Here is a 70787-nt window from a genome sequence, read left to right as displayed (position 1 = left end):
AGCTCGTTGTTTAGTCTCGACATCTTTCACATCAGTACCTGTTTCCACGTAGACAATAATTTTTCTTCTGACTCTCAGTGTCTCCATGTGACGAATGTGCATCGCCCACGCCGTGTTGCTGTCGTCCATAGCAACCACTTTGTTTCCATCGGTGCTGACAGCGCGCACTGCAATACCTGCCTCTCTCAGACCTTTCAAAAAGCTGTGATCATCTTCGACATCTGGCTTTTTAAAAGGACTACTATCACTAAATTCAAATAAAACTAGAATATCGTCCAACTGCAGAGGGGATCCTCCTGTCCAGGATGGTGTTGCTTTTTGAAATGTTTCCATCATGACTTCCTTACTTCTTAATTCATTTCTGCTTGTTGCCATGTTGCAATCATCTAAACAGAATGCAAAACCTTCATGTTGACTGAACAGAAATTAGTAGCAATAACATGAAAATGAATTAATGAGATTTACAGCACAATGTCACTATAGGTAAGCTCAGCATGTTGTAGAAATCTTACAAACGTATCGTTACACGGAGCAACATTTTGCACCTCTCACAGTCAAGAGAAAAAAGAAACAGTTGTCTGGATACCTAGTTTGAAGTTTGCAGAAAAAACAGCTTAGATCACAGCTCTATCGAGGCACTTAAGTAGCAGGACAACACAAAACACACCTATAATGGGCGACATATTTAAAGTGAAATGAGCTAAAATCTTATCTTCAGATTAATTTGCAGCATAAAGGAATCGGTTCTTTAATACGAAAATACAAAAGTGCATGGTCCGAAGTCCGTCCCAAGAAAGTCAAAAGGTTTGAGTGAAGTAGGCACAAGGGATCCCACAAACTCTAAATCTTTTAAAGCATGATGACAAAACAGGAGAGAGGCTATTAGTGGATTATATCTTTAAGGAGATACGACATGGTGCAGGTACTGAAGAACAATCAAGAACAGAGGAAAACAGCTCAGCAAACATCACAGATCATCAGGAGGCACCAAGGACAAAACAAAACGACAATCCATTGAGGCAAAGGGGTGTTAGTCTCTTATCATTATCATTTCTTGAAATTCTCTGGTGCTAATACAACTATTTTTAACTATAAGTAAAATAGCAAAAGAAATACCTTTTACAGTGATTTAACTTTCTCACATGACAATAAACGCCCATAATTTTTTTTTCAAAACAGGGATAAAATAATAATCACATCAAAGTAAAATCTTACAAAAACAAAATCCATTAAAAATCTGAACTCGTAGTCTTATGTGTTGGTTGGTATCAAGTTGTGACATCGACAGTTGCTCTTTCGAATGGTCGAAGACAGGAGCGGCTGAGTGGGTCGCTTATCACTGGCTCTGATATGAAGCTCTCTGTTTGCCTATCTATATTTTTTCCTTTCCTTTTTTTTTCTCTTCTGTTATTCAAGTATTTCCACAACACTCTGTACCAGTCAAGGGACTAATGAATGATTGACTCCGATCGCTTCTCACTTTTCCTGTTTCACGTGTATTAGACATTGCAAAACAAACATTGGAGAAGGTAGAAACAACGATTTTCACTAGCAGTTCACATATACACATTAAGTAAATAATTCACACTCGAATATTCATTTAGTAAAGACTTTTTAGTGCCAGTTTTTATTCTCGCCTTATTGCTTGAATGCATTCGATATATGGAAGTATTGTAAAGTCAAATTTTTGCATAGTATGAAAAATTTTAAAGGATATTCGCATATATATATATATTGATGCAATCACCCTCCAAACATCCAACACTCGCGCGTACACATACACACATACCTAATTCTGTCGCTCACTTTTTCTTCCCCCCTTATCACATCAAATACCAATAACTGGATATGTATTACAGTAATTCAAACCATATACACAGATATTGTCAGGATCAAGTACAGGATAACGCTCTGGTCGACATTTATGGAGCTCCTCCTCCACTCCTAATTCATAAGAGCAGACACACATGCACATATATTTCGGATTATATATAATATTAAGTTCGATTTTCTAGGTCATAATTCGAATTAATGTCGGAAGAAATTATTCTTTAGAAAAAATCTTGTTATTTGTTGAATAATGGAATAATAAAACAAAAATTAAAATGGTGAGCATACAAAGATTTTTATTACTTTTGTCAGCAAATTATTTATCATCGAATTGATAATGATATTCGCTTTAGTCTTTCACAGAGTCAGTGATTTACTTTTTATCTTTATACAGATCACATTTTATTTCGATTTGCTTACAAGACGGAAATGTTTGACTGTAAATGATTTTATGAAAGGGTGATAATTATAAGAAAGAAATATTTTTAAGTAGAGCTATGGCTTAACATTTTAGCACAATATTATGAGTTTACATGTTACTTTGAAACAATTCTGGCTTATCCACATTCCATAGGCCAGGATCTTGCAGGGAGAAAAGTCAAACAATGAAGGGTTGTAGACAACGGTAAAAATATTTAAGGAACAGCTGCTTGAACCACACAAAAAAAACTGTGGTAAGCAATTGATTTCGAAAAAAACAAAATGTACACAAAGGTATGTAAGAAACAGTTGGCTTCAAAAATATAAACATTTGCTATGCATAAAAGCTGGCGTGAGCAGAATAAAGTTTACATTACCGTTAAAACATGAACTGAATATTGCAAGTAAAACAAATAATTACTATAGTTGCGTGCATATGTAAGATAAGTGTACGTTAAAGAATATTTATTTGTTATGCAACAGGCCAACGTTTTATTCACGTCTGCTTTTATTGTTTTATCCATCAAACATCCATCAAGGAATCTATCAAGTCTTCACGTTGTGCACCAGGATCAGCTGTGAAGTGCAGCAAGTCCAGCATCGCAATCTGTTCCATCTCACAGTGATGTCGTTACTGTTTGTATCATCCTCAACAAACACCACCACCTTTCTTCTATATCCCAGATACAGGCTGGATTTTGCCACCAAAACGGAATTTTTTTCTTCCATGACTACGGTAGACTGATTCGGGTGGCTAATAACTTGAACCGGTATACCGAAATCCACGAAAGACTTTACCATTGGTGTGTTTTCGCTCACATCACTTTCGAAGAAAATTAAGATGTCTTTGTATTGAATAGGAGCACGATACATTGAACGAAAGGCGTCTAATTCTTGTGGGGTGGCATCTATATTGATGTTTTCAACTGTGGGGAAAAAAAGAACAAGTGACTATCATCTCACACACACACACAGAAGAGCGAAAAATCTTTTATTTTTCAGAGGCATCAGGTCTCATACGCAGACTTAGCATCAGTTAACGTAAACAAAAGTAGCTTCATGTAAATATCTGAGAATAATAACTATCTTAATTGAAAGTAAAATTGCAAGAAACGTCTACTAACCTTTGTTGCGGAGATCGGTAGTTAAAAAGGTGATTATGTTTACCGAGCAAAAAGTACACCTTCTTGGGGGACGTTTTAAAAAATGCCCTTCACCTTGGTGATACAAGTGCTTGACTCGTGGACCACTGGTTGGTACAGAACACTGATTTTCAGTGTGTTTTCCAACCCCGAATATACATGTCCTCTCACACGCCTCTCTTAGAACTGAAGGAGGACAAGTTAAGCATTCTGTGAGGAACTCCACCCGCAGGTCTGGCACTTTGGGTTGGAGGTCCAGGTCTGTGCAGCCAGCGCCCCACATGTGAAGCTTGGGGAAACGACGATGAAGCTCCGTTAAGAGGAGCACGACATTTTCCCTCCTTTTCCTGTATTTTTGCATTTGAAAGTTGAGCTCGTCCGCAATGATGTAGGCTTCCTTTGAATTTTGTTGAATAATATCAAGTCCTCTTCTGACATCAGTAGTGTCTTCTAAGTCGAGATTTAGATGAAACACTTCTTCAAGTACTGAAGATACTTTATTGGAGATTAGCTGCTGTAGATGTTTTGCAACTTGTTCACCCCCCGGCGATGTGCTAATTATGTGCACTGGATGACCCTCAAGAACCCATTTTCTTCCCACCAGTGCCAGCATTCTCGTTTTTCCTGTTCCAGGTGGTCCAGCAAGGAACAAAAAACGCTCATTTAGTAACTTTGTCATGTTTGGATATAAAAAAGATCGCTCAAACATATCTCCTGTTAATGACACGGCGTCACCCAGGGTCTTGGGCAACTGATATGATTTCGTTTCCATTGAAAGAACAGTCGTAGTTGCTGGTCCACAAAATCTAGAAAACACAACAAAAAGATACCGTAAATTTTTACTAAACGTTTTACAATGTTGTATAAACTGACACAAACATACAAATTAGTAAAGAAAATTACTAGTTATCTGCAATGTTACTATCATCAGCAGATGAAATCGCTACAGAAAGCACCAATGAAAAGTGTGTAAAGTAACTCTGTCAGAGAGAAGATAGTCATGACTCCGGGGAAAAAAATTATAACCATCACGTTCATAACAACTCGTAGTGATAATAAAATGAAATAAATACACAAGGACTTTACACAACTGTGTGTTAGGCGTGTGAACACCTCTCAGTATCTAAGATGCCAACGATGACAACGAATCAAATGTAGAGGACAGAAAGGCGATGAGAATGTAGACGCATAGTTATCTAAAGCAATGAATTGTACACAGATAAAGAGCGATAAGCAGGCAGATGTAGTTGGTAGTAACTGAGAATTACACATCCACAATCAAAGTAGTGTGGAGACCCACATAGAAAGCCGAAGACGAACATACGTTGCTATGAAGTCGACCGCCATATAATAACTATCGACTCTTTGGAAAAATTCAAGTTGATTAAAGAATTTAAGAAAAAAAACAGAATAAATTAATTTCTAGGTTATTCCTTTTTGCTCCTCGGGGATCATAGAGCCACAAATAAATGGTAATCTATAAAAACCCTAAATGACTGCATGACTTAGTAAAGACAGTAACGTACAGCATATTATAGGATATATTATGGGATATACATATATACATTACCTTCCTATTATCGATAAGTACAGATTATCGTTAAGTGCAAAGATGTCTTGACTTTCCGTTGCCAGTTTATCCCACTCTTCTTTAAACTTCTTGACAAGGCAGGAATTAGGTTGCAGACATTCAGGAATATTTTCGAGATATAGCATCCGAAGATCATTTGTGCTCTAAAAATTATATCATTATCATCAATCATCAATCCATCAATTATCAACCTACCATCCACTCATCCATTATCATAATCAGAATCATTATTATTATTGATACCACTGATCTTTACTACATTAGAACTAATACTACGCCTACTTTAAAGTCGTTTAATTAAACATGGAAATACAAGCCGTTTGTGATAAAAGCTCTTCAGCTAAACCTCTTAAGTCGTCAGTGCCTAAAGTGTTAGCTGCTTGTTTACTACTCAGATACTCTAACTCCACTAGAGAATGCAAAATACTCTGAAGCTGGAAAAAGAAGGACAAACGTGTTTAACCGTGAACTGAAGTAAATTTATTACCTGATTAATGTCAGGAAGACTTTCGACTGTTGGCTGTGCAATGCCGAAAAATACCAAGACCTTGCGAACTTTGGGAATATTTTCTTTGTCTGACATAACTTCAGAGAGAAATCTATCAGCAATATTTAATTGTTCGGTGGCCTCTGATACTTGGCTTAGCCTAATTGTATCATTGTCAGGCTGACCTTCGTCATCATTACTGCTACAATCTCTTACAACTCCAACCATCACACCATATCGTCGATGAATGATAAGGAAGTCAAAACTCCGGTTTTGCTGGTGTTCGTGTACAAGAGAAGACACAGGCAGCAGGTGACCTTTGAACTGCTCGGGAATACTATTCAGGTAGTCAGTGTACTTAAACTGGGTGAGCACAAACATTTGTTCTTCTCCTGAGATCGCCACGTCATGTAAACAGTTGAGGACGTGCTGCATGGCTCGGTCGTGTCTGACGTCACATGGGTCAGGAGGTTCGAGCACGGTGACGGTTTGATCGGCCACATCCAGTTGTTTCTCTCGAGTTTTGTTTAAGTAGACTGGCGGTACAAAATATGCCGACTCAAGTATGTTGTAAAACATATTTATTACTCCTTTCCCCAAATATTCTTCAAACATTCTCTTGTTTATTTCCTCCTGGTTCGGTCTCTGTCTTTCGTTTTCGATCTTGAATGAAATAGTAAATACAACACTCTTAAATCTTGATTTATGCCATGATGAAAAATATAATAATATAATAAATAACTATTTTTTAATTCAAAAATATTACATGACATACCTCTAGTAGCCTATATAACAAATTAATAAGCAATACAATGTAGATTAACAGATTTAACTTGTCTTTCCATCCAAAAGATACATTTTTATTGAGTAGCCTTACCTGAGTGCTCTTTGGTATATGAAGTAAAGTAGAACTGTACATTGTCGGACATTAGAACTGATAGAGCATTCAGTGTTTTAACAAGGCCGTGTAGGTCCTTTCACTTTGCTTTGCATTTTAGAAAGTTTCTATTTCAGAAATTCACTAACAGATGGACTTTAAGAGGTGGACCATTTTTTTTTGGGCTTCTACGTCAGCCAGATTTGATTCCATTAGACTTTTTAAAGGTTACATGTGAAAATTAATGTGTATTTGACCAAAGGTTGATCTTTAGAAGATTTGGAAGCTATAATAACTGATGCTAATTCTGGTATTAGTGAAAATCAGCTGAAAAATGTCTTTCTGAGAACTTCAGAATCATTTTATCTTTCGTATTAGCCACCTTGAAAATTACCAAGAATAATAAAACGTTTGAGCATTTAATCTCCTAGTTATTTTTACATCTTATTTCTGTCTAAGATACACAGCTGAAACTATTTTAAGCTGCACACAGGCTTTAGGGACACACTGCCTATATACATATAAACACAGGAACACTAAAACACGGATTCTTCACAGACCCGCGGTTACAATGTGCACAGTTTTTGACACTTTTATTTCCAAAAATGGGACTAACCATGGTTCTTACTTGCAGTGTCGGATGATCTTCTGGGGGCGACTGTGAAGCATGAGGTTCATCAACCGCAGACGCAGTGTTAGTCTCACTACTTATACAGACACCGATATGAAGTTCAAATATTTTGAAATGTGTTCTTAATATCTTTTAGAGTAACACATATCAGTTGAAAATGTATTAAAGCACTAGAAACTAAAATTGATTATTTAAGGTTGAGTACAAATTTTAGTAACTGATGTATTAATTTTATTTTTCTCTTTTAATTGAGTTTCTAAAAATCCGAACCGTATAAAAGTCGCTTTGAATAACAAGAAGTGCTTTAACAGTCTTGGCAGGTAAGAATAAGCTTAACCAAAAAAGTAACTTCTAACTCTTAACTCACCTTGTATACAATAGTTTAAAGACCCCAAGTACTATCGCCAACAGTAGACCTACCACGGTCGCCACAATTTCCCAAGCAGAAAGTCTCTTATAAGCTGCTTCTGTGGTTTCTATATTTACTAACAAAGTTAAAAACACGCGCATGTAAATTGAAGCAAAATTTTTTGTTGTTGATAAAGTTAAAAAACGCACAAAGAATAACTAGTTTATAGGATGATAGCCAAGTAATCCACGTACATCAAAGTGCGCATGCTGGGATATATATATATAAGTAGACTTATCAATGGCATGCATGGACATTTCTTTCTGTCACTCGACAAATGATATCTTTAGAAAGGATGGATTTGGCAGACGATCAGACGATCTTCTCGCGGTCTGTGTTTTGATGCCAGATTTGAGTTTTTGTAGGAGGTACAGCTGCTGTTGGCTCTTACGGAGAATTCCTTTGTAACTATTGGTAGCGTCTGACCTTTCTTTTCTTTCAACAACGACTCTATACACTCAGAGCAATCATTTTCATGAACTTAAAAATCCCGAAGCATTAACAACATACAGGCATGGGTCTTATGAATCGTTGTCGATATTTCCACCTGACCAAAAAAAAAAAAAAAAAAAAAAAAAAAAAAAAAAAAAAAAGAAAAAAAAACAAAACAAAAACACTTTTTTCCAATTTGCCCTGCTGCTAAACGAAATTTTAAAGTTAATTTCGTAAGTAACATTCAAATTTACACACTTAAAAAAAAGGGAACTTACCAGTCTTAACTTCTAAGTCGCAGGTTTTAAAATACCTCGGGTCGTAGCCAACCACCTGACAAGCGTATTTGCCTGTATTGTTTGTAGTCACCCGTCGTATTGTTAAACTGAGTGTTGTATTGACGATCTGATTATACTGGACATTCGGGCTTTGAAAGCACTTCATAGTACCACCATGCCACCAACAGTCGAGGACAGCATCTGATAAAACCAACAGCAAATATTTCGTTATTTCCATTCCGTGCTATTGTTACAAATCGTCAGGTCTCGTGTGATTTTTTTAAGACTATAAACTTTTGCTGACATTTATTGCGTATCCATTTGTTTATTTTTTTCAATAGACAATATGATATTTTATTGATGACATAACGTATAAATTCGAGGTTTGAGACAATTAAATTAAAGACAGGACACTATCGCATGCATGCCCATACAGACATGAGTCAATGAACTAGCAAACCATCACAACCACTTGTGAAGCTATAGACACATTTACGAATAGTATTGTACTAATATCAGTCACCATACAACGAATATTAAGAAATTTCATAAATGAATGACGAATATCGTGCAACAACGAAATGAAATTTGTACAGGGCCTGTACTTGAAGGTCTTGTTAACCTTTCGCACACTTCATTACATTTGTTCCCTTTTAAGTTTCCTATAAAACTGTGTCTCTGAAGGATGTCTTATTCTCCATTTAATTTTATTCCAATGATGATTTTTAACCCTGGTCGAAATGGTTTGGTAGCAAAGTTAGTGCGAAAGAGGATGAAGGACACAGCGAAAATGACAAAGCTTACCTGAATTTACTCCTTTATTGTAATGGTAGACTGTAAAGTCTTTTTTGGTAACATTGAGGTCCTCTGGGAAATTGCAGGTTAGAACGGCATCCTGTAGTGGCTCCACGATTGGTACAGAGCAAGTGATATTTTCACCTAAAACATAAATAAAATCTGATTCAGGAGCAAGATTTCACAGAACTCAATCATCCCAATGTAATTTTTACGCGACAAGCAGCTTTTACCAATATATATATTCAGTTAAATTACTACTAAGCCCACCTATACGAAGACTGCCTTTACTGATACTACTCCAGATAATAACAGTGATGATTAATAAAGACAAATACATGTGTAGTTAAAGCAAAGAGGAATCAGGTCACAAAAACTGAAGCTATAGTGATTCTGCAGAGGAAGAGGAGGAGATTTACATGCATTGTGTGGACTGTTGGGACTAATACTCAGGGAAGAGGTGTATCTGATGTTTTATCATGATAGACAGCCTGATAGAAACTGTCAACTGTTTATCATAAGAGGCAGAGTAAGAGACAGCTTTAACCTGTTTGTCAGAATAGACAGACTGGCAGACAGCTGTAACATTTATCAAGAGCAATGTCTGCAGTGACAATGAATCTCACATTCCAGTGAGAGAAATAGAGTATAATTAATTCCTTTATTATGTATCTTAATTGTGACATCATCTTTTTGAATTTAGTAGTACAGCTTGTTGGCTTTTAAAAAGAGAAAAGTTAATTTATTATAAATCGTATATTTTATTAAATATATTGTCACCCAGAAAAGTAATACATTTCGCGAAAAATTCCAAAGCACGACCTTTGAGGCTAACAGCAAATTTAGTTAACATCTTTTTTTGGTATACATTTCTAGCCTACTGGGCAAGTAATGTATATTTGTTAACTTTATTAAATTCGTTTTCATTACCTTGTGATAGTACGAGAGCGATGTGTAGACACAAAAGCAAGATGACAAACTTCATGATGGAAAAATACTTGCTTTTGTCCTTCAAATACACTAGATTCAGGACGCTCTTACACCGGGTAATCAGGCTGTCAACAACAAAAAAAAAAAAAAAAAAAAAAGAGTGAAAATTACTTTGTAATCAAAAACAAATCAACAAAAAGTAGAATAGAAACTTCTAATTTCTGAACGAAATCTTTTGTGCACATCATTTTTCTCTTTTGTGCAACAAGCTACACATACCTATTTTTTTAAACCACATAACCGGTATTTTATTAAAGGAAAGCTATTGACCTTGTTGTACAAAGCCTGAAATAAATATCGTTTCTTTGATTTACAGCCAAATTTACTTAAATTTTTAGAAAACATGGGAAAATGGCTTCATTTAGGCATTCCCTTCCAAAGTGTCTGAATATCTCTGTAAGGTAAGGCCTTTTTGTCCCCTTCATCTTAACGTTTGAAATCGTCATTGAATACCCACTGATAAAGTTAGCAATTAATGGATTCTTTGGTTTGTCCGAATCGGCTCACTTTAGAAAGAAATTAAAAAAGCCTCATATTTAGAAAAGGAATTGATAAAACTATACGAAGCGCAGATACACGAATCTACTTGAGAATAAAGAGGAGTTGTCCCTTAAAAAGTAGCTGAATGGACTTCTATGTAAAAGGAAAAATCCGATCCCGCGTCTCTGCTCCTGTCACTAGTCTACTCATGTACTAACCTGTCTGAATTTCAAGATTAGTCTAAAATTGGTCAACTGGTTTCCTCACTACTGAAGATCGGTGTAGTGTAAATATTAATTTAAGCAACGATCCTGGATTTTTTCTCTTTCATGTATTAGTCTGCGTTCACACTCGTCTATACATGCGTCAGTCAAAGCTGAATGTTTCGTACTCTCATCCCCTCTCTTTTTCAAATTTTGTGTCATTAAGCCTGTACGCTAGTAGGCAACATGATTTCTCATACATACAGGTACAAACGTTCAAACACGCATGCAATCACTTGTACCTAGGATTTGCATTTGTAACTCAGAAACAAATATAGTATCGCTTGACTTAATATTGTTGATAAACCTATATTTTATAGTACGTTAGAATTTTTTGTCCGTTTGTTCAAAGCCAGTTAAAGCACATTAAAAATATCAATGATGTCCTTCTCTATTTGTGAACATTGCATAAACGAACATTGAATACAATGGTCGCAGTCGGGAGACAGTAACTGTACCCTGCCGACCAGGAAGGAGAATGTCAATGCATCGCTGGATATCCACCTTGTCTGACCCTAAGCAAACAAACTAAACCTGATAAGCCTGTTCTTCTCAAGTTGAATTAAAAAGTATAAATATAAATGACAACTACTCACTCACACATTACTCTGCGCACTGATATAAAAACAAATGAGAGGAAGCCTCGTCTTACCTGCAGATTCTGTCGTGTCCTCTATAGCAGTTACTGAGGGGGGAATGTGGGGCATGTTAGAGTAGGATTACTGGTTTTCAGTTAAATGTCGGTCGCTGTAATTTGAGCTATGGAATGTCTACCTGCTGAACTATTTAGGTAGCAGGTGTAGGTGTTGGTGGGCTACTGTTGAAAATTCTTTTTATATTCTGTAGCTTCTAGCAATGGTATTTCCCCACCTTTAGAAATCTGTTAAGGAGTTACTACACCTGTCTCCAGGCCTGACGAAGGGAGGGAGAAGAGGATGGGGGGGGGGTCTTAAGTACCCGGGTCAGTGGATGTGAAGGTGACCTAGGCTTGGTCAGTATATTAATTTTCTTTGTCCTTTAAGTAAATTAAAAAAAAATCATAGAATAACAAGTGGAAAAGTTGAGTTTCGAATCTCCAATATTTTATACGCAAAATTGTTGTGAGCGCCCGGTGGCGCAACGGTTAGAGCCTATCACTTCATCAGTGAAGGTTGGCTGTCCTGGGTTCAGTTCTCGTCTCGGGTGCGCTTTTCTTCCTCTGCATGTGGCATCTGTTTACAGGGCTGGCTGCCTTGCTGTGATATAGCCTTAGTTGCTGCTTGGTCATATCATCAAAATTGTCCCGTTCTCATCACTAGTGTAGAAAGCCGCTACACGCCTATTATTTTTAACTATAACGCAAGGAGAGTCTAGAACAGGAATGGGTAACTTTTCTTCCGGCAAGTGTCATTCAAATATATGTAACATTTGCGGCACAAGCAAAATTACCAAGTGTACAAGTGTCAAACTTACAGTAGATATGCCCTTTCTTTCCAAATAAAACTCAAGATTCCTTCAGCTTGGGGCATTCCGGCAAAGAGTAACAAATAATTATTTAGAAACAGAAATGGATAAAGTATAATATCACAGCATTGCACACAAAATGCTTGCTACAAAAATATTTAAAATGAATCAGTTCAATCAAGAACGTGATGCAATAACAGTCATACACAGCATTTAAATGAGCAAACGTACTTGAAACGGTGTCCAGTCACTTAATCCCCAGACACTTCATCCCCGACACTTCATCCCCAGACACTTAATCCCCGACACTTCATCCCCAGACACTTCATCCCCAACACTCAAGAACAATTTTCATATCATATTGTTGAAGAACATTAAATTTACTAGCTTATATGAACTTTAACTAATGTTGTTGATGTTCAAATGACGTTGAAGTTAATAGCATGATTTGAATTTGAATTTCAAATAAATTTTTCGCTGACTTCATAATTTTTATAGTTAAGGATTTAGTTTAGGGATTAAGTGTCTGGGGATGAAGTGTCTGGGGATTAAAAGTCTAGGGGATGAAGTGTCGGGGATGAAGTGTCGGGGATGAAGTGTCTGGGAATTAAGTGACTGGGAACCACTTGAAACGGCTTTGTTAAAAATGAAATAAATAAACCACAGTCTGTTACAAATATACCGTAGGCCTGCGCTAGTTAATAGAAAAGGTTAATGAAAGGTATGAGCAGTTGTCATACATACAGTCCGAAAGGCGATATCCTCAACAGTTCACCTAGCTCCCTTTCATCCTCAATCTAAATAGGCGGATAAAATATTGCGAGAAAAATAGACTGTATAGCAAACAAAACTGAACTGAAGGTAGTAAATTTGTACCACTCTAGTTGTGTACCATGTTAGTTTATTGTTTGTTAATCCTGCAAATGAAGTTAAGATGTCACTGATACGGCGTTTGAGACTGTTAAACGATAATGCCGACAAAAACGGGTTACAGACTCAGGATAACAGTTCAGAAAGGTGTCAGGAGAATACAACTAAAAGCACAGATCAGCAATATTCAGCAGAAATCAAAACACGGCCAAAATCTAGGGACATTGCATGAAAAAATGAAAAAGAACAGGAAAGTACTCCCACAATCCAGGCAGGGGAAGGACATCACTCTTTAGTCTGTTCACTTGCCTTTACTAATCTTCAAGTAAAATACCATTATCAAGTTGAGAGTAATTAATATTTATAGTAGCAAATCCACAAATTGCTGTGTATGCTCTCTTCTTTGTTGACCGACAGACAGGTTCTAGACATCAGGCTCTATAAGCAAAACGTCTCCAGCTCTGTTTAATTCAACCTTACAAAATAAATGCAGAGTTTTTCATCTATAAGTGAATCTGAAAACTAGTAAAACAAAGTTTTAACTCTTTAAACATTAACGCAACATTATAGTGGCCTTCATTATACCTAACTAATAAATTCAAAACAAACGAGAAAACAAAAATCTTCGCGCTATACTTGTTTGGAATGAACCAAGACCAACTGAGATGTGCAGCTTTTAAGAGCTCGTTGCTTAGTCTCGACATCTTTTACATCAGTACCTGTTTCCAGGTACACAATAATTTTTCTTCTGACTCTCAGTGTCTCCATGTGACGAATGTGCATCGCCCACGCCGTGTTGCTGTCGTCCATAGCAACGACTTTGTTTCCATCGGTGCTGACAACGCGCACTGCAACACCTGCCTCTCTCAGACCTTTCAAAAAGCTGTGATCATCTTCGACATCTGGCTTTTTGAAAGGCATACTATCACTAAATTCAAATAAAATCAGAATATCGTCCAGCTGCAGAGGGGATCCTCCTGTCCAGGATGGTGTTGCTTTTTGAAATGTTTCCATCGTGACTTCTTCACTTGTTAATTCATTCCTGATTGTTGTCATGTTGCAATCATCTGAACAGAATGCAAAACCTTCATGTTGACTGAACACAAATTAGTAGCAATAACAGGAAAATGAATTAATGAGATTTACAGCACAATGTCACTATAGGTAAGCTCAGCATGTTGTACAAATCTTAGAAACGTCTCTTTACACGGAGCAACATTTTGCACCTCACAGTCAAGAGAAAAAAAGAAACAGTTGTCTGGATACCTAGTTTGAAGTTTGAAGAAAACAAAGCTTAGATCAGAGTTCTCTCTCGGGGGACTTAAGTAGCAGGACAACACAAAACACACCTATCATCGGCGGCATATTTAAAGCGCAATGAGCTAAAATCTTATATGCAAACTTATTTGCAGCATAACGGAATCGGTTCTTTAATCCGAAACTAGAAAAGTGCATGGTCCGATGTCCGTCTTGAAATATTTAAAAGATTTTAGTGAAGTAGGCACAAGGGATCCCACAAAGTCAAAAGTCTTTAAAAGCAGGATGACAAAATAGGAAAGCGGCTGTTAGTAGCTTTTATCTGTAAGGAGAAACGACATGGAGCAGGTATTGAAGAACAATCAAGAACAGAGGCAAACGGCGCAGAAAACATCCCAGATCATCAGGAGGCACCACGGAGGAGACAAAACGACAGAGAGCTGTCTACTCAATCCATTGGAGCAAAGGGGTACTATTCTCTAATCATTAACATTACTTCAAATTTTCTGCTGACAATACGACTACTTCAAAAGTAAAATAGCAAGGGGATAATCTTTACAGCGCTTAATAGCTCTCTCACATAACAAAAGACGGGCATCTTTTTTTTTAAAAACAGGAATAAAATAGAAATCACATCTTAGTAAAACTTACTCCCCAGAAATAAATAAATAAAAAAATAGACATGGCACCCTAATGTGTTGGTTAGTATCAAATTGTTTAAATTAAACCTGGTTTTATACTTTTAAAGTGGTCTATCAAATCAGTAACGGGCATGGCGTTCTAGCACGCTGACATGCTTACCGGTTCCGGTGATAAGTAGTTTGGTTAGAAACTGTCCAACCTCTTTCCCACATTCTATACAATCATTTGATAAAACTTGTCCAGATTTCATGTCCCGTTTCAAAGAAAAGTGCTTGACTGTTGGACCATCGGTAGGGTATTGATGAAGATTTTCATACATGTCTAAGAGTATCTCCGCTTCTTTTACTTCTCTAAGCACAGCGGGAGGACAAGAACGAACTGTTGTCAAAATCAATGTGTAACCTGCACTCAGGTTTTCTTTACTAGTCCATGTGACCCACAAATAAAGGTCTGAAACTTGTTCATTCAGAGCTTCGCAGAATTTTTGGACACGTTTACTGCAAAATAAAGAAAACGGTAACAGTGTGGGTGTATAAACTTTGCTGTCACCTAGTGCTCAAAGTTTCACACTGTTAGATGGGTACTTAAGTTTTATACATGGTTTTGGCTTTCTTTTGGCAAATAAGTACTGCTTAAAAAGCATACTGCCACTGAAAGTAGCTGTTCTTAATAGAAAGGGCGTACATCGTGTTGTTTTATTAGAAATCCGTTTCTTAAGCAATTTAGCAGAAATCTAAGGTATGTCTAATCTAATATAATAAGTATATATAAAACAAACAAAACTATTACCTATCCAGATGCACGCCATCAAGTAAAACGCATAGACGTTTTCCCTTTGTTTCACTAACTATGGTCTGGATGCTTTGATTCACAGACTTGTCAGACGAAAAATCACATTGAAAGTCACGAGTGCAGCCAAATGTTGATTCAATGGTTTCTTTCTCTTTTTCTTGCGATTCTTTAAATGATTTTATCTGATTTGCAAGAACGGGGTGACATTTCGATGAGATATCGCTAACAATGTAAACATCATGACCCTGTGACAGCCACTGGCATCCAGCAAGAGTCAACATAGCAGTTTTTCCGCTGTTTGGTGGTCCAGCAAAAAATAACTTTTGTTGCTGCAAAAGCTCAGTTGTGTCTGCGGGCAACACCAGGTGGCCGTACAAATCTCCAGTCAATGAGATAGCTTGAGACAGAGTCTTGGGTAAGACGAAATGTTCATATTCCCCTGGAACCTGCAAAGTTGACTGAGTCGCTGGTCCAAAAAACCTAGAAAAGACATTTTCAAGTTGACTACATTACACTACAAACATATACATTATAAAGTGTTTAGTGATATGTTATATGACTTTGCAAAGCGTCAATCCTTGGAAAACCGAAAAGATTAGACATTAAGTGTACAAATGTTTTACCTGGATATTACTTTGAGGTACAGAGCATCATTCATTCTGTCATTGTCTTGAGTACGATGAAGTGTCCACTTCCAGCTATCAAAAATATTGCTGCTTACATCATTGTTGACTTCCCAAGGCTTTCTGGGGTCTGACAGGTCGTCGGAACACAAAGAAAGTTTAATGGGATCTTCTCCTAGACATCCGCGTAGGCTCTGTTTTTCACATAAACATCTGCAGATTATATATATACATAGCGAAGAAGAGGGAAGCTTTGAATAGGAAGTTTTTAATCATAAAACATTCTTACTTGATTAATTTATGTATTTACATTGTTTTGTTTTTTTTCTACAGTTCTTGTGGCTACATTTTTCTCTTCTAGCAATCTACTAGCTACTGAATTATAAACTTTAAATTATTTAGTCATAATTAACTTCAGTAAATTTCCCTGTGTAATGTTTAAAAGAATAAATAGTCATCACAGACACCTCCTCTAGGTCCTTATGCCCTTCTATGAAATGTTGAAGTGACGAGCGGGTCAGATTGGGTAGTATCAAGGTCAGGCCAACTTTGGTCAACGAGCAGACATCTTGCATGAGATGTTTTAACATTTTTTCTGCCTTTCTGAGTTGTTTTACAGCTTCAGTCACTTGTGAAGCAATTCGTTCATCAGTTGTTTCTTCATCCTCTTGATTTTCCATGTTTCCAACACTTTTCACTACTCCAGCTAGTACCCCGTGTACTCGATGCACGATGAGCAGGTCAAAGCACCCGACTTGTTTTTCCACATTTTTAAGACCAGAGGGCACAGGCAGACTATGTTGTTCATATTTATTTCCTGGGTTGTTAAGGTAGTTGTCGTACTGGAACTGTGTCAAGACAAACATTCTTTCATTTTCTTTCTCTGCCATGTAATGCAAGCAGTGCAGGACGTGCTGCATGGCTCGGTCATGCTGGACATCACTCGGGTCACAAGGGTGAGGGACGTAAGCGACTTCACCGGCCACTGACTGTGGTTTGTAGCGAATCTTGTTGAAGTAGACTGAAGGCACGAAATGGTGAGACTCAAGCATATCCGGATACATTCTTTTGACCTGTTCCTCCAGATACTCTTGAAATATCCTTGTGGTTTCTTTGCGCTGTTGCCAAACAAATAAATTTTAGATATTGATTTCACGGTAGCCTACTGAGCCTTTATATATATATACATACATTATCCGTTTGATTGTTAGCATAAAATAGTATACTATAATTTAAAACTAACCAAATGTAAATTAAGTATGAAACATCTTTAAGAGCTAGATTTGATTTGAAACTTGTCTTCCGAAAATAACAAAATCTCAGTATGTACATCTTTTAAAAAACTTGCATTTTCTCTGGGAGAAGAATTATCTGTCTTTTTAAAAAATGGACATTTCTTTAACTTTTTGTTTGCATATGAATGTTATTGAACAGCTTATTGATTTACTTTCAATGTTATAACAAATTTGAAAACGTTGAAAGAGTGTGAAACATCTCCAATTTTAGAATACATGTTTTGTTCAGAATATAAATAACTTGAACTGCGTGTGCGGACGTTTTGCCGACGGACGTTTCGCCGCCGGACGTTTCAGAGCCGGACGTTTTGTCGACTGGACGTTTCGGAGTCGGACGTTTTGCCGACCGGCGTTTCGCCGCCGGACGTTTCGCCGCATTATGTCAGAGAGAGAGAGAGAGCTTACTTACTTCTCAAAGAATGAAAGTAACTACTAGATTACACAATAATTCTTTATTTCAAACAAATTTTACACACAGACTTCACAGACAGTTCACTTTGATTGTCACAGATTATGCGCAACAGCTTTGAGAAAAAACATTGATACAATGGCGAGAGAAATGTGTGAGCTAACGGTTCACATGAGGAGGGATAGTGAGAGAGAGTTCACTGATACATTGATACAATGGCGAGAGAAATGTGTGAGCTAAGGGGCGTCCCACACTTGACTTCGGCTAAAGGTCCCGCTTGAAATGCCGAAATGAAGTGCCCCGCGCCGAAACGTCCGGCGCCGAAACGCCGGTCGGCAAAAGGTCCGACTCCGAAACGTCCGGTGGCGAAACGTCCAGTCGACAAAACGTCCGGCTCCGAAACGTCCGGCGGCGAAACGTCCGTAGCGAAAAGTCCGTGTACCCTTGAACTGCATCATTATTTCATCAAGATCCATGTTTTTATTTATGGCACATACACACACACACACACACAATATTTATTGCATTACCTTGCTATTTTGTGTGTTTTAGTTTTGCGAAGTAGAAAATAGAGCATCTGTTGTCAGGTTAGTTAATGTAACAAATCAGTTTACGGAAATAAGCATATTTTTCAGAGAACTCTGATTATTTATGAAGACCACAGTTCTTAAAAAGAGTAGAGGAACATTTAATTTTATTTTAATGCACAATTATATCGTTGCTCGTGATCGTTGTGATGTGGTGTTCTGCTATAAAAAAAAGTTTTCTTACATCAAGTATCCGTGTGCCTTCTTCCTCGTGTCCTCGTGGAAGACTTGATTTTCGCCTAAAAATCATTCTTTGAATCCTTCTGAAAGTAAACATTTCGTATATGATTTAAAACAATTGCTCTCTCCTTCCTGGAAGCTCTTGTTTGGTTTGAGCCTTAAACAATTCACCGCCTTTTTTATCTATAAAATGAAAAGTAAGATTTTTTAGCTTACCTTTTATTTCTCAGTATTATCCAACAAGCTACAAGGATAACAGACATCAGCAATCCCAGGGACAAGCCAATTGCTAAAGTATTGATGGTAGGTTCGACCCGTTCTAAATCAACAAAAAATAGAAAAAATAGCATAATGCAAAGCACTGCAATCAGAATTTATTTATTGATAAGAACACACAGTAAATCTGTCTATTCGTAAATGGCTGGATAGATTAATCATTAATTCAACTCATGTACTACGTAGATAGAAGTGCGTGTTGCTACCAGCTAGCGAAGCGCTGAATACCAGCGAGTAAAATTTCGACCGGTATTTAAAAACATTATATCTATTAACCTACAACGTTGACAATTATTGGTGATACTCCATTAAAAAAAACGTTTTTAAAACATTAACGTGGTGTAAATTTTAAGGAACATAGGTTATTTTTCACTGGTAGTAAAATTAAATAAAATAGTGTAACTGTATGCGACAGAGAAATCACTAATTGGGAAAGAGGTCAACCATTATAAATTAATAAAAAGAATATTTACACGCTATAAACAAACAGAAAGTACAAAAAAGCACATATTTTATACAGTTGAAATTAAATATTACTTACTGTTGTCTTCTTATTTTCAGTTGTTTGAGTACAAATCCATGTTGAATTGAGTAACCGGTAACCGGCGCTTGAACACAGAATCTTTGTTTATTTTCAAACATAACGAAATACCTGACTGGTAGACTTTTTCAGCTTTTAAAGGGAAGTAATCTTTATTGGAATAACTCCTTAAGGTTCCAGCACTTGCCTCCCTTATATATTCGTTCATTTGCGCAAAAAGAGATGTGTTTTAAGAAAGTGTCCAGGTATTGAGATAGACTAGTGGACTGTCAAATAATAAACATATACTACCTTTATCTGTGGAGTATAATGAGCACGTTTTCTGTTGCAGAGATTCAGAGTTTGAATGCCAACAGGAGTAGTTTTCTTCTTTCAATTTCGTCAACTCTGTTATCTCCAGAAAAAGATAAGAGGATACCTGGTTGTTGTACTGGTAGCCATTTTGAACTCTACATTTTGTTTGTCCGTCCATCCATGAGCACTCAACCACAACTGTGTTAAGCAGACACATAGTTTACATAACAAAACTGTTTACAAAATATTTTACTAATACGTATCGTTGCCGTTAACGTATTCTATGTATTTTAAGAACTTATGCTGTAATCCTTTTACCTCTTTCCTTTTTTTCTCTTCTTTTTTTTCTCCGTTTCTTTTTTTGAGTGGTAAGACAAATATATACTTAAGCCTACATGTGGGTAAACACTTATTAGTAAACACACATTTTAGAAAAATTGTCATAATTTTGTTAAAAACTACAAAACAATGTCGTACTTTCCTTATCTTGCCCGTTGTGTTTGTAAACTGTGAAGTTTCTTCTTGTATTGGCGAGGTCTTCGTTAAACAAACAAGTCAACACGGCTTTTGATTCGGAATTCTTGTAGTCAACTTTGCACAGATTCTCCTTCTCTTTAACAGAATCCATATCGATATCAGCGTTAATTAGTGACAACAAATGCTGCTTACCTTCTAATAATACTTCTTCTGAAGAACTAGGAATTAATAAATATAACATAATGATTGATGTGCACAGTTTTATAATGCATTAGTTTCGTTACATTTTTATAGACTGAAAAGTCAGAACAAACCGTTCTCAACATTCAAATTATCTTTTGTAATTAGTACCGGTTACTTATGAAAACCAAATAAATCATAAGTATGCCTTTTTAATCTGATTTATTAAAATATCTTTAGACAAAGAACTGTTTTCTAAGAAGCAACTACATTTAAAAGATAAATTTGTGAAGGAGATGGAGGAGTTGAAGCCTAGGAAAAGAAAGTACACTGGTTAGAAATCAAAGAATTCACTTGTTGATTGGCATACGGCAGATCAAGTTAATTAAATATGTAAAACATACCCTAATTCAAAATAAATAAAAAACACAATTTTGAAAACAATGTTGTAGGAAAAACAGTATCCATATGAGTTGTACTGAGGAAGTTTAGAGTTACCAAACTGGAATTGAATCTCGCAGGGTTCCATAGCATCTGATCGGTAGCCAGCGACTTGACAGGTGTACCTGCCGGTCAGCGCTGTGGTCAGGTGTTTGAATACTAGAGTCAGGTCAGTCCCCACTGTCTTGTTGTACTCGATAGAAGAGGGGGCATAGCAGTCCAGTTTGCCCTTTAGCCACCAGCAGTCAATAACAGCTTCTGGTCACAAAGTTACATGCTTGTTATCATTGAGTAGCATAGGATTAAGATATTTTCGGAAGGAGCCATTTTTGCATGAAACATGCATTAATAAATTCCAAGTATGGGCTTATAAAGATATATTTAACGCATTGTTCCTGGTGTCATACTTCAACCATAATGTTGCTGATTTCAATGTGTATAGTACTCCTGCTGCTTTTCATGAAGCACTGTGATGACAAATGTTCCACATTTGTATAAAGATATATATATGGGTACAAATGCAGGTATGGACATTAAATAAAAACCAGCACACATTTTCATCAATTTTATAAGTGTGATTTAGTCTTCATTCGTCACCTGGACTTTCACTTTTGTCGTAATGGTAGACCGTAAAGTCTTTCTTGGAGACAGAAAGGTCTTCTGGGAAGTGACAGGTCATCACAGCATCCTCAAGAGGCTTCACTGAAGTTGCATTGCAAGTAATCTTGCTATCTACAAGACAAGTGTCGTATTCGGATTTAAATCAGAAAAAAATTTACTATGTTAAAAATAAAGGATATAAAGAATGTTACACTAACTACATTGCTTCAGACAACTTTTACTAAAGATGCTGGAGTGGGGGGAAAATCTAACAGTAAACAGAGTAGTTCAATTTATAAGGATTACACAATTTTTGCTATAGTTTAAAAAGAAAGTTATAGTAATTTTCTGATATTATTATATCTTAAGCACCAACAATACCATAATGAAAAATTAAACAATTTGATATGTAACAGTGTTTTATGTTTTCACCAACCTTGAGTTAAAACACCAGCAGTGGAAAGACAGGACACCAGTATGGCTAGTTGTGTAAGAGACAAGTGCAGAGAGGGACACTGACCACGATGCAGGGGAATCATCAGAATGCCAAACATTTTCATTCACTAATTGCTGGAAAAAGAGCGAAGACGAAGAAGATAGACATACTCAGGTGTGTGAGCCCGCACCTGAAAGGTGAGAAACATATCAGTGGCATCATTGTCAGCACTAAAGTGAATGTCACGACTTCACAGGGTACAGAAACTTACCTGTACGTAAGTAACGAATAGTTTTACTAACAAACAAATCAGGTCTAACGGTAACTTCTGCGTTTAGTTTTGTCTCTCGTAAATACGGACTTAATTGGAGCGTTGGCCTATATCTTGTCTATTATCTATTTCTGATCCCTGGTGTGTCCTTAGGAAAGCTAGTAACATTATGATCACGGCAGACACACAGGTATGTTCCTTGTTGTTGCAGTTAAAGCTGAGATGAACTTTACACTGTTTTTTTTTAGTTCTTGATTTCTGCTACCTCAGTCCACACAGAGAGAGAGCAAGAAGAGAAACAGAGACGAGCTTTCTGAAATAATTCCCTGTCAGCATCTGATGCCAACTAATTTATTATCAATTATTTATTATAATTTATTTTAATATTATAATAGTTTCTCGAAAGTAGGAGGGAACGGTTCGGAAACGACGCATTTGGAAAGAAAACAACTTGTCCTACTTGGCAGCATGAGACCTGACAGCCGGCAATTGTTAAGAAGCTCGGGAAGCTTTCAAAGTGAGCTGTCAGATGTTTGCTGTACAGATGTCAACAGACTTTTCATAGCAGCGTGCTTTCTTTAGAAACCTTGGTGTGAGCGATAGATAAGTTCCATACGTCCTGTTACCTGCTAAAAAACTTATACTAATGTAGCTTTATAACATTTTTCTTATTTTCACACAACTTCTTTTACAGCAGTTATCATCTTTAGACAAGCAGCTGCCATATTGAAACTCTTTGTTACTGTTTAAAAAATTATCTACGCTTTAAAAATTTACCTCTTGGCCACGAAAACCAAGGTTGTCAGAGTTTCCAGCCTCTAGTTTGGAACCAGTTGATGAGTGGACACGTCTTGGCTGTTCAGGCACTCTCCTTTACAGGATTTATCTTACCATGAGTTCATACATGCTTCTTTTGGTATACTGACTAAAAATAGAATCTACTTACATGCTGTCGGCTGTGTATGAATACATGCAGTTGGGAACCACGTCAACCAGTGAGTACATGTATTAGCTGTATAACTTTTGTAAGCATTCCACAAGTGTTATCAATATAGGTCAAGTATATAAGATAGAATCTCATTGCTCAGCAAAGTGTATCGTACTTGAAAACGAGAATTAGTGAATGCGTGAGCGAATGGACAGTTTTAGAAGGTCGAATAGGAGAATAGGAACTATTTATTTTGTAAAGCGTGGCAGGTTGTTTACTTTACATCTTGTACCCGATGTATGCAGAAGCACGCAGCGCATGGGAGGTGGAGACTGCGCGTAGAGTTCGGTATGAACAGTTTTTTTTTTCTGTCTGTAAAAAAAAGTATTCAATTGATTTTTGTTCTTTTTCGCAGTCCTGATGTTATCCGAATATACATCAGTTGTAATATCAATTAATAAATTTAGGAACATTGTTTGGAGGTGAAGCGTTCAATATGAGAAGGAAGTGTTTTTCCCAAGACCAACCCCTTTTAACAGACTTGGGTAGATGTTTCCTTTCGACGAAATTGTCCACAAAACACTATTTTGTGTGTTCGGTTCATGCAATAAGTTTCTCCTGTACGTCGTAATTCGGGACTCCCCGTTTGAGTCGAATGGGACTTCGGAACTCAGAGTGCTCACAGAAGGACCTTTCTGGAACATCAGGGAAGCGAAAACAAGACGAAATTGTTTATCGTGATGTAGAAAGGAAGCGTGTGTATGGTGATCTTAATAATAGTGCGTTTAGGAAGATTTATAGTACATGCTGTAGCACATGTTGACAGGGTCCATAAAGGCAGAACTATCTTTTATTTTTTATTTTCACTGAGTATTGAACGCCCATGTCATAGCATGCGTTAGAAGGAGGGGAAGTGAAAGCGGACTGCTCTAAATTACATTCTTTAGCTTTACTCTAGCGACAAAAAAGGTCAACCACACTCATATTTTTATTGTTTTCAAAAATGTTTTACATAGAGAAAGATTACACACAATTCTACACATAGTCTGAAGGGAAAAACACACTTGCTTAAGAGTGTGGAAGTGAGTATTGCTAACGTGCTCGCCAAAAAGGCGTGTTCAAACAGATCGCGATATCTTTGCCCTTCAAATGCATTTCGCCTTTTGAGTTTGCTCACAAGGTTCTTTTTTTTCTCTCTGTCTTATACTCTTTCGAATAGGCGAAGAGCAGGCTGGCTTCAGACAAAGCTATTCAACAACATACAACATAAGAGGTTGACAAAAAAGGAAAAGAAAGAGTAGCTCAGTTGTTGAAAACGATGTGGAGACTAGGTAACCTGAATCCTAGAATATTTTTTAAATTGTTTAATACCCATATCTTATCTGTTCTGCTATACTCCTCTGAAATCTGGGGTATGACACCTTTCAATGACATGGAAAAAAGGTTTATTCATTCTCTATTAAAAGGTTTATGTGCGTAGACATTAAAACTCCGAACCATATGGTATACAGCGAGAGCGGGAGATACCCTCTGTATATCAATAGTACAATACGATCTGTAAAATACTGGTTAAAACTAACTACCATGGACAGGTCAAGATTCCTAAAAATACCTAAAAAATAACTGGAAATGTTCTCTTGATAGCATAATACCTGTTATATCTATTTAAACGTATTATTGTTGCCATAATCCCTGATAATAATTATTTTTAGTATTTGACCTCAGAACATAGGAGAATTAGAGATAGACTGGTTGAAGTATACCCCCAAAAAAGTCTGTCATAAAAGTGTAATTTTATTACATCTTAAACAGTGGATTCACAGCAAGTTTAACATAGAACCCTTAGCAATAGATATGTTTTGCTGATACAATGATGTGTGTATAACATCTATCTGAGCTGATAATTGAGCAGTTTCCATAAAGTTAATATGAACGTAGTTTTTCACTAAAAGTCTTGAAAACACTTTATCTAAATAGATTTAAAAACACAACTTTATACAATTACACATTCTGTTTCATAATTTCAGGCAGTCTAAAGAACTTTGAGTTTTGCATTAGGGCATCTACAATGCTAAGCACATACAACATGACTGTTTACATAAAGGTGTGTTACAAACCAGGCAGTAAGAGTTATCAGGGATTCCTTTGAAGGATGATCAACTGTGAAGTGCAGATATCCTGCGCCAACCGTTTCTTGGAAACATATCCTGGACTTTTCAAGTGCTTTTCCACATACAGAACGACTTTCTTTCTCGGCTTGTACAGGTCGAGTTGACTGATGTCCATGGCGCATACAGAATTATTGTTTCCTGGAAACCCATACTTGCCATTCACACCTTGAAAAATGCTCACTGTAATGCCACACTCATTCAATCCTATCAAAAACTGCTTCATTTTCTCGATGTCATTCTCAAATAAAATTAAAATGTCTTTGTTATGAAGGGTGGATGCTCTCTTCACTGCCGTGGAGATGAGTTGACCATGTGATGTACCTGTGCTTGTTGTGGCGCTGATGTCATTGGTAGGCACACCTTAAATCCAAAAATTTGTTGTTATTGTAGTCTTTAATTCTGCAATTTCTGATTTGTTTGATAATTGTTGTAACTTTCTAAGTTTAAATTAGTATGTCTTATATTCTTTGCAAGTGTAACTGGTTAAACATTACGATATTTCTTACCCCGACTTGTAATAAGATGTTTGATAAGAAAGTCAGCCACCTCCTTTGAACATTCATCACATACAAAACCATTCCATTTCTTCTTATGGTAAAAATATTTAACTGGTGGTCCATCTGTTGGAGGTAGAAGGGTAGACTCGCATTCACCACCAGGTATGACTGGGCTGGCTTCTACATTTAAAACTTCTCTGACCACTGCAGGTGGACAGGTGAGGATCTGAGTGAAAGTCTTTACTGTCCATCCGTCCGGTACATTGTTATCAGTGCTGCTTGTTGCCCAGAAATAAAGATCAGGACATCGAATTATCAGGGTCTCACAGAACGATCTGAAGTCGATTCTGTAGTTATAAAAACAAAGCAAAAAACTATTAAAAAAATACAATTTAGACAAGCATTTGTCCCCTGCTTGATAAAGTATATGGGTTCTATAAGTAACTGAAAAACATGACATATTATTTTATAAACTTTTTTGTTTTATATCTTTATTCAATTTATAAAATAAGAAAGTGTTATGAAGTATTTATAAATTGGAATTTAATAATTCCTTCAGTGAAACCTAAATGGACGACCTTCTTTTTAAGAAAGAAGAGGTAATACATCGCGTGTTTAGTAAATATTATATTCGGTGGTAGCAAAGACTTTTTAACTCATTTGCGACGAGAAGATCGAATTGGAACTACCCCGTGAATATCCTCCTGGCCGGAGCTGGACAGATTGTTATCACCTTTGAAGACATCTCTCTGTGAGTAAAATGAATGAAAACATTTGGGAGAAAAAGTAATTTTACCTTTAAGAGTTGTTCCACTATAGATTACTTTCCTTTAAAGGCTGACAAAGTCAACCAATCAGGTATTTCGTTATATTTGACAATAGGCAAAGATTCTGTGTGCAAGTGCCATGTTAAAGTCGGTTACCATTTACTCAATTGAACATGAATTTGTAATCAAACAACTCATATAATAAAAATAAAAAGAAGACAGTAAGTAATACTTACATTATAATGTATATTCTAATAAAATATTTGTTTCTTTGGTATTTAATGTTTGTATATTTCGTGTAAATATTTTTTTGTTTATTCTAACAGACGACCTACTTTTAATTAGTGAATTCTCTGCCGCATACAGTTACAATATTTTATTTGATTTTACTACCAATAAACAAAACCTATCTTTGTTTTATTAAATCATTAGTACTATTGCTAGTTCTGTATATGCTGTTTGCTTTCCTGTTCCTAATATTGTGCCCATGTCTCGTTCTTGTTCTTTAGCGCTAAAAGTATACTCCTTACACATTTTAGCATTTATTATTACTAAAACGATCAATTTAGTTTTTATCTTTACAAAGTCTTGCAATTTTTACTTTGGATTTTGTTCAAACCTATAACTAATATGTTTTATTTTTTTTTTCCGTTTGCTATCGCTAGTATCTTACATTTTATTGTTTTCCAAATTCACTTTTAAATAATTGAATTTAGGGTTAGAGACTTTGCCTATGAAATATTCTAGGTGGACTATGTTTAGGTTTTCTGTAAATGTTAGTTTATGAAATATTAGTATACATCTTTCACAGCTTTTTGCTTACCCGCTGACAACGTCGTCTTCGGCAATTACATAAAGACTGCCTCCCTTCCTTATGTTTAACTTGGTCAGTATTTTCTCAACTTCATTCTTGTCCTTTAGATCGCACTGCAGCACCATAAGGCGGCCACGGGAGGATACACTCGCCTCCTCTGTGTCATCACCTGCTTGCAACATGTTGTAGAGCGTGGACATTACATTGTCACGTGCTTCTGAAGAGCTGCAGAGAATATACACTTGGTGACCTTGTGACAGCCACAGTTTCCCAGCCAGGGCCAACATCCGCATTTTATCGTCGCTAGGTGGACCGACCAGAAACAGTCGTTGTTCGTTGAGCATGTCTACCATGTCTGGAGGTAGTGTACATCGCTCGTACAGGTCTCCTGTCAGTGAAACACCTTCTGCCAGAGTCTTGGGCTGCAGTTAAGGTTGGTCTTGTATGTCTAGAGTAGACTGTGTCGCCGGGCCACAGAACCTACATCAAGACTAGTTTGTTGCAGCAAAGCATGGTATATAAATGTTATTAATAAACTATAATTTAAAAAAAAATATCGTTACTACGAAGCTTTGAAAAAATATATAAAATGCACAAATATTGTTTGTATGAGACAGTGCAGTGTTCACTGTTTAAAGTATCCCACAAATTCGTGTCTTCTTTTTGCCCACTCACTCTCAATAAATAAAACCAAGTGTAGTGTCATCAACACAAGCTTGTTGATAATGACAACAATAGCTACGCTTAATCCAGCACATTTAAGGTACAAATCATTAAGTGCAGGGTCCTTCATATTGCTTCTAATTATGTGCATACAAATATTGGAAAAGTAATATTGGTTAACAAGACATCAACGTTTGTGTCAGTTAATCCTAGTTCTATAATTATTTCTGGTATTCACTTAAAACAGAAAACAATGGCAACAATACCTGGCTATCACAGTGAGATACAGGTCATCGGTCATGACGACATCATGAACCCTGGCCCACGTCCACATCCAACGGTTACGTAACGTGTTGACGACATGAGGACCAACAACCCAAGGTGAAGACGGGTCTGACAAGTCCTCAACACATAGACACTGGTTAGTAGGGTCTTCTATGGCTGTCACATCTAAACACTTGCGAAGTCTCTAATGCAAAAGAACGGTTTATTACTGATATAACATGACACATTTTAAAACTTGATTGAAATATTCTGATGACATTTCACTTGTTTAATGCTTTCTAATAAAATCCAGGACCAGACAATAAATCAAAAGATCATAATTTTTATTATATATTCAATTAATGTGTATGGATTTTGCAATAAGGCAATCAGAAACTTTTTATGTTTCTCTGTGTATAATATGTTCATTTTATAAAGTATGGAGAGTTAGAAACGTCTAACAACTCACCTCAACCAGTGCATTCTGCCTGGCCACAGCACGGCGCAGTGAGGCGTGGGTAAGGTTGGGTAGTATCAGTGTCTGACGAACTGTGGGAAATTCTATCTGGTCTGACATGACATGTTGTATCACACGCTTTGCCTTCTGTAGCTGCTGTACAGCCTCAGTCACTGCTGTGACAATACATCCTCCCTCGTCTTGCTGACCATCGTCACTGTCCTCCACCTTGTCACTGACCGCCTTCACCACCCCCACCAACACCCCGTGTTCTCTGTGCACGATGACAAAGTCCACACAGGCCACGTCGTCATCGTCGTCTATCACACCTGACGGCACAGGTAGACCATGGTGTTGATAGTCAATGCCAGTGTTGTTCAGGTAGTCATCGTAGTTGAACTGTGTCAGGACAAACATCTTATCTTTTTCTTGATCGGCCATGTGATGTAGACAGTGCAGGACATGTTGCATGGCCTTGTCATGTCTTACAACGCTCATTTCCTGTGCATTTTTAATATCAGGAATGACAGGGCTGTAAACAAGTCCCCCCGACATAACATGAGTTTTGTATCGAGTTTTGTTGAAGTAGACAGGTGGTACGAAATGGCAAGAATCCAGTATTTCCGGATACATTCCTTTTACATCGTCAACTAGACACTGAAGTAGCTTTTACGTCTTCTCATCAACAGCAACGTAATCTTGAAGAGTCTAAAAAATAATTGGAGTTGTCAAGAAAACTGGTTTGCATTGTATATATTCTTAAATTTGATGCAGAATGTTATCTATGCTAAATTACAAAAATAATTCTTCAGAGGTTTATTAAGAATGGAAAGTGTGTATTATCGAAAATATCATTCATTGTACATTGCTTTGGCTAGTAATATTTTACCCCTACTAAACGATGAAATTATCTAAAAGTTATACTAAAAGATATTTTTTTCTTTTCCCTGGAGCCAAAAATATACTCATAAAAGTTTAACAATAAATTAACTCAAATACAAATTATGAACTAGATAAACACACACACACACACACATACACACTGTTACTTCTGTGAGTTATTTATTTACATCATTAGTTTGTGAAGATATTACCATAGTCTCACATATCTTACAGGCATTGGACAACTTTTTTCACCAACTGGATTTTTATTAGACTGTCTGAAGAGAAGACGAGAGACTTGAATCTTTCTGAAAATTAGAGACTTGTCTTTACTCGAAATTAATTTAGCAATTTTGATCATTAATATATTCTTTTAATTGATACTACGATCAACTTACACATATGAGTAGCTCCTTTAAAGCAAAAAAAAAAAAATACAACATTAAAAACCCTAAGAAACCTTGACAAGAGATGTGTGCATAAGTATGAAAATGAATAAAGCACTAAAATCATATCTTCTGTTTCTTGTACCCTGTTGTTCTTATTGCTCATATTTCTACGAATATAAATGTTTATTTATAAAGAAAAAATACAAACTATTTAATATCATGTTTAATAAAATGTAAGAGTATTTTAATCTTCGAATCTAAGCATCAGTTTTTATTACACGTATGCAATTTAATATACACGTGTTAACAACTATTTTTACTTTTTAACAATAATAATATTTTACTTCTTACCCTCGTAGTGAGACGATCCCTACTACTAGTAAGAAATTCGAAGCCAGCAACCCCAGTACAATCGCCAGAGTGTTGTTAGTTTGATCAACCTTCTCAACGAGTGTCACTGCCACAAAAACAAATCACATGAGTATAAAAATTGTGTCACTGCTGTCACCCACGTGCTAGTCCCTGGGACCAATATTTGCCTTTTCTCGTAAAAAACGGAAACACTGAAACTTCACAACAGATCAGTTCACACCTGATTAAATACTCACATTTTTTAAAATTTTGCGGACCGTTAATAGATCATCGCGTTCTTTGTGAATGAAAACGCATGCACTGTAAGTGAATCCCGTAGCAAGTTTTTAGAAGGATAACCAAGAGAATGATGTCAAAGACATTGTGTAAATGTGTCACTGAAATTTATTTAAAATTATAAACATGACATGTTCACGTGTTGTTTCTGTATTTATATGTGCATGTGTCTTTAGCCCGAAAGCATACTATGAAATGCGGACGACAACTAGATAATCTAGTGTTAGTGAAGTCAGTCAGCTGAAATAACTGTTTACCATCTTGAATCTGGAAGTCACAGGTTTCAATGTGGGTTGAGCCGTAGCCATCCAAATGACAAGAATATGTACCATTGTGGTTTAAAGTCACATGTCGGAAAGTTAATTTAAGGTCGCTGTTGACCACCTCATACTCGATGCCCGGGCTCCTGACACACTTTAGTCTGTTACTGGCCCAACCAACAGTCCAATACAGCATCTGTTGAGTGAACAACAATGAATACTGAATACATGATTCTATATTATTCTTGACATTTGGATCAGTTGGATTATTGTAGTCAGTATGAACGAGTAAAACTGTGACATTTAAAGACTTTAAACACAAAGTAAATTTCGTAAGTCAACCAACAAAAATTGTTAAAATAAGGGGAAAAGCTTATCCTAATTACTTGTAATTTTTAACTGAGTTCTTACTATCCATGAAGACTTCCTTAAGTGATTAGCTTCCGCAGACAGTTCAAAATCGTAGACCATGTTAATTCGATGTGTACAATTGCCCCCAATGAGCTCCGATTGGTCTGCTACCTTCGGTATCTTAAGCATTTGATTGTTTATCATTTTATAGCGCATTTTCACTGTGTTTCTACATTTCAAATTTTTATTATCTCCGTAGGTACTATTTGGAAATGTTTGCTTCTTACCTGGACTACCATCTTTGACATAGTGGAATACGGCGAAATTCTTCTTGCTTACACTGATGTCTTTTGGAAAGTGACAGGTCAGAACTGTGTCCTCGAGTAGCATCACAGAGGGTACAGTACACGTGATCTTGGTATCTAGAAACGTATTAGAATATCGTACTACACAGGAGTATACATGGTAGTGACCCTTTATAGCATTTATAAATTATAAATTGGGAAAACAATGTATGCCAAAAAAAAAACTATGTGGAATTGGATAGATAATTTAAATAAGCTCATGTCCAGATCCAGAGCAGCAAACTCGTCCTCATGTCTTACTGACATAGTAAACGAAGCCCGCCATGCTACAGTCAGAGGTCAGACAGGATCTAGGAAATGAAATATATTTCATCGCCTGGTATTATTGTCATATACGCTTTAAACTACCCATCAAACCTGAAAGATGATGTAGAGTGGGTGTACAGGCAGATGACAGAGAAAGGGACTACTTTCTAGGCTGCCACAAGGTAAATTTGTGATCTGACATGACATGGCATGACATATAACAACAATAGATTGTAACAGTTTTGTTGTTATTTTAAATAGAATCGAAAAATCAAAATGCAAACTGGCTGGTTAGAGTAACAGAAAACTGTGGGGAAAATAATTCAAAAGTAAGAAAGAGAAAACCAACTGTGGTGTCACATGTGAATTACCTTGTGCTGAAGCAAAAGCCAAATATGCCAGAACAATGATGAGCTGATGGCTGAACGTATTTAATGGAGTATGTAAGAATGTTTCCATTCCTTGTAAGAGCATATCCTCGAAATCACACAGCAATAATTAAAGAAGTAGGAACTCTGTCAAACTAAACGAAGGATTTTTTCATTAAAAACACATTCTGAAAGGAAGGACGCCAGGACTACAAACACATTAATGTTAGGAAGGCATGGTGAAATCTGTGTAGTTGAAGTTTTATAGTACAAGTTTTTATCATCTTTTGTTTCGTTTGTGAAAGCCATACGGCTCCAGCCCACCCCACACGGTGCTGAATCTTCTACAAATGCCACTTGTAGATAGGAGGTCATAATACAGGAAGTTATTGAAGATTGTAGCCACTTGTGAACTGACATTATCAACTTTCAAAATATTCCAAAGCCGTGTGGGTGCTCAGTACGAGTGTGTTAACTGTCAACACTTGGCCACATCATCAGGTTTCTTTGCTCTCAGTGTTGTAGGCCATTCGTATTCAACAACATACCTGTCCTGTGGTATGTCCTCCTATTTTAAGATACTATTAACATAAGATTAAATAACAATGATTTAATCAGTTATAGTATTACACACAGTCTGTGATTACATGTCTGCGTTCGAGTATTAGATAAGTACTCTAATTTTAAAGGATGACAATAAATTATTCTGTCAAGAAACAGTAAGGCAGAAAGAAGATGACTGTCTTTAGTAAAAGAAACAAGGTGTGGGAAGACAACGGGAATGCCATAACAGAGCATACGATCTGAAGGTTGAAGTATCCCAGCGCGAGCAACGGGCAACAGGGGTGTGGGTACACAGGAACCAAAAGTACCTTGCTCTCATATAGTGAAGCAGGAAGGACAAAACACGTCTCGCAGATAATTTGTTGTAAAAGACTGTACGGGGAAGAGTGTCCCCGGGGTTTCGTAGTCCTCTACCCTCGAGAGAGTCTTATCGTAAATTACAGTCAAGCATGGGGGAGATGAGAGCAGACGAATTGATGACAACCTTCGAGAAGACAGAAAAATATGTTTTTAATTTCTGCTAATGTGTCCAGTATGTATAAGTGTGTCGATTGATGTAATTTGTAACGTTTAAATTTGTGAAATAGTTAAGGATGAGTAATTGTGTGCACCGGCATGTCACAAATTGAGTGGAATCAAGAATTTCCTTTTTAGCGTTGAGAGGCCATGCGTTACTTTAATTAAAAGGGAAGTAACAGTCTCCCACGTGAGGCTCTAGGGTGACGTGTTGATAAGCTAGAGGCCACTTATGCAGGAAATGGGTGGGGGTGCTATGTGCCAGCGTGGAGGTATTGTAAGGGATAGAAGCAGAAAATCGTAGATAATCTTAAGTGATTACAGCTCACTAAGTCCTGGTCTAGGAGATAGTGACACCTCAGGGGTCTTCCACACTTGTGTGCAACTATCTAGTAGTTAGGCACTTGTCCATTACGCCACTTGTAGGCGGGGAATATCGTCAGTATGGCTGTCTGGTCTATTGTTTTGTCGATGTTGGCTACTAGATGATTGGATGATGAGTGATTCATCAATGACATTCCTCGTTGCATGTGTCTGTGTGAATGTGCTATGCAAAACAGGGAAATGAGAACCTTGCAAGACACTTCTTGGAACGACATCAGAGTGAACGGAGCATATAGAACATTCAACATATTAATGTTATACCTTCATTACACATGAGTTCAGACTTTCCAATTCTACAGCGTCTTTTTTTCGGACAACTTGTTTGTGTAATCATAAAACTGATTTTTAACAACTACAGGGTTTTAAGGGAATATTTTGTTGTGTCGTACGCTCTTCCATAAGTCGTGCTAATTACCATGCATTCTTTATCATACACACAAGGGTGACAACCCATGCTTCTTGAAAGAGATTTTAGATATTATAATGATTCACTGATGCAGGTTTACTTGGAAATTATTTTTAAGATTAACTGTGTATTTTAATAAGTTGAAATCATTTAATGTATACAGGCCAACAAAAGAGGCAGAGTTGTTTTTTTAACAAAAAGAACGCATAGATGTCCAGGTGTCTAGGTGGACGTGGGTGTATGTGATATATATCTGTAACTTGTTACGGTTGGCATAACACTCAGAATACTTTTCATCATTTAGAGAAGAGAGAGAGTGGACTGTACTAAAAATGTTTGTAATAAATTTCGATGGTAAAATTTCATTACATCTCGAACTAACAATAATTTTTATTAAGGAAAAATAAAAATAAATAACATACTATTATACGCACTGTAAATCGTGTGCTTTAACCATTATATGTGTGCTTACCTATGTCTCAACTTCTTATTTTGCAATCGCTCTTCGGAGTGAATTCAAAGAAACTAACATTGACACAAATTATGTTAAAATATTTTATTTTAACCATTACGAAAGGTCTAATGAAATGTATATTTTTATCGTAGCATCTAGCCTGCTAAGCAAGACTCGCATCCAATAGACGTGAAATTACTCTTTATGTCACCAAAAGAGAAACATACGATCACAGGTTTTAGTTAGTGTGCAGCAACACAATAGAACATTCTACATCCTTCTTTATCCGACTACTATCCACCGCTGAATCTCGTAAGTGTTCATCGAAAACTGACTTCCTAGTAAAGTATTATTCCTAACAGTCCACACTATAAAATACATTTCTCATGTTTGTTGCTTTTTCTTTACTTGTCTTCCTCATCATCGACACTTAGTTCTTCTTAAATAAACCTTCTTTGCGTTTTCTGAATGGGTCGTTAGTACCTTTCTTCATCCATCCATACCTTCGTAAGGTGACCAAGTCTCATTCTTTCCTCAAGCGCTTAGAGTGTGGATTCTTGTGAGCATTGGTATGCGATATGCACATCACACATTTATTATTATTGTTTTAAGTGCGTAAAACACGATGGTCCTCACTGGTTGACATTAACGGTAAACACACACACATACACACTCAGATAAATTACAAGACAGTCAGGGATTCCCTCGAATGACAATCATCTGAGATGTACAGGTCCTGATTACCAGCCGTTTTTTGTAGACATCTCCAGGACTTCGGTGCTTTTCCACGTACACCACGACTTTCTTTCTTACCGGGCACCATCGTAGTCGGTCCACGTGCATGGCGCGGACAGAATCATGTTGTCCTGTAAATGTATACTTGCCGTTCACATTCTTTAAAGTGCTCACTGCAATACCACACTCTGTCAGTCCTATCAAAAACTGATTCATTCTGTCTCTATCACTTTCAAACAAAACCAAAACATCTTTCTTCTGAAGGATCGACGCTCTGTTCAAGGTGGTTGACGTGTGCCCAGGTGTTGTCTGTGTGTTTGTAGCGCTGACGTCATGTGCAGGTGAGACGGTAACTGAAAAGAAAAAATAAAAACTGTTATCGTGAAGTCCTTGATCTAACCCTGTGTGACTGTCAGTGGTTCATGTAATCTGCTGAATTAATGTTGATACTTTCTGTGTTTATAGACTACTTTGTCTCCTATTCGTGATATGAGTCAGTAAGCGTACTGAGAACACAAAGATATTTCTTACCATTTCCTGTAAAAAGATGTTTGATAAGAAAGTCAGCCACTTCCTTTGAACAATCCTTACAATAATGAACTGCCCATGACCCAACCTTAACGTGATTAAAATATATAACTGGTGGTCCGTCTGTTGGAGGTAGACAGGTAGGTTTGCCATCATCACCAGGTGAGACTTGAGTGACAGCTACATTTGAGACTGCTCTGACCACTGCAGGGGGACAGGTGAGGGCCTTAATGAAGGTCTTCAATGTCCATCCTTCTGGTACATTCTTGTTTGTGCTGCTTGTGGCCCAGAAATAAACATCAGGATATCGGCCTCTCACTGTCTCACAGAACGATCTGAAATGGATTATGTAGCAGGAGAAGAACAACAACATTAATAATAAAACCTCATGCAAATAAAGGTCACACTAAATAATTCAAAGTGGGCATTAATTTTAGTATAATTGATTTATTTCTGTAGTACAATAAGAAAAATTTGTTTTAAACATTTTCTACGACGTAGATATACGTAACATTAATAGATAAATAAAAACATGATAGATAACTGACGGTGTCACTGCTAACTATATTTTATTGAAATAGGTGAGTCAATAGTGTCACACTTCATGTTTATTATATAGTCTGTAAATGTTTATCACTTATTTCGATATGTATTTCTCTTTATAAGCTCTTTTTCTTTAAACTTGTTTGTAACCTAAATCAATGTTTAACTTTTACTGATAAGTTTTAGAGATTGCATTTTACTTGTGTTTCAAAAAGTTGTATCTTGACTCGAAAAGTAACATTTTTCTTCTGTAATTTTTTTTAATGGTTTTTTTTTTCGTATACCATCGTTCCGAAATGAGTAATTTATTTTTAATCAAGTGTTTGCTTACCCGTTGACAACCGTGTCTTGGACTATGACACAAGGACTGCTGCCCTCCTTCAAGTTTAGTTTTTCCAGCTCTTTTTCAACTTCGTTCTTGTTGCTCAGATCGCACTGCACCACACTAAGGTGACCTCGGGGAGGGTCACGAGCCTCATCTGGGTCGCCACTTGTTATTAACGTGTTCCACAACAAAGACATCATAGAGTCACGGGTATCTGTAGAATCGGAGAGAATATACACCTTGCGACCTCGTGACAGCCACCTCTTGGCGGCCAGGGTCAACATTTGCATTTTCTCGTCGCTATGGGGACCGACCAGAAACAGTCGTTTCTCGTTAAGCATCGCTACCATGTCTGGATGTAGTGTACATCGCTCGTACAGGTCTCCTGTCAGTGAAACAGCTTCTGCCAGAGTCTTGGGCAGCAGGTAAGGTTGGTCTTGTATGTCTAGAGTAGACTGTGTCGCCGGGCCACACAACCTACAGCAGTTTGTTGAGTAACAAAAATTACGTTTTGGTATATTTAGGATTTATAAATTATAATTATTTGTGATAAATGATAGCTTAGTTAAAACTTCGTATACTGTGACTACAAGAATGATCATGAATATGTTCAAGTATGGTTTGTATGAGATAGTATAGTATTAACTGGTGTTTTCGCTTGAACTGACGGAATAAATTATCTTGTTTTCAATGCCATACCTTAAACCGCACATTTGTAGTACAGATAATTGAGTAATATGTATCAGACGGTGATCTGAGGGATTATCTTTTTTAATGCCAAATTTTTATTCTGAAGTAGGAAGAAGGACTTATTTAATGAGTTGCAAAATAACATCTGCATTTGCACATCTAATTGTAGTGCTTTACCTGGCTATCACAGTGAAATACAGATCATCCGTCATGACGACATCATCAACTCTTACTCTCGTCCACTTCCAGCGGTCACGTAACGTGTTGACCACATGAGACCTGACGTTCCAAGGTGTAGACGGTGGTGACAAGTCCTCAACACACGGACACTGGTTAGTGGGGTCTTCTGAGGCTGTAGCATCTAAACACCAGCGTAGTTTCTGTTGCATGAGAAACGATATTTTACTGATATAAAATTTTGGTATTATCTGTTTTATAAGTTTTGGACCTAAAAATTAACAGACATTAATTGATTTCTTTTTCTCATTATTAATGCATACTACTAACAAATGTATACATTATCATACTATACCAAAAAAAACATGCTCAGTTTAACCATTATGGTTTTATTAACAAGGTCATCAGACACTTTTTCACCTCTTTTTGTCTGTGTGAAATCAGTTCTTACAGGGAAACATCTACCAACCTACCTCAACCAGGTCAGTATGTTTTGCGACAGCACCGCGCAGTAAGGCTCGGGGCAGGTTGGGTAGTATCAGTGTGTGACGAACTGTAGGACACTGTAGCTGGTCTGACATGACATGTCTTATCACACGATTTACCTTCTGTAGCTGCTGTACAGCCTCAGTCACTGCTGTGACAACACTTCCTCCCTCGTCTTGCTGACCATCGTCACTGTCCTCCACCTTGTCACTGACCGCCTTCACCACCCCCACCAACACCCCGTGTTCTCTGTGCACGATGACAAAGTCCACACAGGACACGTCATCATCTTTGTGTATGACACCTGACGGCACAGGTAGACGATGTTGTTGAAAGTCAGTACCGGGGTTGTTCAGGTAGTCGCTGTAGGTAAACTGTGTCAGGACAAACATTTTTTCTTGTTCTTGATCCGCCATGTGATGTAGACAGTGCAGGACATGTTGCATGGCCATGTCATGTCTTACAATACTTATGTCCTGTTTATTTTTTAGATCAGGAATGACAGGGATGTAAACAACTTTGTCTGCCACAGAATACGTTTTGTATCGAGTTTTGTTAAAGTAGACAGGTGGTACAAAATGGCAAGAATCCAGTATTTCTGGGTACATTTCTTTTACATTGTCAATCAGATGCTGCATAAACTTGTTAGTCATCTCACCTGCTGCATTCTCAGGAGCTGTCTAAAACACAATAGGACACATTTGCAATCATTTGTTGTAGATCATTATTTAGGTAATTAAGAAACTTTGCTGCCGTCTCAGCGTAATTTTGAATTGCATAAAATAGAATAACAGTTCTTACATTAATAAAAGGGTTCAGATTTAGAACTATTATTAAATGATTTTCATGTCATTAACAAAAAATAAACCTTAATTATTTTGTTTCTCTACATTTTTACTTTGTTATGCATGTATATTTGTACTGTTTAGTATGTCTGCTGTGTATTGTTAAAGCTTCTATACAAGATATTAGGCCTCTTTAACGCCAGGAAAACGATATACATAAACCCCTTGACATTTTCTAATAACTATTGTCTATAATATACTTTATCTTTTTTTCAGGTTCCTTTAGATCTTTGTTATGAATTGAAAGTGAGATATCGAAACTAACCATTGTACTGCATTGTTTTGGTTAAACATCTACAGGCCAGCCACACTTTATTTCCCTGTCATCCTGTTACGGAAAACGGGGGCAGTCACTTTCCCTGACCGGTCGGGCTGCAGTCCTCCGAGATGGTGTCAATCGCCGCCACTTCGACGCTCTGCGCCGCCTTCTACCTCGCCTGCTTAAATTCTGGAGCTTCGCGGCGTATTCGTCGACCACCTCATCACGTTGCTGTGGCACTGATGTCGACAGTTCGCCGTACGCCTCCACTAGGACACCCAAGATCTTTCTAGGCGTATCTATTGCGTCATGCGGAAGCATCATAACTCGACGTCTGGCAGGTCCCTCCAGTGAGCTCAAGATGTAACCACGAGCCGCATTCTGACACATGGGGTTTATGGCGAGAGCTAACTCGACCTCTGTTTCAATCTCGTCGACACTCGTTGGTCCACCGGCAAACTACTGAAAGCGGACTAACTAGTATGCTCGTAGAGCCTCTGCCCACCCAACGGATAGCATCATGGTCCTCTCTATGTACTAATCTTCTGTCGTGGGCTTCTGCCCGTGATGAACAAATGTTTCTTTTTGTTCAGCAGTGCTTTTAGGCCCTTGGTCACCCAAGGTTTGTTGTTAGGATAAACATACACTGCTTTGATGGTCTGGTGCAATCAACACTATTTTACTCCTCACTTTTACTCCTAACTGTGTGTTAAATGTCTGTATGGGTATGTGAGCAAAGACAAATTTCTGCCCTGGGCAGACAATAAAGTCTGTTTTGATTTTGATTTGATTTTTGATCTTTTACTTGAATGAAGCTTTTAAAGTATGTAAATTCTGAGAGTTATCTTTTTCTAAAACATCGAAAAATGGAATTGCGTGCAAAACTCACGAGAGGAAGGACCAAATAAAGAAATTGGGGAAAAACTTTACACACACACACACACACGCTCACTATCACGCACGTACTCAAACAGACTGTTACTATTGTTGGCATTTCTACATATTATCATACGCTATCTATACAAACGATTCAGATATCTTACAAACATCGGGTAACTTTCTTCACTATGTGGTTGTTCATTTGGTTGTCCAAACTGCAGACGAAAGACACGGATTTTTCTGAAAATTAAAAACACGTTTTCACAGGGAATTCCTTCAGCCTTTGCTTGTTTGGATAAACATATATTTTAATTGATACTAGAAACGTGATACATATCAGCAGTTATTTCAAAGAAGAAAACACGAAAACATTAAGAGTATTGACAGGAAGTCTGTGCCAAAGTACACAAAAATCTCTGTTTATAGCACTAACATTATATCTTTTGTTCATTTTAGCCTCTTGCTGATATTTCTGACATTTTAACAAGCTTGCTTGCTTTTGAAACAAAATATAAAACATTCATCATCCTATTAATGCAGTTTAAGCCTTTTTTTATTGATTCAATCTGTTATTATTTTTGTTTACATTTTATTTACATTTTAACAAAAGTAATATTTCAGCTGCTCACCCTTTATAAACTAGTAGTAAGACGATTGCTGCAGCCACTAATAACATCGAAACCAACAACCCCAGTACGATCGCTAGAGTGTTGTGAGGTTCATCGACCTTTCCAACAGCTGTTGTTTGAATTAAAAAAACAGTGTAACTGCATATATCATTGTCAAAAAACTGGGGAATAATAACTGGAATCTCTTTCACACTCCATTTTTTAATCATGCACACTACACCACACCTACATTTCAGGTAGAAAAAAGACTTCATTAACATGTTGCAATTGCAATAACAATAACAACAACATAACAACATTAATAATAATATTAGCAACAACACCAATAACAATAACACCAAAAATAATAACAATAACAACAATAACAAGAACTACAACATTAATAACAACAAGGTAGGATAGGGCCTGTGGGGACCACTAATCTTGCTAAGTTGCAAACAGTGGCAGGTCAAAAGAAAGCTGCCTTTCCATTTCTCCGCAGGAAGACACTGGACAAGTAACTTTGTTGTCTTGTCTAGTTTCAAGAGTAATATGTTATTTTAGTGTTGCGATGAGAGGTGCTTTTTAACAGCAAAACATTCTGATAGTATTGCTGGATATATAACCCTAACTCGAATGAGTAGAATGTAAATTTTTGTAGTAAATCATTTTGCGTACATTTGGCAATTGATAAAGAGTTGTTTAGTTCGTTAATTGTTAGTTATCTCAAATGTGTTTTTAATTTTTTGTTTTTTATTTATTAATTTTTTTTGCTTTGTTTTTGTGTTTTTGCTTTTTGATAATTATTGAATTCAGGTGATCCCTGAAAGTTTGTCGTAATCTTTGTGCATAAATACGTATGATAACTTTACATACTGTTGCTGTTCCTGTACTTATATGTACACTACACTTTATCTTGTCCACACGCGTTCTACGGAGTGCACATGTGATAACTAGATAATCTAACGTTAAGCAAGTCAACTTATCTAATATCTAAAGCATTTATTTACCTTTTTCAACTTGAAAGTCACAGGTTTCAATGTGGTAGCCATCCAAATAACAAGAATAGGTTCCTGTATGGTTTGAAGTCACCCGTCGGAAAGTTAATTTAAGATCGCTGTTGACAACCTCATACTCAACACCCGGGCTCTGAACGCACTTGAGTCTATCACTGACCCACAAACAGTCTAATACAGCATCTGTTGAAAGGACAACAATATATACTTACTTCATCTCCTTCTATTTTTCACTGGATGTTTGCATTTCAGATTTCTAATATCTCCTGGCGGATTTGTAGATTGTGACGATGTCTGTTTTTTTCTTTTTTTTAAATCCCAGCCTAGTGTGAAATTCATCAATTTTGAGAGAGAGAAAGAGTGACGGAAAGGAAGAGACTGTGTATACTAATAACGTATTTTTTTCAAAATGGTTGCTTCCTCACCTGGACTGACATCTTTGGCATAGTGATAGACAGTGAAACCCTTCTTGCTGACACTGACGTCTTCTGAGAAGTGACAGGTCAGAACTGTGTCCTCAAGGGGATTTACAGAGGGTACAGTGCACGTGATCTTGTTATCTAGAAAAGTGTCAGAATATCACAATACATCTGTTAGGAATGAATTTTCTTAATTTTTTTTACTACGGGAAAATATGCCATCCGTCGGGTGTTACTTAAGCCATCGAGAATAACTATACTTACTCTTGTGAAATAAAACTGAAGGTAATTGACTTTTAATTCATTACCTGTCCTAGTTTGCAAATCGCAGGTTTTGAAATAGCGTGGTTCGTATCCAGCCACTTGACAAGCATATATTCCTGTACGGTTGGACGTCACTTGTCTGAGTGTTAATTTGAGGCTTCTGTTGACAATCTTGTTAAACTCGGTACTGGGGCTGTTAATGCACTCCAGTGCACCTCTAATCCACCAACAATCCAACAATAAATCTGTAAACAAAATTAAAATAAATACCACACTAGTTTTTCTCTGCTTTAAACTGAGAACCCGATACAACTTTCTTTCACACAGTAAACATTGAATATAACAGAAATGAAATATTCAATAAAGAGGTCATCGAACCAAGTCGACCCCATATGCCATAATCTATTCATGATTTAATTAAATTTTCTTCTCTGTGTTAACACTCGTGGCCGTTGTGTTGGTGTATCCGGATGCAGCAGTCATAAATGACGATATAAACAATTTGTGGAAAGTAGCAAAAAGAGTTTTGAGGTATCAAGAGAATAGTAAGCAGAGAGCGTGATTATTAAACACACCTATTGCTCACTTATTACCTCATGCCGATCTTTGAATTCAATTAATATACAAGGCGACTTTCTTAATCATGTTTTAAGTCTTTTCATTTGTCTTATTTATTCTCTCTCTCTCACACATACAAACACACAAGCTGGGGCTTTTTTTTAGGAAACGAAAATCTTTTGAAAAAATATGTTAGGTAGCAGTTATAATGTTATGGGTAATTTTCATACTCGCACGCTCGTGTGTGTGTGTGTAAGTTAGTGTAGAATGCATCATGTGTGTTTATCCTTTTGGTTTTGGTAGTGTGCTAAATGTATTCACAAGTTTATTCTCTTACCATAAAGTCCATACAAGGGATTAATCAGCATTGTGATTTTCTGTAAAACAAAAAAATCTTATTTACCCGAACTGACGCCCTTAACATAGTGGTAGACAGAGAAGTCCTTCTTGGTGACGTTGAGGTCCTCTGGAAAGTGACAGGTGAGAACAGTGTCTTGAAGTGGTTTTATAGGCGGCACAGAGCATGAGATGATGTTATCTGTACCGCCATCTACAGTTTCGTGAAAGATAAAAGAGAGATCCAAGAATGTTATTATTGCAATCTAATTTTATTCTTTAGAGTTATGAGCTGCATCTTCGTGCTCTCATCCTGATAGGACAAGTTTGCTACACCTCTACATACCTGAATTATGATAAATATAAGCACTATGACAATTGATAATAATAATGGTAATATTATTGCTGTTAAAAATGAAGAAATATAGTAAACGTTAGAAAAAGAAACAGAAACATGCATATACAGCCAAACATAAATTTATGTGGGGTTATAAAATCTTCATAGCATAGAAGGCGTGTACACGTATAAAATGCGATAGGCAGGGTGCTAGAATCTAAACTCTTAGTTAAATTGCAATAGCTACAATAACTACAATGGAAAGCAACTATGGAGCCTTGAATGCAGAGTAGAAGCAAGTTCTGTGAAAAAGAAGAATGGTAGTGGTGAATTAAACTCACTAGCGGATGGCAGATTCGCCATTCTCCGAATTTTTAAAAGAGATATTTATACTAATGAGGCTTGAAATTTAAACAGTTATGACTCCATGGTAATTTAAGTGAGATGGTCTGTAACAGATAGAGAAACTGTTAACTATTTAAAAATCTAGGCTGAGTGAACCTTTTTTTTAAATTAGATGTTACCTAGATGATGATGTCCACCAGAAATAAAAGTAGCATCAGATAAGTCATGGGCTAACTACAGCTATCCAAAAGCAATGTCCAAGGTACCGTAGATAATTTAAAAAATCGTCAAATTGAACATGATTGAATTTTAACAGCAGTTATAGATGGCAAAGCTGGGAAGAGAGAGCATCCAGGCACTTGACATGCAAAAGCAGACATTAGAGAAAGACAGTACTTCCAGGGCTGCCACAAGGTTATTTTGAGACATCACCCCTAAAGAAAATATTAATATCTAGTAACAGTTTCGTGGTCATTATAAATGTTACCAAAATACACAAAATATATACACAAAACGCGATTTGGCGTGTTAAACAGTTATAGAAAACTAGGTGAAACATTTAAACCTAAACACGAACGAACAACCTATGGTCGAGGTCTGAATTACCTTGTGATGAAGCAACACCAACACATAGACACAACATCACAATGGCGAGCTGCTGTTTGAACGAATGAAGTGGAAGATGTATAAATGTTTCCATTCCTTGACAGATCAAATGTGTGAGGTAACACAACGATAATCAAAAAAGTAGAACTTATTCTAAACTAGACGAAATATGAAGCTTCTAACTGGGAAATACGCAAACACTCCCATCACAGTAATACTGCAAAGGCTTTATCTTATCCACCTCATCTTCGTACAAGTTTCATAGTTCATAGTACAGACGTGTACCAGTTTTTTTCTTTGTTGCATCTCTCAAAGCCAAACAGTTCTGTATGATTCAGCATCCTTGTTGAAGCCAATGTTTTAAAGATAACTCAAAAAGTAGAGTAGACAAGATAACGTGCGTTTGAAACATTGTAAAGGACAGCCTGCATTTATGAAAAACTTTGATATTACAAACTCTTAACCTACATGTTCACATCGTCTGTTTGGCGTAAAAAAACTGTACTTGTACTTGTAATTGTACTTGTAAGTGTACTTGTACAATGTTAGCCCCGTGACGTCACAGGGTCTTCATTCTTTGTAAGATTGGACTATGTTGTGATTGACCCACCCGTGCCGGGACATTTGTTGACCCCAACATGACTGCGGGGCTGTCTGCGTTGTGTGAAAAGTTGATATGTGGAAAGTTTTTTTTTGTTTTTGTTTTTTTTGCCGAGACTAGTATTTAATTGTTTACTGGTTTCTCAGTTGATTTTTGTTGATTTTTACGTTTTATACCACTGTCCAGTTTCACGGGTCTACTGGTCTGTAAATTTCTCCCCATATTAAGGACAGAGAACATAGATACACAGAGGCTGCACTCTGGTCGCATCACATTTCGAAGGGAGGCAACTGCGTCACTACTTTTCTTAACAAGTAAGGACAAAGAAGGAGTGCAGACTTTCTATGTCTTTGGTAAGGATTAGATTCTGTCTCTACTGTATTCTTTCATTCCCAGCTACCAACTTTTTACACTTGGGCGTTGTGTTTATTGAAGGAGGGTTGTTAGTGTCTGAGGTGTGATTATCTCACCCTTTTTTAAAGTTCGGGAGGGAGGAAAAAACACTTCATCTTACGGTTAACCTTTTCCCATCTAATGTTCTCATGCAATCTCTTACAATTTTAACATACCCTTGCTGTCCATAAATCGCAAAGTGGTTAAAATAATCTGAAAAACACGGAGGCACGAATTTGTCGCGACATGTTTAGTCACATTCATTGTGTAGGCTCGCCGAGACTAACAGCGGAGAACTTCGCATGAGGCTAAGTGTTGGTCTTGGCAGACAGACAGCAGTCCACCTATACACATCCTTGGTGGACTGTCCTTCCTTTGCTGGAGCTTCACCGCTACCTTCGTCTTTCCATCCTGAACACTTTGCCCAACACTTGGATCTGTCAGGGTTGACCAGCTAAGTAGAGGCTTTAAAATTAGATGAATACAAATTTGCGTCTACTCTAGTTGCTGGGTTTATTTCCTTAAATATAAAAATAAATTTTTCATGCACTAGAACTCTTTCATTGGCAGATAGCAGTAAGGATTAACTAAGTTATGTTTACTAGGTAATTATTTTAAACATTTATTGTGTGTTTTATTAGTTAAAATCATTAAATGTATGCAGATATGCAACAAGGCAGAATTATTATTTTAGAGGAAAAGAACCCACAAATGTCCAAATGTCTACATGGACATGATTGTATGTGACAAATATCTATAACTTTGAAATATTGGCATAACCCCTGATAATATTCCTGAACATTAAAAAAAGAGAGGTGTACTAAGAAAGTCTGTCATAACTTTCAATTGTTAAATTTTATTACATCTTAAGCAAACATTAACCAAAGCATATTGCACAAAAGATATGTTCTGCTCGAACCATCGTGCGGGTGATTACATATTTTTAAAAAATATTTATTGTGCTGTCTCCATTATGCTAACATATAAACGTCGCTCTTCAGAAGTGTATTGAAAACACTAACATTGACACAAATTATAGTAAAACATTTTATTTTGTTCGTTTTGAACAGTCTAATGAAATATATATTTTTATCGAATCATCTCCTTTTATATCCGCCTACTATCCACCACTCAATCTCTTAAATGTGCATCGAAAAGGGATTTCCTACTGGAGTATTGCTACTAACAATAATAAACACCATGGAATCCATTTCTTCTCCCACACTTTCTATTGTTTTCGTTTATTGCTACTTTTTCACTTCTGACGAAATCATTGACACTCTGGGTTCTTGTTACCTGAATCTTCTTTGCGTTTTCTAAATTAGTCTTTTAATAGTCATTAGTACTGTTTTTCATCCTCCGTACTTTTGTATATTGTCCAAGTATTATTCTTGTCTCAATCTCTTAGGGTATGGATCCTTGCAAGCATAAGTATGTGACACACAAACACTCTTACATATATTACACAAAAGTCAGGGATTTCCTCGAATGACAATCAACTGTGATGTACAGGTGCTGATCACCAGCTGTTTTTTGGCTAACATCTCCAGGACTTCGGTGATGTTCCACGTACACCACGACTTTCTTTCTCACCGGGTACCATCGTAGTTGGTCCACGTGCATGGCGCGGACAGAATCAGGTTTTCCTATAAATTCAAACTTGCCTTTCACATACTGTAAAGTGCTCACTGCAATACCACACTCTTTCAGTCCTGTCAAAAACTGATACATTCTGTCTGTATCGTTTTCAAACAAAACCAAAACATCTTTCTTTTGAAGGATCGACGCTGTCTTCAAGGTGGTGGACTTGTGACCAGGTGTTGTTTGTGTTGTTGTAGCGCTGACGTCATGTGCAGGTGAGACGGTAACTGAAAGGAAACAGAAAAAGCTGTTATCGTAAAGTTGTTCACCTTGCACTTTGTTACCGTCAGTGGTACATGTAATCTGCTGAATTAATGTCGATACTTTCTGTGTTTGGACTATTTTGTCTCCTATTTCGTGATATGAGTGAGTAAACTTACTGCGGACACAAAACTATGTCTTACCGTTTCTTCTGAAAAGATGTTTGATGAGAAAGTCAGCAACTTTCTTTGAACAATCTTTACATTTATGAGCTGTGCAAACTCCATACTTAACGTGGTTAACATATCTAACTGGTGGTCCGTCTGTTGGAGGTAGACAGGTAAGTTTGCCTTCACCACCAGGTGGAACTTTAGCGGCTGCTACATTTGAGACTTCTCTGACCACTGCAGGGGGACAGATGAGGGCCTTTCTGAAGGTCTTTACTGTCCATCCTTCTGGTACATTCTTGTATGTGCTGATTGTGGCCCACAAATAAACATCAGGACATCGGCTTCTCAGAGTCTCACAGAACGATCTGAAATGCCTTCTGTATCAGAAGAAAGAAAAAGTAATAAAAGCTAATTCAAATAAAAGTCACCCTGCGTAATTTAAAGTGTTAGTGCCAAGTACGAAGAGAAAGAACGAAATGGGAATTAATAGTATATTTTATGTTTATTTTAATTTAGTTTTGTAAAATAAAAAAAATTGTTTTATTTAAACATTTGCTAAGATGTAGATAAGGGAACCCTTACAAACAAAGGAAAGCATTAAGATAACTGACGGTGTCAATGCTAACTATATTTTAGTGAAATAACCCAGTCGATATTGTCACCCTTTATGTACTTTACATAGCTGAAAATGTTATATCTTGAATTAAAGAGTAAAAAAAAAAATTCGTCTTAATTTTCGTGGTGTCTTTTTTGCTTAAATCATTGTTCAGAAATGATCATTTTCTTTTAAACAAGTGTTTGCTTACCTGTTGACAACAGTGTCTTGGACTATTACACAAGGACTGCTGCCCTCCCTCGCGTTTAGTTTTTCCAGCGTTTTTTCAACTTCGTTTTTGTTGTTCAGATCGCACTGCACCACACTAAGGTGACCTCGGGAAGGGTCAACAGCCTCATCCGTGTCGTCTTTTGTTTTTAACTTTTTCCACAACAACGTCATTCCAGAGTCACGAGGTTCTGTAGAATCGGAGAGAATATACACCTGGTGACCTTGTGACAGCCACCTATTGGCAGCCAGGATCAACATTCGTGTTTCATCGTCACTAGGTGGACCGACCAGAAACATTCGTTGTTCGTTGAGCATGTCTACCATGTCTGGATGCAGTGTCCATCGCTCGTACAGGTCTCCTGTCAGTGAAACAGCTTCTGCCAGAGTCTTGGGCAGCAGGTAAGGTTGGTCTTGTATGTCTAGAGTAGACTGTGTCGCCGGGCCACAGAACCTACAGCAGTTTGTTGAGGCAACGAAAATCATGTTTTGTAATAAATATGGTTTAAAAATTATGAATACATTTGGTAAAGGAAGGGTTGATAAAAAAATTCTTAAAGTACAACTACTAAAATAATCTTGAATATTTACTGGTATGGTTTGAATAAGATAGTATAGTATTTACGGTTTTTTTTGCGAATAGTTATTGAATACATTTTCGAATTTTTAATGCCCTGCCCTATACCGCACATTTGAAAACAGATAATTCAGCGAAGATGCATCATGAGGTACTCGAATGGCTCAGCTTTTGTAGAAAACGTATTTTCTACTTTTGACAATATTTTGATTAAAGTTAATTAGAGTACGGACAATCAACCGTGAACTAGTCAAGCTTGCACCACATAGGCGTCCGACTGTTGCGACACCCGTCTAGCTACCATATTTAGCACCAGTGTCCAGTCGGTGGGAACGAAAACATACGCCACCCTTAAGTGGGCAGCCGCGATTCCCAGGTTCAGTTACTGCCAGGGGAGATAAATACTTGTACCCGTTTATGCCCACTTCAAAGCCGGGTATCGCCCAGGGTTAAACCGCCGCTCTTTAGTCACGTCTTTAGTACTAGCTCCGAACCTGTTTATATCTTCAATGTCACAGGAAGGAACAAAATACCCAGTCTCGTAGAGCGTGCAAAAACTTTACTTTTCCGAGTGGCAAGTTAGCAATTGGAAGGTCCGTCTTGAAGAGATATAGGGTGTCCACGAATTAATAGTGTACTAGAAGTCTACATCGGCACGAGTTCGACTTGGGTTATAAATTATTAGTGAACGTGACGAAGTGACTTGTGAACACTGGTTTGCTAACGGTGAACTGTGATTATAGCATAACCATTGTGAACGTGGGATTACTGCCTGTATGAACATTAACTAGGAGAGACGGATAGAGAGCTAAGTTGATTACTTGAACAAACTTGTAAACTATTCTTATATATATATATAAACACTCTTTTGTTTAATTACATTCTTTATTTCATACTAAAGTATTTACTGAGTGATTTTGTTGTAATTAGGTGTGTGGGCAAATGCATGTATTCAGAAAGTATCCATCGCGCGACAGAGCCCACAGTAAGAACTTTACAGCTTTATTGATACCAGAATTAAATTCTTAAATAGTAAGACGGACTTTTAAAGCTTTATTTAAACATTTTACAACCTTATGCATTTAATGTGGTGAGAAATGACATCTGCATCTGTACAACAGTAAATTGTAGTTTTCATATGGGCTGATATGCTAATAAAGCAAAAACAAGGGCAACAATGTTTTACCTGGCTATTACAGTGAGATACATATCATCGTTCATGGCGACACCACCAACCCTGGCAATCGTCCACTTCCAGCGGTCACGTAACGTGTTGACCACATCAGATGTAAGGACACCAGGTGTAGACGGGTGTGACAAGTCCTCAACACACAGACACTGGTTAGTGGGGTCTTCTGTGGCTGTCACACCTAAACACCCGCTTAAAGTCTGTTACATAGAAAACGGTATGAGATATAAACTTACACATAATCTGTTTTATTATTTCTAGACCTAAAAGTTAACAGACATTTATTTCATTTCACTTTATTACATGCGAGCTAATAAGACTAATGTAAATTTGCAACACAATGCAAAAAAGTACGATTTCAATTTCTCGATTATGGTTTTTCAAGGCGCCAGCCACTTTGTTCCGTTTTCTGTAAAATAAGTTCCTTTACAGAGACAAAAAGCCAGCAACCCACCTCAACCAGCTCAGAATGTTTGTAGACAGCAAGGCTAAGTGAGGCGTGGGTAAGGTTGGGTAGTATCAGTGTGTGACGAACTGTATGACACTGTCGCTGGTCTGACATGACATGTCTTATCACACGATTTGCCTTCTGTAGCTGCTGTACAGCCTCAGTCACTGCTGTGACAATACATCCTCCCTCGTCTTGCTGACCATCGTCACTGTCCTCCACCTTGTCACTGACCGCCTTCACCACCCCCACCAACACCCCGTGTTGTCTGTGCACGATGACAAAGTCCACACAGGCCACGTCGTCATCCTTGTGTATGACACTTGACGGCACAGGTAGACGATGTTGTTGATAGTCAGTACCGGGGTTGTTCAGATAGTCGTCGTAGTTAAACTGTGTCAGGACAAACATCTTATCTTGTCTTTGATCGGCCATGTGATGTAGACAGTGCAGGACATGTTGCATGGCTCTGTCATGTCTTACAATACCCATATCTTGTGTATTTTTCATATCAGGAATGACAGGGATGTAAACAACTTCCCCTGACACAGAATGAGTTTTGTATCGAGTTTTGTTAACGTAGACAGGTGGTACGAAATGACAAGTATCCAGTATTTCTGGGTACATTTCTATAACATCCTCAACCAGGCGCTGCATAAACTCTTTAGTGATCACCTCAACGTCTGTATCTTTCGGGGTTGTCTGAAACATAAGAACATGAAAACTGCTCTACATACATATGTCTTTTTAAAAAAAAAATAGTCCACACCTAAATTAAACACAAGTTATTATTAAAAACACGACACATATTGTAATGTAAAAAATGACAAATGTACATGTAAATATAAAGATAGGTAATAAAACCAAAAAGGATTTAGAAATCGGCATTAATCAAAAGTAAAATAAAATAATATGTTGTAAGCATACAAGTAGCATTGTTTTCTTTTTTTCAAGATTAATTTTAATTTTGAGAACAAAAGAAACATTGCTGTCTTTTTTCTAGGATTGAATATGTTTAAATGCAGAGTGTACATAAAATGCTTTACTTGTCTGTAACCTAAAAATGTAGAATAAAAACACTTTAAGTATTTGTTGTCTTAAAAAGCTTCATTTTTTATTACGAATAACTACAAACCAACAAGTCTGAAGCCAGTTAAATTTTGTATGAAAAATCTAGCCCTTTGTTCAGAAACATTAATTAATAATAGTTTCATATTAACAGGAGGTGAATTTTTGTGTAATTAAAACGTCTAACACTGTCTTTTTCTCTCTCCTGCCCTATGTTTATATCTTTTACTTTAATAAATTGTCTACATACTAGGAGGTTCTAGCTGATTCTACTGTATCTCTTACCGTCAGAGGACTGTCTTCACCATCTGGTTCTTTATTTATCTGGCCGATCCGACGACGCAAGAACGGAATCTTTCTGAAAATAAATTATTCTTTTTAAATACTCATCAACTCACGAGATGTCTTTCGCTTATTACCCTTTCGGTTATACTACATAGATCAAGAAAATTGTATGCTTCTCGAAAGTAAAAAGCATGTAAATCAGTAATTCCAGTTTGTTGTCATTTGTTCATATCTGGATTGTAATAGCTCTTATCAGTTATGTTTACATGTATATAGATCAGCATACAAACGTGAACGAGTCATAGTTTTGTATTTTAATTAAAATAAAATTTTACCTTCTTACCCTTTGAAAACCAGCGTTAAGACGATCCCAGCCACCAGTAATAAAGTCGAAAGCAGCGACCCCAGTACAATCGCCAATGTGTTGTCCGTTTCGTCCACCTTTGCAGCATGTTTTTCTGGCAACCAAAATACATAGTTCAAAATCAAATCAGTGAGAAATTATTAAAACCCTCGTCATGAGTACTTCACGTGCTTTCTCTTATGCACATAACCCACTGCCAATTGTTTCAGAATATTAAAGACAGATTAAAAGAATAAATAGTTTCATTACCATTGTCGTCAATATCGAGTTGACACGTCTCCTGCTGACCAGAAATAGAACCTTCATGCCAACAAGAGTAGTTACCCCACTGATCCTTTGCTACCTGCAGTATCCTGAAAGTAGTGTAGTAGGACACATCATCACTGTTCAGGTAACCATGTTCCACCTGACACCTGGGCCTTGTGTCCTCCCATGAACAATTCGCGACCACTGTTTTATGAAGAAAGAAAACATTACAGTTTAAAGCAATTACTACATTGCTGATCAAATTGCCTGTTGTGTGTTTGGTTGTAAGAAAGTGCTAAATAGACAACACAAAGTTATAGAATTATTCATAGTTTTCTTAAAAAACAAATTTGCGTTAGCGGAGAAGACGCAATTTAAATTTTGCGAAATGTTTTATTCATTCTTAATTAATTCTAATTTACAATTAAACTTGTAGTAGATCCAGTACAATGTATCATTCGTTCTCAGATACATTGTTAAAATTTAGTTTTATGATGATGCAAATAGGTGTACTTGTAATCCAATACCTTTATGCAGTCTCCTATAAATATTTACTAATATGTCTTTCTAAGTATATCAAAAGGACAACCATCCACCTTTGTCACTCCCCTTCTTCTTTGTTTGATCCATTTAATTAATGAATAATTTGTCTTTAGAATCTGAGAAAATATAATGTTGCCTACTTTCAGCTTTTTTTTACACTAACCGTTACTTATTTACATTTTAATAAGATATAGCAATAACTTTCTATGTCCTAGGACACACAGAAATATCCTACTGTGTTTGTCTTGCCCGTTGTGTTTATAGACTGCAAACCTTCTTCTTGTTTTCGCAATGTCCTCGGTGAAGAAGCAAGTGATGTTGGCTTGAAATCGGTTATGAACGATTCTGCATGTGTCGCTGCTCCCTTCAATTAACATAATATCGGTTAAATATGTGCATTTTATAACAACACAACTTTGTGCACACGCAAGTCAAGATTTAATGATGGGCACTGAAGTTGGTAATATGAGTAGGGGAGTTATATACATAAATGTAACTACCATTCTTTTGCAACAGCTTTGAGTGAAAAAAAAATGATTTAAAGGAAAAGTATGTTGTGTTATCATTTTTCGTTCTTATAAAGGAGTAAAATATTCATCAATCTAAAGACGATTTGCTGTTAGAGTGTTAGTAAAAGATCAAGCTATGTATGAAATTAAAAATTGTAATAAATTCTTAATAATCTGCGTCAGTTAAACACAATTTAATGTAGAAGGCCAGAAAACCTTGAATACGAATGGAAGATATAAGTGAAATTTTAAGTCAAATATTCGATCTGTAACTAAAAACACTTGTCTTTTCTATCTATAGCAAGCTCAGCAAGCATTTTGTCATAAAATAGCTGAAGCGAAAGGATTAGAATAAATTTAATAATTTGAGGACATTAAAATTACCAAGTTCAAACTTAATGTCGCAAGTTTCCACAGACTTCGATCCGTAGCCATCCACCTGACAAGCGTAAGTCCCGGTGACCTCTGAGGTCACTTCTCTGATGGTAACTGTCGTGTTTGTTCCAACGGTCTTGCTGGACTTGAAGCCAGGTTGAGCAAAACAGTCCATTTTATTACTCATCCACCAGCAGTCTATAACAGCGTCTGGCGACAAATATAATGTTTATATACTGACAACTTATAAATTTGTTTTCCTTTGTTTTGTGGAAGTGTTTTTATAAATTGTTCTTATCCAACAAGTGTTGAAGCTAAAGTAAAAACGACCTCCTCACTGGAATTTTTTCAGGTTTTAGGGCATTATTTTTAAAGACATTTTGACCCAATGATACTGAACTCTATTTCTTCTGAGAGAGGATTCCTAGCTTTCTAATAAGTGTGCACCAATATAGATGAACTTTTTACACCTTCATGCAGCAGTTAGGTATATTGTTGATGGGGAGATAAAGGGGTATTAAAAAACAGAAGAAATGGGCTATACCTTGGAAGTACATTCTTCTAGATGTTGTGACCACCACACATTCACAATCCTACACCCAATAGGATATCATACCACAGTCTCTAGACAATACTACACATACTGGCATAGTGGTAGACTGAGAATGATTTCTTTGTGACACTGAGATCCTCGGGAAAGTGACAAACAAGAACTGCTTCTTGAAGAGGCTTCACCGATGGCGCGGTGCAGGTAATCTTTCCATCTGAAAGATAGGAATGGGAAAGTACGATGGTTGGATGTTTGTACAATACACAAATAATATTAGGCATGGAACTATTTTTTGTAAGCTTCTCGGGTAGCAGATAGCCCGATAGTTAGAGCGCTGCCGTCAAAAGTGAGAATCGCCGTTGGATATCAAAGTCTCACAGCAAACGTACCTCATTGGACCTTGAAAAAAGTAATGGTGATTTGACTGTGTATAGGGCTACAGAAGATGAAAAATAGGAGATGGGAACGGTCATCATCTAAAGCTGGCCCCCTAGAAAAGTCTTTCGAGGACCTTTAACTGTGCATGTTTTACTTATTATGGAGCCAGGCTAGGTTGTATGTGCACTTATAGCTCTTCTACCTTAAAGAAAACAACATGCTTCCTTTAAAAATGATCTTATTTATAAAAAAGAGATGTGGAAGTCATTCATAATCTCAACGGAAAAATGTTGCACGGCAGAGTAAAATTATTGGAGCGAAAAACATAACATTTCTACAATACAAACCTTGGGTGGAAACAGCAGTAATGTATAGACATGACAAGACCATGGCCAGTTGTCCTGGAAACAGGTGTGTCCGACGAGAGTAAGAAACATGATGTTGGAAAAACATCAAATTCTTTAAAGCTGCCATTCCAAGCAATTATCTAAAGACATATTTAAAACATATTTAATAGAGACACTTTACAAACTTGGCTATGTTGTGTCATTCGGAGGATCACAATATATGTGATTTAGGAAAACATATTATATTTCTGGCATTTGTAATTCAAAACAGAGTCAGTAGAAGTAAAAGAAACGAAATTACCATCAACAACAAAAATTAAGCAACGATTCATATTAACTTCCAGATTCAAAAAATTGACTGTGACATATTAAGAGCTTTAACATATACACTAACGGCCAAAAGTATTAAAGTATGTTGTTGGACAAGCAATAGGCCATAACTTTTTCTAGGTCGATCAGATGTCACTCATTTTGGAAAAGAAGAATGGCGGATTGAGATAAATTGCCAAGGAATGGTTGTTTTACACCTGATCCCGGACACCCAACACTGTGTTGCTTACATTCACTAAAATCTCCTATACATTCTAGCGAAACCTCATGACTTGCAGAAAAAAGATGTTTGTGGACGAAGTCGTTGACGATTAAAGCTACTTGTGACCTGTCATCATCACCTTTGAAAATAATCCAACATTGTTGAAAGTTAGAAAGAGAGTGTTTGAAGTCCCGTCACTTCCCACAACAATCTGGTTTCTGTGCGCTCAGTGAAAGTTGTCTTCGTCAATCCTAGTTCACGATGTACCTGTCCTGTTATATACCCTGTTATTGTAGGGCATTGTGGTGATAAGAAGATGTTTTAATTAGCTGAATAGTTACACAGGATATGTGCTTGTGTTAGTACATTCTTAAGAGACAATTATATGGTGGTCGTTCATTGTTAGAGCATGTGATAGCTACAGAGATATTTCTGGACCGGAACAATCAAAATTGTTGATTGCTACATTCTAGTTTCTAGTTATTTATTTCTTTGTTATTATTTTACTTCCAAACTTCACAATGATGCTGTCAATGGCGTTTAAAATATAAAGTATCAATTATCTTTATCACCTTCACATGAGCCCCTGCACGCGCGCGCACACACACATAAGTTCCCGAATCATAGATAATGATTAATTTTCTGACCTGTGCACTGTAATGAAGAAAATTAGAATGAACCAACAGACACATAATCACAATTTCTGAGCCGAGTCCGATTGTAGTATAACTGAGGTCACATGTATCTTACAATTTTTCAGAAACGACCAATCTTTGTAGATAACCATTGTCCTGACCTGGTGTTGACAAGTGGTTTCTTGTGACAGATAATATACAACACACTGTAATATAGGAGCACCTCAATAGGTACAGGCTTGCTGATATCGGCATTAGGGATGAGTGCGATGATGTACAGACTAGACGAGCTGATCTGTTTTAATGAAAATAATAACTCTAGTATTAAACTTTCCTTCATCTGCAAACAAACTAGAAAGTTAATATTGCACTTGACTTTAGGAACATAAAAAAAATTAAATACTTGACGAGTTAAGTTGTCCCCGTGGCTGAGTTTTATTATATTTCATTATAATCCAGTCAAAGATAATTTATATAATATATTTATATATTAAATAAATAAAAGACCACAGTTTTCTTTGTGGCCTTGTGTTGATAAGGTTCACAATAGAAGATATAATTACTTAGTGATATCTTTCCGAGTTGATAATAATGTCATAGCGATGCATGTAAAGATCTACGATTAAGGATATTTATTATTTAACATATCTGTTCAAAACCTGAACTTGTTAGAACCTGTCTCAATCTTGTCGTTCCTCTCCCTGTCACTAGCTGTTCACATGGTCTTAATACTAATTGTTTAGTTAAAAGTTAACCAAGCAGACAAGTTACAACAAACTTTTTTGTTATGTTAATCAATTTCTGTTATTTCTACCGATTACCACTTCTCTGTCTGACACCTAAAAATATTTAACTAGTTCTTCTTTCACACAATCCTTATCTAGTGCTTTTATACTTCTTTCTTGGTTTAGGGAATTTCATTGATATTTTCATCCTCTAGGTCTTTTCGAATTTTCCTCAGTTTTACGACAAAGACAAACATTGGTCTTAAGAAACCGGGCCCGATGGTGAGAATGTAACATCTGCTACTTACGGTAACGAAAAGTTTGAAGGCAATAATATTACATTAATCACATATCAGTCGCTCTCAGTTTTGATTACACAGCTCACGAGCCCCCACCTCTGTTCTACACTGATGAAAGGTCTTATCGACGCTCGCTTTAAGTAGTGAAGATTTATTTACAGATAAAACAGACAAGTACATGCAAAAATTGATCTTCTAGAGTGTGTCCCAGAACTATCAGTATCAATAGTATACCCAATATTACCCAAGCGATTAGAACACCGCTCCATACGGGCGTGAGTATACAATATAAAATCACATGTTTATTTATATTGTAAGCAAGCAAAGCACAGTGATCCTCACTTGTCGACATAAACAGGAAACACACACACACACACACAAACACAAACTCTTATATACTACAAGAAAGTCAAGGATTCCCTCCAATGACAATCAACTGTGATGTACAGGTGCTGATCACCAGCTGTTTTTTGCTAACATTTCCAGGACTTCGGTGATGTTCCACGTACACCACGACTTTCTTTCTCACCGGGTACCATCGTAGTTGGTCCACGTACATGGCGCGGACAGAATCAGGTTTTCCTGTAAACTCATACTTACCGTTCACATACTGTAAAGTGCTCACTGCAATACCACACTCATTCAGTCCTGTCAAAAACTGTTTCATTTTGTCGTTTTCAAACAAAACCAAAACATCTTTCTTCTGAAGGATCGACGCTGTCTTCAAAGTCGTTGACTTGTGACCAGGTGTTGTCTGTGTGTTTGTAGCGCTGACGTCATGTGCAGGTGAGACGGTAACTGAAAAGAAAACAGAAAGAAATGTTATCGTGAAGTCCTTCATCTTCCGTGTGGACTGTCAGTGGTGCATGTAATCTGCTGAATAAATGTCGATACTTTCTGTGTTCGGATTACTTTGTCTCTTATTTGTGATATGAGTTAGTAAGGTTACTGCAGACACACAAATATTTCTTACTCTTTCTTGTAAAAAGGTGTTTGCTCAGAAAGTCAGCCACTTCCTTTGAACAATTCTTACACTCATGAACTGTCCATTTCCCAGTCTGAACGTGGTTAAAATATTTCACTGGCGGTCCGTCTGTTGGAGGTAAACAGGTAAGTTTGCTTTCACTACCAGGTGTTACTTGACTGTTTGCTACATTGGAGACTTCTCTGACCACTGCAGGGGGACAGGTGAGGGCCTGAAGGAAGTTCTCTACTCTCCATCCTTCTGGTACATTCTTGTTTTTGCTGATTGTGGCCCAGAAATAAACATCAGGATATCGGTCTATCACAGTCTCACAGAACGATATGAAATGGCTTCTGTCGCAGAAGAAAAACAATGCAGAAATAAAACCTTATTCAAAATAAAGTTACCTTGGATACTTTAAAGTGTTACTACTAAATGCGTAAAGACGGAACGAAATGGCATTAATAATATCTTTTATGTTTATTTTAATTTTTTCTGGTAAAATAAGAAAATTTAATTTTTAACATTTGCTAACGCATAGATAAACGTAACCCTTCCAAATGAAAGCATTAAAGATAATGATGGTGTCATTGCTAACGATATTTTAGTGAAATAATTGTCAATAATCCTTTATCAGCTTTATATAGTCTGTCAATTTTCTCCTTTTCCACTCGGTTTTTCTATTTTGAAGTTTTTTTTTCTTTCAGTTTGTTTCTAGACTAAATCAATGTGTAACTTTTCGTCATGCATTTTAGTCAGGATTCTTGCATGTTACTGGTGTTTGAAAGTGCCGTATCTTGAATTGGAGAATAACCAACTTTTTTTTCTGAATTTTCGATGTGTCTTTTTTACTTAAACCATCGTTTAGAAATAACTGTTTTGATTTAAACAATTGTTTACTTACCCGTTGACAACAGTGTCTTGGACTATTACACAAGGACTGCTGCTCTCCTTCAGGCTTAGTGTTTTCAGCGTTTTTTCAACTTCGTTCTTGTCGCTCAGATCGCACTGCACCACATTAAGGTGACCTCGGGAAGGGTCACCAGCCTCATCCGGGTCGCCACTTGTTTTTAACGTGTTCCACAACAAAGACATCCCAGAGTCACGGGGTTCTGGAGAATCTGAGAGAATATACACCTGGTGACCTCGTGACAGCCACTTCTCGGCAGCAAGGGTCAACATTCGTGTTTTTTCGTGACCAGGTGGACCGACCAGAAACAATCGTTTTTCGTTGAGCATGTCTACCATGTCTGGATGCAGTGTACATCGCTCGTACAGGTCTCCTGTCAGTGAAACAGCTTCTGACAGAGTCTTGGGCAGCAGGTAAGGTTGGTCTTGTATGTCTAGAGTAGACTGTGTCGCCGGGCCACAGAACCTACAGCAGTTTGTTGGTTTGTTGAGCAACGAAAATCATGTTTTGGTATATTTAGGATTTATAAACTGTGGTAGCTAAATAAAACTTTTCTGATACTATCAATACAAAAACAATCTTTAATATTAACAAGTATGGTTTGTATGGCATTGCATAGTATATAATATTGATTGACGGTATAAATTATCTTGTTTTGATTACCATCTCTTATACAGCACATTTGTACAACATATAATTCACTAAAGATGTATCATACGGTCCTCTGTTAGCTTTGTTTTCATTGATACCAAATCTAAATTCTTAAGTAAGCAGACATACTCTTAAAGCTTATTTTAAATTTTCTACAACCTTATTCATTTAATATGGTGGAAAATGAGATCTTGATCTGAACAACACTTAATTCTACTTCTTATATATGGTGAGATGCAAATAATGCTAATACGAAGGGCAACAATGTATTACCTGGCTATCAGTGTGAGATACAGATCATCGTTCATGACAATTTCATCAACCCTGGCACACGTCCACTTCAGGCGGTCACGTAGCGTGTTGACCACAGCAGATGTAACGACCCAAGGTGTAGACGGGTCTGACAAGTCCTCAAGACGCAGACACTGGGTAGTGGGGTCTTCTATGGCTGTCACACCTAAACACCCGCGTAAAGTCTGTTCCATAGAAAACGGTATGCAATATAAAATTACACATAATCTGTTTTATTATTTTTAGACCTAAACGTTAACAGACATTTATTTCATTTCACTTTATTACATTCAAGCTAATAAGACTAACGTAAATTTGCAACACAATACAAAAAGTATGTTTTCAATTTAACGATTATGGTTTTTCAAGCCGTCAGACACTTTGCTCCGTATGTTTTCTGTAAAATAAGGTCCTTTCTAGAGAGAAACACCCAACAACCCACCTCAAGCAGGTCAGTATGTTTCTCGACAGCACGGCTCAGGGAGGCGCGGGAAAGGTTGGGTAGTATCAGTGTGTGACGAACTGTAGGACAGTGTCGCTGGTCTGACATGACATGTCTTATCACACGATTTGCCTTCTGTAGCTGCTGTACAGCCTCAGTCACTGCTGTGACAATACATCCTCCCTCGTCTTGCTGACCATCGTCACTGTCCTCCATCTTGTCACTGACCGCCTTCACCACCCCCACCAACACCCCGTGTTCTCTGTGCACGATGACAAAGTCCACACAGGCCACGTCGTCATCCTTGTGTCTGACACCTGACGGCACAGGTAGACGATGTTGTTGATAGTCAGTACCGGGGTTGTTCAGGTAGTCGCTGTAGTTGAACTGTGTCAGTACAAACATCTTATCTTGTCCTTGATCGGCCATGAGATGGAGACAGCGCAGGACATGTTGCATGGCCATGTCATGTCTCACAACGCTCATTTCCTGTGCATTTTTAATGTCAGGAATTACAGGGATGTAAACAACTTCCCCAAACATAGAATGAGTTTTGTATCGAGTTTTGTTAAAGTAGAGAGGTGGTACGAAATGACAAGAATCCATTAAGTTTGGGTACGTTTCTTTAACATTATCAATCAGACACTGCATAAACTCCTCGGTCATCCTCTTAATGTCTTCATCATCAGGAGTTTTCTAAAACAGAATAACATAAAAGCTGTTTTGCATGAACATGTTTATCTTACAAAGAACGACTACACATTTAAATGAGACACAGATAAGTATTAAAAACTAAACAAAATATTGTAATATTAAAAAGGACAATGCACATGTAAATATAAAGATAAGTAATTAAACAAGAATGAAAAGGTCATATTTACACATTTTGCATTGATGAAAGGTTATATATACAGTGGAACCTCGGTTAACGAACTTAATTCGTTCTGGAAAGCAGTTCGTTATCCGAAATGTTCGTTATCCGAAACAATTTTTTTCCATAAGAAATAAAGGAAATAGATTTAATTGGTTCCCAGCCCCTGTTGACTCGCTAATATTTGAAAGTTACAGGCTATATATATATAGGTATTTGTTTTAATGAGAGCAGTTAGAATGCAATATAAATGGAAATAAATAAACATAAAAACATTAACGAAAGCATTTCAACATCAGAAAACTTGCCGTTTTGACGGAGTGGTTGGAAGCAGGTGTGGGGAGGAAGGGGTGGAATTACTGATTCCCCCTCCATGAGCACACGTGACATTGTAAAATCGGGGGTGACTTCCCTTTTTTGTAGCTTTGAGGTTAAAGGAAAAAACTTGTCCAGTGTCTGTTCTTTCTGCCTTTTTTGTAAAACTCTCCGGTAATACATCCGACAGACGCATGCCACCTTCATACTTTGAAATCATTTCCTTTTTCAATTCATTTGTTGGCCGCTTCCTTGTCATTACCTCACTACTATTAATTGCTCTTAATCTTCTTTGGAGCCATGATTGAGGATTATCTTATTAAAATAAAGCACAAAAATCACTAAATAAGAAGGATGCTCACAGCTAAGGAGCGACCGATCATAACTGTGTCTCGAGCGCGAATGATGACATGCTGGTCGGTCACGTGTGGTTCACGTGGCTGTTTGTTATCCGAAATTTTGTTCGCTATCCGAGACAAACTTTTAACGAAATTTTTGTTCGTTAACCGAAATATTCGCTATCCGAGGCGTTCGCTAACCGAGGTTCCACTGTATATATATGTATATATTATTAGTGCATGAGTCATTTTTTTTATGGTGGGGGGATTAGTGTTAGACAGGTTCAAACTTAGAACGTGCAGGAATTGCTTTATTAGAACCAAAAGGTCACTAAACTCGGCATTGACGAAAGGTTAATTAAAGATATAAGTTCTAAAAACAATGCTATCTTTTTTCTAGGATTGGATATTTTTAATTCAGAATGTGCATAAAATGCTTTACTTGTGACTAACATAAGAAAACAAAATAAGAACATTAATGTGTAAATATTCTAGTGTTTTTACATTTAAACTGACATGTTGTCTATCAAGCTGCATGTTTTACTGCAAATAAACAATTATCAATACCAACAAGTGTGAAACAACTTTCTTTTATAGTGACATGTGCCATTTATAAACACTTAAATTGTGTACATGTATTAAAAATTTTGGATTTTTGTTTTTAAAAACTAATTACAAGTAGTTCTAACTGTGAAAAACAAAAAGGTAAGTAAACGGAAGAAAATACAAATCTACACACCTCTATATAGACACAAACTTACTGACTTTCTCTTTCCTGCACTGTCTTTATATTTTTTAACATTTCTAAATACTCTAAATACTAGAAGCATCTAGTTGACACCACTCTATCTCTTACCTTCAGGAGATTTTGTTCAACATCTGTTTTTTTATTTGGCTGGATGATACAATGACCAAAGAACAGAATCTTTCTGAAAATTAAATATTCCTTTTAAAACATTTACAATAATTTCACGGGAGATCTTTCACGTATTTTGATATAGCACTTGAATTAATAAAACTGTATACTTCTTGAAAGTAACTATCATTTTAACCAGTAATTTCTAGTCGGTTTCATTTGTTCACACCTGGATTGTGGTAACTTCTTACTTTTTAAAGATCAGTAGTAGGATGATCCCAGCCGCCAGTAATAAACTCGAAATCAGCGACCCCAGTACGATTGCCAAAGTGTTGTCCATTTTGTCCACCTTTGTCATACGGTTTTCTGGCAATAAAAAGTTGTATTGCATATACTGCATAAATTACAGATGACTACTGATAGCCGCACTTTCCCCGTTTTAAACCCGTATCATTATGTACTTCACTTTGGCTATTGTATTAATTTAGAGATAGAACACACAAAAAATTATTTCATTACCATTCTCGTCGACATAAAGATGACAAGTTTCCTGTGAACCAGAAAGAGACCCTTCATGCCAGCAGGAGTAATTGCCCCATTTATCCTGCGCTTCATCTTGTATCCTGAGAGTAGTGTAGTAGGATACATCATCACTGTTCAGGTAACCGTGTTCCATCTTACACCTCGGCCTTGCCTCTTCCCATGTGCAATTCGCTACAACTATTTTATAAAGTATGAAAACATTCACAGTTCAGACAGACTACTAAGGGCTGGTAACTGTGCTTGGTGTGGACTTAAATAAGTAAATAGTTGTACTCGCCGTATTTTATTACCAACACTATCACATGATTTAATTTTAGAGATGATACCACCATTTAGTCATATGATTTTTTTAAATGTATGTACCCCTGCAACCCTTGCTCTTTATTGATTTATCTTTGGGTGCATATCAATGAGAAAATTCTACCCTTATCACTCCTTTTCCCTCTCCTTGATTATTATGATTTCTTTGTGATTATTTTTACTGAACAGCAATAATGCAATGTATTGCGTACATTTTTTTCTACAGCAGAACACATTCAATAAGTGAATAAGAATACGGTAGAAGCTAAGAATAACATAGACAAGGCAGAATATTCAATACAATTCTTACTTTGTTTGTCTTGTCCGCTGTGTTTATATACCGCAAATTGCTTTTTGGTTTTTGCAATGTCCTCGTTGAAGAAGCAGGTCACGTTTGCTGCAGAACCATTTCGGCTCTGAATGATGCTGCAGGTGTCACTGCTTCCTTTAACAGATCATATTAAGAACATGAAACTTCTATAAAATCCTTGTGGGGCGAGATAAGTCGCCTCAAATCATGACTATATGATGGGTACTGAGGTAAGGCATATTTTCGGCATTGAAAAAAGAACCAGTTCTAAGAGCAATTTCGTATACACAGGTTTTGCCATACTGTTTCGTCGATAAAAGTCGAAGAAGCAAAACCTTTATCTGTGTGATTATTAAGACCAACAAGATGTAATTATATATTATTTTATTTTGCACCATACGATCTTGAATCATCATAGTTTTCGGAAAATTAGGACGAAGTTAACATTAAATGTCAAGATATAAGACGGGGTGCTTACTATCACTACAATACAGTATCAATGCAACAGCTGTAATGTGATAATCTGAACAGAGAAAATGTCATTTTTGCTACATCTAAAATATATTGTGTTGTTACACAACAGCTGAGTTTACTACAACTGAGATGAATTAGTATTACTAATTAAAATATTAAAAAAAGATTTTTCCCTAAAAGGTCACTTCTTGGATACAATGGCTTATCACCTGTATGTTTTATTAGTTTTGTTGTTCCCTTACTGCCATAAAACAAGTAAACACATTATTATGGCCGAACTGCCTGACCCAAATGTTGGTCTCTGTTTTTTTGTCTGCAGTATTTTTGATCCCTTTACGAAGCATCTTGCATTTCTTTAATCACACTGTGTCTTAGATATCTCTTGTTATGATCACTTTATCTTCGTTCGTGAAATCATACAGAACCAATACAACCCCATGCAGCAAAGCAGTGGTCAGAGAATGAGAGGGGATTTTAAAGGTCAATGTAATATATATATATGTTTTGCACCTACAGTTTTTGAAACAAAAGATTCAAACATTAAACTCCATGCTTCTTGTAGGATCCTTTTCCGTACCAGCCAGAAAGCAAAATACCTATATACCTTCAGGCAATCGGTTATTACAATGTAAGAAAACCATCTTGTCAAGTATAGTAAAACCCTTCAATATGTCTTTAATAGTTGACATTAATTTTACCAAAAAATGCTGTGAAAGGATCGAAATAGCATGAAAAAGAAATAAAGGAAAATGAAAAATGATTTGTCTCAAAATTGCGATAATTAAATAAATACACTTAGCCAGTCAGTGCCATGATGCAAACCAATCAGATTTATGAGAAGGGAAAATTGATGTTATCTACGCTTTAAGGAATTATGAAATCACCAATATCAAACTTGATCTCGCAAGTTTCCAAAAGGCTTCTTCCGTAGCCGGCCACCTGACACGCGTATGTCCCGGTGAGCTTTGTTGTTACTTGTCTAATGGTAATTGTCAGGTTGGTGCTCACTGTCTTGCTGTACTGGAAGTCAGGCTGAGCATAGCAGTCCAGTTTATTGTTTAACCACCAGCAGTCTATGATGGCATCTGACGACAAACGAAACGTTTATATACCAAACATTTATAATTTTCTATTGTTTCTATTGTCTACACAAGTGTGAGCCTTAAAAGTATCAAAACGTTTTACAATGAAAACCAACTCCGCATTTCCACATTTTCATAATAGAAATTTTGCTTTGACCTTTTTTTGGCTTAATTCTACTGAATTCTAGGGGAGAAGCCCTAGCTTGAGAGTTAGTCCACTGTTTTAAGCAGCTGAATTTAGTACTGGTGACCAAACATATCTTGCTTTGATTGTTCAAATGTTTCCACAATTATACAGAACTCGGGTACCATATGAAGGGAAGATAAACGTGGTAGAACATAAACTCTGTCCTGTAAGTATCATGATGTAGACCTTGTAAACCAATGCATTCATAATTCGACATCCATTATGTTACTACACCGGGGCTATAATAAGTTGAATGTGTTCGACACAGTATTGCCGGAAGAAGGCTTATGCATTTGTAGAAACAATAGGTTTGCGTTTGCGACATCAGATCATTTATATTTCAATTATTATATACAGAGGTACGTATAATGACTTTCAATTAGCTCAGCTTTGCTTTAGTTTCTCACCTGGACTGACATTGTTGGCATAGTGGTAGACAGTGAAGTCTTTCTTTGTCACACTGAGGTCCTCGGGAAAGTGACAGACAAGAACTGCTTCTTGAAGAGGTTTCACCGATGGTGCGGTGCAGGTAATCTTGCCATCTGCATGACAGAAATCCGCAATTACTAAAATCAGTGGTTCATGCCATTTACTACTAGTTGTGGGCTTGTGGAGTGCTTATGTAGGCACATCGTATATGATGGCCAGGATAGTGTGCATGATATATCATACTTTGTTTCCATCAAGCTTTCAGTGATGGGTGTCAATGGTGAGACTAGAGTATTGACCATATTTGTTTGTAACAATGATTTTTGACGACTTTTAATACAATTGGCCAAAAGTATAACTTCATTAAATATTTTTATTTTTTCAATCATTAACACATTTGACTGACACTTTAAAAAAATTGAGCAAGGAGTATATTGTTTGCAAAGAAAAAACATACAAACAAACCTTGAGTTGAAGCACCAGTAATACAAAGGCACGACAAGACCATGGCTAGTAGTGGTGGGAATAAAACTGGCCAACGAGAGTTAAGGACATTGTGTTGGAAAAACATCAAACCGCCTGAAGTTATCATTCCAAACAATTATCTGGAGACAAAAAAGAGAAAATATAGACATTAACCTGTAGTATGGAATTGCACGGTTACTCAGTCTTCCAGATAGCCCCTTTGATACTGCCTCCGTTTGAATCACTCACTTTCTCGGGATCCACCAATTCCTTTCTCTCACTTTGTGAGAAGTCTTAGAGTTCTTTTTGACATATTATTTCCATTTTAGAATCGTGTCAACTTAGATTGCAAATCCATCTTTCTCAAACTGGACAAGGTAGACCACATGAGACATCTCTCTCTAGACTCCGCGAAACACCTTTTGTCGGCTTTTGTGATAGATCTTTCAGGGTGCCTGCTCAAGCTCGCACAGCTCAGAACAGTGCTACCCCATTGTATTCCTTAGGTGGAAGGTCAACTATGCCACACCAATCTCCACTTGCTGCTAGTTCGGGTTGGCATCCAAATCAGGATCCTCATACTTTTCTATCGTAATGTTATAGCCTTGCGCCTATCTGTCTAAGCCTGTGTTGCCATGACAGCCTGACAGGACAGTTTACTCAACCCACGGTGGCTTTCTGTCCATTCCACGTATCAGACTGGACATGTTTGGCCGTCGCTCTTTCTCCTTCTCCAGCCCCGGCAAAGCGGAGTAGGTACATGCCTTCTGATCTTGACTTAAACATTTCTCTTTCAGAAATACCTACTATAACTAGTCCATTCTTTAGTGTTTTCTTCCACGCACTCCTGTCTTGTAGTGTTGTAGTTCTTGTAGTGCACACCGATGCACGTGCGTGTGTGTTGTGTATTTTTCTGTTTTTTTGTTTAAGTTTTACATGTTCTCACACACTATTCTTGAACAATCTCATTTAACATTAATTTGCTCTGTATTTATGTATCCATGGTGTATGTGCGTACAAGAGATTCACGTTAAATATTTGTACTGTCTTGTATCAAAGAGAGAGAAAGATAGGATACTGGATGATAACGGTTGTCCTTTTGTACCGTCCTAGTTTAATGAAGGTTTTGCTGAGCAATCTAAGTTGCTATTTCTCAGAAACGACCTTGTTGCTCAACCAGACGATAAATAATCTAGGACAGAGGAAAAACACTAGAAATGTTTCAGCGCACCTTCTGACCTTAGTTTTGTAACTACAACAAAAGAGACTTTTATTAAAAATGATCTCTATAAACACGATACAACTATGTTCAGAAACTGTTGATAAAAAATGTCAAACTTCCATGTTGTAAGCACAAGACTAAGCAAGAACAGACCCAACTGGTGAACCTTTTCACCCTGTCTCACCTGTCTAATTTCTCCAATAGTACATGTTAAATATAGCGCACCATATAAATGTTTGTAACGGGAATGAATAAAGTAATGAAAAGAAAGAAAACGAGAAATTATTTATATTAACAAAAGTAAATGAATAGACGGGTAGCCACATGGTTACTGTAGACTTGTTAACTTCTTTCAAAAAAGGATATTACAGAATCGAGTTACACAAGCTAGAAATAAACACAATGTGTTTCTTCTTTCTCTCTCTCTTCTCTCTCTCTCTCTCTCTCTCTCTCTCATACACACACGTGAGTAAAATATAGATAACAAATACCATTCTAACCTGTGCAGCTTTGGTAGAAAATATAGAAAATCCCAACGAGTTTTTCTGGACTGATAGACACAGCGACTACACAGCTTCTCAGTCATTGAATGTATAACTGTTATATCTGAGACACGTCTGAACGTGTTGTGTTTTCTAATCTACAACCTTTATCCCTCTAGATATGTATATATCGCCCCTCTGTCACGCACACAGTAATGTGACCTTCGATAAACAAGTTCTAAAGTTTTCGCTTATTCTGTCCTGACTATATATCGGGACATGTTTACAAAAAAAAAGTAAACAAAAAGAACAAACAAACAACAAACAAACAAGAAACAAACAAGAAACAAAAAAAAAACCAAACAAAAAACAACAAACAAACAAATAAGAAAAGCACAAATTTATACTCCGCTGTTCTGATCTCCTACAACATATGACAACTTTTATTAAAAGATTATAAACATTTCAGGTATTGTCTTTTTTATCTCTATTGTTGATCGAAATAAAACACGTCTGATATATGTAAATGTGGTAGAATATTCTTTACATATCTCTTCGAAGGGAAATAAACAATTTTTTAAAGAAGTTTAAAAACTGATATTAATTGCCTGAAACTCACAATGTATTTCATATGTTTACTAATTAGGGCATAGAAGTAAACTTACTTTACATGATCAGCTGAGAATTACAGTTCGGGAAGAGCATTACTTTTTCTGCATTTGTGATGACATTACTTATTTATTCACTCGTGGTGCTCTTTTCCCTTCTGTATATCTCCGTGTGACTAATATGCATAGCCAGTGCAGTGTCTCAGGCGTGACCAACAACATTCTCCCGGGTTGTTTTGATAATTAACACTTCAAGTCCCTCCAAGAAGTTATTGTCTTTGTTGTCTGGTTCAGCTAAAGGCAGGCCTTTATTGAACTGAAATAAAATCATAAAGTCTTTTAGAGCTTGATTATGTGTTGTCCAGTTTGCTTTTGTTTTACCTTCTTTTCAGTCGTGTCTTCCCTCCGATTGTTTTATAATTTATTTGTTCGAGGGTTATTTTCTCCAGTTGACTTCCTTAATTTTTAAGTCTTTTCCGCTATTACATAGATAAATATTACACTAGAAAAATAAAGGAACTTGTTCTGTATTAATAAATGTAAGACAAAGTTATCAAACCTATCGACTGGACGTCCAAGGAAATTTTTAGAGCGAAATAGCAAAGACGACGAAAATGACGATCGTCGTGCAAGTGATTGTACCTGAGGATAATTTAAAAAATTACATAGCTAACAGTCGATTTATAAAGTTTTTAAAAATTCTGGAGTAGCCTTTCTTGTCAAGGGTATGAGAACACGGTTTTATGTATTTGACGCACGTTTACCTGTTTTAGTGAGAAGTACTTTGGTAACAGCTGCCACAGCAGGTCACACTCTAGAAATTAAAGTAATAAGGTACTTGACCGTAACAACATAAAAACAAAATGATAAACGAGAATGCTGGTAGTCCACTGGAGTCGGTGCACGAAGATTTCCATAATACAAAAACTGATTCTAGTGCGAATAAGGCAAAAAGGGAGTTGGTTGTTCCAGAACTCCCAGAGATGGATGTAAAGACAGAGACAAACAGTTACTCTGAGAAAGACGCCAGTAACAAGAGAAGACTACAAAGAGGATAACTCTCGGTAACATAGATAACAAATGTCATAAGGCACAATCCCTTTGCGGCAAGAACGCATGATGACAGTCACATTTATCAGGATCAAGTGTCGGTAATTTTTCAGAAATTCTCTGTTGAGTGTCGGATAATATGCCACGATTAGTACTTGTGATACGAGAGGAAATTAAAAAAAACACAGACAGAGATACCTTCGCATCAGAGTTTTTAAAAAAAATTAATAATCTAACCTAAAGATAATCTAAGAAACTACAAGTACAAACGTGTTCAAGTTAGTACATTTACACCAGGTAATCGTTTTTGTCAGATTTACTTGCTGTAACCTAATTTATATCTTTCTACATATTTTACATGGGTTATATTTCTCACCAAATTACTGTTGTCTTGCTACACTCACCTCAGGACACACGAATGAAGTTTATTCTTACTATTCACCCGCTCCACGTGGTATGGAGGTCCAACTCAGCAAACACACGAGGGACCTCCATACCACTGGACACCT

The 70787-nt window shown here is 36.9% G+C and overlaps 6 protein-coding genes and 1 long non-coding RNA gene across 11 annotated transcripts in view; all 7 read right to left on the bottom strand.

Moving 5' to 3' along the window:
* Positions 1 to 11460, bottom strand: part of LOC112575684 — a 25158-nt gene extending 13698 nt beyond the window's left edge. Inside the window, exons 1-10 of the mRNA XM_025257663.1 lie at positions 11278 to 11460; positions 9823 to 9947; positions 8902 to 9036; positions 8098 to 8298; positions 7346 to 7463; positions 6246 to 6255; positions 5471 to 6133; positions 4963 to 5126; positions 3375 to 4198; positions 39 to 386 (exon numbers count right to left, since the gene is read on the bottom strand). Of these exons, the coding sequence (XP_025113448.1) occupies positions 39 to 386; positions 3375 to 4198; positions 4963 to 5126; positions 5471 to 6133; positions 6246 to 6255; positions 7346 to 7463; positions 8098 to 8298; positions 8902 to 9036; positions 9823 to 9877 (2518 nt within the window). The 5' untranslated portion in view covers positions 9878 to 9947; positions 11278 to 11460. The remainder of the gene's footprint in view (positions 1 to 38; positions 387 to 3374; positions 4199 to 4962; positions 5127 to 5470; positions 6134 to 6245; positions 6256 to 7345; positions 7464 to 8097; positions 8299 to 8901; positions 9037 to 9822; positions 9948 to 11277) is intronic.
* A 1238-nt stretch (positions 11461 to 12698) lies between these two features.
* On the bottom strand, positions 12699 to 23163 carry LOC112575566. 3 transcript variants are annotated; one of them, XM_025257512.1, is made up of 13 exons: positions 23017 to 23163; positions 21969 to 22158; positions 21530 to 21664; positions 20990 to 21190; positions 20312 to 20446; positions 19832 to 20032; positions 18940 to 19042; positions 18728 to 18806; positions 16720 to 17370; positions 16253 to 16446; positions 15627 to 16109; positions 14997 to 15334; positions 12699 to 14005 (listed from the first exon to the last, which is right to left on the bottom strand). In XM_025257512.1, exons 2-13 carry the CDS (start codon positions 22090 to 22092, stop codon positions 13569 to 13571), a joined length of 3081 nt encoding a protein of 1026 aa, XP_025113297.1. In that variant the 5' UTR covers positions 22093 to 22158; positions 23017 to 23163; the 3' UTR covers positions 12699 to 13568. The 3 variants fall into 3 exon arrangements, with proteins under 3 accessions (XP_025113297.1, XP_025113298.1, XP_025113299.1); XM_025257513.1 differs by having other exon boundaries at positions 21969 to 22102; positions 23017 to 23152; XM_025257514.1 differs by lacking the exon at positions 23017 to 23163 and adding an exon at positions 22240 to 22380 and having other exon boundaries at positions 21969 to 22102.
* Positions 23164 to 24938: 1775 nt separating this feature from the next.
* Positions 24939 to 26311, bottom strand: LOC112575568. Its single transcript, XM_025257516.1, has 2 exons — positions 25845 to 26311; positions 24939 to 25698 (listed from the first exon to the last, which is right to left on the bottom strand). Exons 1-2 carry the CDS (start codon positions 26293 to 26295, stop codon positions 25301 to 25303), a joined length of 849 nt encoding a protein of 282 aa, XP_025113301.1. The 5' UTR covers positions 26296 to 26311; the 3' UTR covers positions 24939 to 25300.
* Positions 26312 to 34752: 8441 nt separating this feature from the next.
* On the bottom strand, positions 34753 to 38823 carry LOC112575567. Its single transcript, XM_025257515.1, has 5 exons — positions 38105 to 38823; positions 37632 to 37834; positions 36771 to 37241; positions 35900 to 36231; positions 34753 to 35721 (listed from the first exon to the last, which is right to left on the bottom strand). Exons 1-5 carry the CDS (start codon positions 38768 to 38770, stop codon positions 35327 to 35329), a joined length of 2067 nt encoding a protein of 688 aa, XP_025113300.1. The 5' UTR covers positions 38771 to 38823; the 3' UTR covers positions 34753 to 35326.
* Positions 38824 to 40729: 1906 nt separating this feature from the next.
* On the bottom strand, positions 40730 to 42647 carry LOC112575569. Its single transcript, XR_003101674.1, has 3 exons — positions 42452 to 42647; positions 41719 to 42284; positions 40730 to 40838 (listed from the first exon to the last, which is right to left on the bottom strand). It is a non-coding gene; the product is annotated as an uncharacterized LOC112575569 (long non-coding RNA).
* A 4185-nt stretch (positions 42648 to 46832) lies between these two features.
* On the bottom strand, positions 46833 to 56831 carry LOC112575565. Of its 2 annotated transcripts, XM_025257509.1 has the most exons (13): positions 55969 to 56831; positions 55298 to 55437; positions 54667 to 54786; positions 54032 to 54232; positions 53374 to 53502; positions 52599 to 52799; positions 52329 to 52443; positions 51986 to 52058; positions 50639 to 51334; positions 50182 to 50384; positions 48402 to 48872; positions 47629 to 47972; positions 46833 to 47451 (listed from the first exon to the last, which is right to left on the bottom strand). In XM_025257509.1, exons 2-13 carry the CDS (start codon positions 55422 to 55424, stop codon positions 47045 to 47047), a joined length of 3087 nt encoding a protein of 1028 aa, XP_025113294.1. In that variant the 5' UTR covers positions 55425 to 55437; positions 55969 to 56831; the 3' UTR covers positions 46833 to 47044. The 2 variants fall into 2 exon arrangements, with proteins under 2 accessions (XP_025113294.1, XP_025113296.1); XM_025257511.1 differs by lacking the exons at positions 55298 to 55437; positions 55969 to 56831 and having other exon boundaries at positions 54567 to 54677.
* Positions 56832 to 56988: 157 nt separating this feature from the next.
* On the bottom strand, positions 56989 to 68749 carry LOC112575564. 2 transcript variants are annotated; one of them, XM_025257508.1, is made up of 13 exons: positions 68639 to 68749; positions 66917 to 67056; positions 66430 to 66564; positions 65638 to 65838; positions 64280 to 64414; positions 63646 to 63846; positions 63378 to 63492; positions 63127 to 63199; positions 60747 to 61442; positions 60287 to 60489; positions 59357 to 59827; positions 58522 to 58805; positions 56989 to 58286 (listed from the first exon to the last, which is right to left on the bottom strand). In XM_025257508.1, exons 2-13 carry the CDS (start codon positions 67041 to 67043, stop codon positions 57898 to 57900), a joined length of 3030 nt encoding a protein of 1009 aa, XP_025113293.1. In that variant the 5' UTR covers positions 67044 to 67056; positions 68639 to 68749; the 3' UTR covers positions 56989 to 57897. The 2 variants fall into 2 exon arrangements, with proteins under 2 accessions (XP_025113293.1, XP_025113292.1); XM_025257507.1 differs by having other exon boundaries at positions 56991 to 58286; positions 58462 to 58805.
* Between the last annotated feature and the right edge of the window lie 2038 nt (positions 68750 to 70787).

Source organism: Pomacea canaliculata, linkage group LG11 (assembly GCF_003073045.1).
Source record: "Pomacea canaliculata isolate SZHN2017 linkage group LG11, ASM307304v1, whole genome shotgun sequence".
NCBI classification, from domain to species: Eukaryota; Metazoa; Mollusca; class Gastropoda; order Architaenioglossa; family Ampullariidae; genus Pomacea; species Pomacea canaliculata.
The sequence above is the reverse complement of the archived record's forward strand: the minus strand, read 5'-3'. Positions and strand labels throughout refer to the sequence as shown.

Bases quoted from the DNA above. Each gene is read 5' to 3' on its own strand.
- LOC112575568 (XM_025257516.1), bottom strand. From the start codon at position 26,295: ATGTCATGTTTTTCAGTTACTTATAGAACCCATATACTTTATCAAGCA. The intron at 25,699-25,844 runs GTAAGAAATATC...TTTGGATTTAAG, and splicing joins ACATCTTATTACAAGTCGGG to GTGTGCCTACCAATGACATC.
- LOC112575564 (XM_025257507.1), bottom strand. From the start codon at position 67,043: ATGATAACTTCAGGCGGTTTGATGTTTTTCCAACACAATGTCCTTAAC. The intron at 64,415-65,637 runs GTGATTTCATAA...GATCTGTTAAAG, and splicing joins CGAGATCAAGTTTGATATTG to GAAGCAGTGACACCTGCAGC. The intron at 60,490-60,746 runs GTGGGTTGTTGG...TCTATGGAACAG, and splicing joins AACATACTGACCTGCTTGAG to ACTTTACGCGGGTGTTTAGG.
- LOC112575565 (XM_025257509.1), bottom strand. From the start codon at position 55,424: ATGGCAGCTTTAAAGAATTTGATGTTTTTCCAACATCATGTTTCTTAC. The intron at 54,787-55,297 runs GTTTGTATTGTA...CCTATCTTTCAG, and splicing joins TACTGCTGTTTCCACCCAAG to ATGGAAAGATTACCTGCACC. The intron at 52,444-52,598 runs GTAATGAAACTA...TTTGGTTGCCAG, and splicing joins ACTCGATATTGACGACAATG to AAAAACATGCTGCAAAGGTG.
- LOC112575566 (XM_025257512.1), bottom strand. From the start codon at position 22,092: ATGAAAATGTTTGGCATTCTGATGATTCCCCTGCATCGTGGTCAGTGT. The intron at 21,191-21,529 runs GTGACGAATGAA...CTTTGTGACCAG, and splicing joins CGACAAAAGTGAAAGTCCAG to AAGCTGTTATTGACTGCTGG. The intron at 18,807-18,939 runs GTAAGCTAAAAA...GTTTACTTTCAG, and splicing joins ATAATACTGAGAAATAAAAG to AAGGATTCAAAGAATGATTT.
- LOC112575567 (XM_025257515.1), bottom strand. From the start codon at position 38,770: ATGACTAACAAGTTTATGCAGCATCTGATTGACAATGTAAAAGAAATG. The intron at 37,835-38,104 runs GTAGGTTGGTAG...CTCATGCAACAG, and splicing joins AACATACTGACCTGGTTGAG to AAACTACGCTGGTGTTTAGA. The intron at 36,232-36,770 runs GTAAGCAAACAC...AATCCATTTCAG, and splicing joins CAAGACACGGTTGTCAACGG to ATCGTTCTGTGAGACAGTGA.